Raw genomic sequence first — 63,076 nt, forward strand, 5'->3', positions numbered from 1 at the left:
TCACTGTTTCTGCTCCAGGTCCCCAGTCCAGACTCTGCATCCTCACCTTTCTGGACAGCACCCAAGGTCAAAGTGTGAGACTAAAGCTGTGTGACTGGATCTACCCTTGCCAGAACAACAGGGGCTAGAGCCAGTGAGTGGCTGGGGCAAGCCGGGGAGGAAGGAGCAGTGTCTGAAGATGTGGCCTGACCTCAAAAAGGAAGCCTGGTCACCAGGGGAATTTCCCCGGGGCGAGGTCACAGGTCTATGCAAATGTTGTACTCCAATTAACGACCCAGGATGGGAGCAGAAGAGGAGAGAGAACACTGGGAAAGACAGAAGGGAGATGGGCACATAGGAGGGCCTGGGTACCAGGCTCCTAATATGCTTAACCTCATTTTGACCCTAAAACATCCTCCAATGGAGGCAAATTGGGAGCCTGAGGCCCAGGGAGAAGGTGCATTGCCCAAGAGAAAGCAGTACATTCCAACCCCAAGGGGAGACCAGGCCTTGGGGAGAGGCAATGACTGTGATGATGATGGATTTAGTGCTGCTGCTGCTGCTGAAGGTGACAGACAGGAGTCTAGAGTCCGAGAAGTCCAGCTAAGTTTCAGTTTAGGTTTCCATCTCACTGGGAGAGCTTTATCCTGGGAACTGCCAAAAGGCATCAGGAAGGCAGTGAACTTGACTCACCTTGGGTAAATCCCAGCACTCTGGTTCTTTATGGTCCCATGGTGGCAGGAGATGTGCTAGCTGGCACTATTAACCCCTTAACCACCAGCTTCCAGAACATTCCTGGAAAAGTGAATGGAATGGGATCCATGCTTTTGAAGAAGAATCTATCTCTCCCTTTTGCCTCTTTAAATTTCACTCACCTTGAGCCTTACCAGCTTCAGGAAGCCTTCCCTGGGGACTCCACTCCTTTCCCAAGGTTTGATCCCACTTACTACCTGGTTTTCCAGGGAGCTGGTCTTGTCTCTCAGAGCAGGACACCAGGTAGGACCAGAGCTCAAGTCAGGGCTGTTAGGCATAGAGTCTGCCCTCCATGGGGCCTGGCTGTTTTCTCCTCCTGTTAGAGAGCTTACATAAGAACAGGCAGTGCCTGATTTCTGCGGTTGTTTGCGGTACACTAAGACTGTGCATCAAGAAAAGTGGGAGTGTGTACGTGCCCCAGTGAGCGTTCGAAGAGCAAGTTTAGATACTTGTGCAAAGTGTTTCCATGTGGCCAGTAATATAAGGACATTGATGTCCATATTTCTGGTTGTTACCCGCAGTGTATTTGTGGGCCTAATTATTTTATTTTTCTCTATGTGGTCAACAATGTGTGTCTGTGCATGTGTGGCCAGCAGTGTGTTTCTGATTTGGGGTTTACATATTGTGCATCACTGTGGGTATGGCTGGCAGTGATTTGGAATTATGTGTGTGACAAGCAGTATTTACAGGGTGTGAGTGGACCTGAGGTGTGTGGGAAACTGGGGAATGAAAATGTCAATTCCCCACCCTCCCTACTTCCCTATCGAGCCTTCCCAGGTCAAGGTCCATAGACCTCGTGGTGGGGTAGCCAGGGAGGGGGGTTGGACTGAGGCTGGAAGCACAACAGGCAGATAGTGGTGATGGAGAGGAAGGGGTGGGACCATCCCACAGAAAGAAATACATATTCTAGGAACTTCTTAGAACAGCTGGAGCTGGGGGAAGAGCCCATTCCCAGATGGCTCTGGTTTAGGGCTTTGTCAGTCCTTACCTAGCTGAGGAGGAAGTGGGATGGCCTGTACCAAGGGGCCCCTGACCTCACAGCCTGCCTTTAAAAGCACTTCCTGCCTCTGGATTCCCAGGTAATGACACCTGGCCTCATACCTGCCTCCTCCTCGTCTCATTCCCCATAGTGGGTCGGGGCCCTTTCCCTTGTTTTCTTCTCTTTCATCCATCTCTGCTTCCTCCACCCTGGCTCATGTCCTCATCCCTCCACACCCAGGAAGCCCAGAAACTGGTCCTGTCTCCTCCACACTGGTCCCCAGAGATGCCTTTTCTAAAGGACCTCTCTAATCACTCTACTCCCATCCCTAGCACACTCAAGGGCTAGCCAGTGCCTGCAGGATAAGATCCACCCTCCTTAGCCTGGATCTCCGTGACCTTCCCAGGTGGTGTCCTCACTCAAGGCCCCCGGGGACTCCCAACTGCCGCTACTTTCCCAGCTTTGTGCCTTTTCTTCAGCCATTGCCTCTGCCTGGGATTCCCTCCCTACTTCAATATATATATATATATATATATATTTTTTTTTTACTGTTGAAAGCTTCTGTATCCATCTTTTGAGGTGCTTCTCAAATGCCCCCTTTCTCAAGGAGCCTATTTCAATCCTCTCTGTGGTTGATCTGTGGCCCTGCACTAAGTGCCCCTTGCTTCCACATGCTTGGTTTAGTTTTTTCTAATCTTCTTTTCCCCACTAGCTCTTAGAGGGTAAGGAGCATAGTGAAGGACTCAGTAGCCAACAGAGGCTGTTGGAGGAGACTCTCCGCTCTCTGAGCCTAACTCTTCTATAAAATGGGATCTTGTCTATCACAATAATGAACAGCTGGTATTTGTTGAGTCCTTCCTGTGTTCCGGACAGTGTACTCGGACACACATGCATTGCCTTACTTAAACTTCACAACAGCCCTGTGAGTTAGAAACCTTTGTCATTCTCATTTCCCAGATGAGGAAATCAAAGCATGGAGAGGTTGAGTGACTTATCTATTTCTAGAGGTTGACTGGGATTGGAATCCAGGCCGGCCTGCTCCATAGATCTAACCACTGAGTAGAGGGCTCAGTTATGTAACTAGAATTTCCCACTTGCCTTACTCTATCTGTAAGGGGATGAAGTCTCTTTCAGGAAACCTGAGGTCTGGTCACTTCTGGGTTCTGAAATTCAGATTGGGCAACTTGACACTTGTCCCTCCTGTTCTCAGTTCAGTCTGGCTTTCAGCATCAAGAGGCAGAGGAGGAAGTGTCAACAGAGAAAGCAGGGCCTGGAATCGGGAGATCTGGATGTAGCCCTAATGCCATGGTCATGATCCTGCTCTCTGGGCCTCAATTACCAAACTTGCGAAACAAGAGGTTGGTTGGGATCATGTCTGAGAGCTTTTCATGATGTATTACCAATATCTTCAGGCAATTTGTTTAGCTACTTGGAGCCTCAGTTTCCTAGTCAGTAAATAAGGGTGATCACCCCCGACTATGGAGGCAAAGCTTCCCAAGTGGGATTACTCCAGCAGCAATGCATTACTCTCAGCCAAGCTGGGGCACAGTAAGTATCAGGGGGTTTTAAATAGCCAATAGTTCCCACACTGCTCTCTACTGGCAGGAGGTGGGAGAGTGGCATTCCCAAATAGCTGCTCAGGTTAAAAGGGCACCCCCCCTCATCCCACAACTTCTTTCAGGTCTTTCCTTGTGGCTCCAAAGACCAGGGTTGGCTCATCCCAATCCAGAGCTTCTAAAAAGGGTTTGCTCTGAAGAGAAAGTGCACGGCTCAAGGTGGAGGTGGGAGTGGTGAAGAGGAAGTGAGTGTCAAAGCCCACCTAAGAGGGTGATGACAAAGGCAGCAGTAAGTACAGGGTGCTTATACAAGCACTAGACCAGGGCCAGGACTGCAGAGTTCCAGTTATGCCTGCCGTTAACTTGCTATGGTACCCTGGGCCAGTTGCTTCCTCTCTGTGGAGGTGACCGTTGTCTCATCTGTAACTGAGAGAGGGAGATAAGAGCTTCTGAGAGCCCCTTCCACACTTAGAACATCACGACCATTCTCCTGTTCTCCCACTTTGAGACAGCAGCAATTTGGGCTTCTGCTTTCTCTTTCCTTTTAGTTATTATTATTTTTTTTTAAAGATGACCGGTAAGGGGATCTTAACCCTTGACTTGGTGTTGTCAGCACTACGCTCACCCAGTGAGCAAACCGGCCATCCCTATATGGGATCCGAACCCGTGGCCTTGGTGTTATCAGCACCACACTCTCCCAAGTGAGCCACGGGCCGGCCCGTATTTGGTTTTAACTTAGCCCCTACCACTTTTCCCTGTTGAACCTTGGCCACAGAAGCAATCTCCTGTCATTTTGGAGAGAGCTGGGTGGGACACTCAACAGAAGCTCTTTAAGGTCTAGGACCATGACAGTTCATATCTTTAGCACCTAGCATCCAGAATGGCGCATAGGAGGCATTCAGTAAGTATAAGCTGTATGGATGAATGAATGAATGAATAGAGTACCTCAGCTTCAAAATACTCTCTCCTCTGCTACATCTCTGAAAAAATGTGGTTTGTTCTGCAGGTATGTGTCTTAACAGTGTTGCAGCAGCCTACCAACTGGCCACTCTTCTTTCATGTATTTTTCTTATAGGAATAGCTAGAGGTACACCATTCCTACCCAAAAGCCTCCAAACGCTCCCCCTGGGTTATAAGAGAAAATCCTGATATTCAAGGTCTTCTATAATTGAATGAAAATTCACATTTCTAATCTCGTCACCACACAAACCCTTAGGGTCTCTGCTATGGTTTGAATGTGTCCCCCAAAGTTCCTGTGTTGGAAGCTTAATCCCTCTATCCTCTTGAATGGATTAATGTTGCTCTCACGGTAGTGGGTTCATTATTGTGGAAGTGGCTTTGTTATAAAAGTGAGCTCTGTCTTTTGTGCTTGCTTGCCCTTCCACCATGCTAAGATGCAGACAGAAGGCCCTCACCAGATGCTGGCACCGTGCTCTTGGGCTTCCCAGCCTCCAGAACTGTAAGAAATAAATTTCTTTTCTTTATTAATTATCCAGTCTCTGGTATTGTTATAGCAACAGAAAATAGACTAAGACAGTCTTCCTCTTTCTATTGACCAACCCCGAAACACAACCACCTGAACTGAAAATTACATGAAAAATGCATGTCAAGGCATTAGAACAGTGTTGCACATTTTAAGTGCTCAGTTCAGCTATTCTCACTCCTGGTTTCTAGGCCTCCTCTCCTGTGTCCCCCCGGGCCTCATGGGGCCTCCTCGCTTCTATGCCCTCAGATTCCATCACTCTTTCCATCCCACCCACAGCCCATGTATATATTTTTAAGGCACTCTTCTTTTTGGCTTCAGATGCCCCTGTGATCTGCAGCTGACTTCTTGAAATCAGAGCTCAGCAAACATCATGGGATCCACGTCAGCTCCTGCAACTGAGCCTGGCTCAGGGCAGGTAGTGAGAACAGCTGACTCCAAGCCAGGGAGCCACCCTACTGAGCACTTTTTGCATCACGTCATCTTATTGCCACAAGGCTATAGCATAGGTAGGACTAGGAACCCCATTTTACAGAAAAGGAAACTTAGGCTCAGAGAGCTTATGTGCTCACAGTCAGTAACAAAGGTCTTACCCCAAAGCTCTTAACCATTTTGTTAATTTATGTTTTGGTAACAGTTAAATTAAGTTGGGTAAATATCCAAAAAAGGTGTCAGCTGACCCTTAGGGAATTTGGGCTCACAGCCTGATAAAGGAAAGGATGTGAGGCCGTGACAGGGTAAATTTTCTTAGTTTCACACTCACTACATCAGAGACGGAAAGGGCGCTTCAAAACTGTTGGGTCCAGCCCCTCACTGTATAAATGGAGAAACTGAGGCCTAGTGAGGGCGATGGCTGGTCTGAGGTCATGCAACAGGAGAGGGACGAGACCAGATCCAGCAAGTCTCTCAACTGTCCATGCTTTCTGCATATGCCAAACTGCAATAAGCTGGTCTGGTCAGCCAGGGTAGGCAGCAAAGCCCTCTAGCCAGAGGGCAGCCTCATGCCATGTCACTGGACAATCTTAGATCCAAGCCACAGACCAAAAGTAGGGCTGTGGGAAGGGAAGACAGAGCTGTGCTGCAGTTGAGCCTACTTGCTTCTCAGTGACCTTCATGAAGTGGAAACTTTCTATCGGCCTCTCCAGATCACGATCGCATGTTGTACCCTTGAAGAGTTCAAAAGAGGAAGTTTGGGTTTGGCTGTGATGGATGAAAGGCACATAGAGAAAAGTCCAGGCAGCGAGAGGGGAGAAGAGGGGACTTAAGGCCCAGATCAGGATTAGGCCAGTCTTCCCAGGCTTCTCACAAGCTCAGTCTCTCCTGTGGGCTTCCCAGGAAACACCATGGAAGAGCTTAAGGACACAACTCACTCCTGAGCAGATTTAACAACCTCAAGCTCTAATGAGGCAAATCCAAGTTGCAGGTTCTCAGTAGAAGTCAGAAGCCCTCATTGGAAACGTGTTTATGTGTTTGTGTTTCTCTTTTTATTTTTTTTTTTTAAAGAGAGAAAAAGTGTCAAGGAAATGAATCGGAGGCACACTCTCAGATGTCAATGTTAAAAGGGAAGCCAAGGCTGGCCAGTAGGTCAGTTGGTTAGAGTGTGGTGCTGATAACACCAAGGTCTGGTGTTTGATCCCTGTACTGACCAGCCAAAAAAGAAAAGCCAAGATTTTTTTTGTCCAACTCTCTGATTTTGTAGATAAGAAAACAGAGACTCAGGAGGGACAGGGACAGGCCCAAGGTCAGAAAGCGTGTGGCAGGATGTGAGGGCGATCTGGCTGCGACATCTGTCACCCCATTGATCGCCAGGGTTGAGAAAGCGTGTGGCAGATGCAATGGAACCTAGGCATCCTGACTCCTGGTCCAGCACTCTGGCACAACCTGGATAGAGATGAGGGTGAAGCGCGTGGAGAGGAGTCAGTCTGCCCGAATACATTTACTTCTCCCCATTTCCCCCAATACACTCCATCGGCACCTGCCATCACACCTACCCCAAAGCACACACGTCAGTCATGTTACAGAGAGGCTCAGTATGTTTTTGGATTTGACAAAGCCCAGACCAGGGCAGAGGCTGTGGCAAGGGATGGAAGCTGGGAAGGGCTGAGGAGGCAGAGGGGAGCAGAAGTGGACGGGATCTACGGCTATGGTTCTTCAGCCGTTCAGCCATGAGCAGGAGTGACCATGCTGGGCCCTCAGTGGCCTGTGGGAGTGGGAGCCTTTCCTAAGCTTCAGTTGAAGACAAGAGCCCAACCCTCCCCCCTCCCCGCACCCCGTCCCATCCTTAGTCTCTGGAGCTGGAACAACTGGGCTTGGTCACGGTGGCTGGTGCTGCTGACCATTTCTCGGCAGAGGTGCCCACTGGAGCCAGTGGCCCTAGTCCTCGCCACCGCAGAGAGCCAGCAAGGCCTTCAGGAAGTCTCCGGAGGTGTCGCTCTGGCAAGGGCAGAAGGAAAACACAGTGAGTGAAAACAGCCCCTCCGGCCTCAGTCCCCTCCTCCCAGCTGCCCATCAGTCTGGACGTCTCCCTTGGCTTCTCTCAGTTGCCAACATAGCTGTCGCATGAAGGCCAGTCACATAAATGTGACCATGTCCCTTCTGTGGCTCCTGTCACGCTCAGGAAGATGTGCAAGCTCTCAGCCTGGCTTCCTGGCCTTTCGTGATCTGAGCCTGTGGAGCTCTGCAGCTTCACCTCCTCCCTCCCTGCTGGGGGCATCCTGGTCCTCTTTCCACCTACCACCCCTCCTGTCCAGCACGCCCTTCGCCTCCCCCAAGTCCTGCCTGCCAGCACTCTCTGAGAAGCGTCCCTGTCCACTATCTTGCTTTGGGGGCAGAGTGGATTCCTACCTGCCTTGGTTCCCCTTGCACTCTGCTAATACTACCTCCCCTCACCCCCCATGGTCCTTAGCACATTGTATCTGAACAAACATTAGTGAGCACTAATTACCAGGCCATTGCTGGGAATGTGTATAAACATCACTGCGTTTAAGACACAACACGGTGGTCTGGTGTATAGTTGGGCTTGGGGAGGCCAGACTTTCTTCTGTATGGCACAAATCTCCTTTGAGAGGGGCTACTATCATTTTTATGATATATGGTTTTTTGGGTGTTTTTTTCATTTTTGTATTTTTTGATATATGATTTTTTTAAAGACAATATTATCAAAATAAACAACCTAAATGAAAGAAAAGGTTATACAATAAAAGTCTCTCCCCCATCTGTAACCTATATTTCCCCAAATCAAGAGGTAGCTACCGTTACTACTTTCTTACATGGTTTTCCAGTAATAGTCTGTGCATATACAAATATGCATATGTGTACAACATCTCTTTTCTACACAAATGGACACATATCCTTTTCTGGGCTGTACTTTTTTGATTCAGAAAAGATTCCAAATTGGGACATAGAGACTCCTCATGTTTTTCATGGCTGTATCATATTCTATCATATGAATGTACCGAGTTTATTTAGCTAATTCTGCATGGAGGGCTTCCCGTCTTTTCCTACTATAAACAATGCTGGCATAAATATTCTCCTATATGTCTTTGGGAACATGGATGGCTGTGTCTGTAGGATAAATTCTTACAAGTAGAATTACCAAGTCAAGAGTACACGTTTAAAATTTTGAAACTGCCAAATTACCCTTTAAAGATGTGCCAGCAATTTACATTCCCACCAAGTGTGCATGAGTCTCCTACAAGCTGCCCCAATCTTATCGAACAAGTATAGATAGCATCAAACTATAAGATGTTGGCCAATCTCAAAGACCAAAAAAATAGGCTCCATAAGTCAAAGAAGTCAGATACATTACGTGGTTCCATTTATATGAAATATCCAGAAAAGGCAAATCTATAGAAACAGAAAGTAGCTTGATGTTTGCCTAAGGCTTCAAGTAGAATTAGGGTTTACTTTATGAGATATCTCAGTAGGACGATGGAAATGTTTGAAAACTGGATTGTGATGATGGTTGTACAACCAGTAAATTTGCTAAAATTTATAAATTATACCCTTAAAACAGGTGAATTTATGGTAGTAAATTATACTTCAATAAAGTTGTTTTAAAAAGGCAAAAAACGGGCTCTTGTTTTATGTGGAAATCTTTAATTATAATCCTTTGATTCTTCTGGAATTTATTTTGGTATAAACAATGAGGCGGGTCTCCTTTCATTTAGCTATGTCCTGGCTAATCTAAGAGGTAACCCACTGAGAAAAAGATCAAGGGGATGAAAAGACTCCGAATCTTACCCTGGGGATCTGACACCCACCCCCTTGCCCACCAACTTCTAACCCCTCCCTTACCTCAATGGTTTGGTGGAGAGATTTGTCGTATTTCTCAATGAATTCCCGCCGGATGTTGAGCAGGTCAATCTCGCTCCGGGACACCATTACCCTGGTGAGTGTCTTCTCATCTGTGCCAGCGCCCTGGTGGAGCCAGGCAAGAGGGAGACAGAGCCGGGTCAGGCAAGAAATAGTGGGTGTCCCTCTGCCTCTGTCCCTTTTCCCCTCCAAAACCAGGGTGGGATACTCTGCCTCTGTCTTCCACAAACAGTCCTGACCAAAACTCCCCTATGCCTAGGACGGGCCAGACTAAGAGGCAAAAAAGTCCTGTATGGGTTCAACAGTGTCCCCTCCAAATTTCACATCCACATGGAGCCTCAGACTGTGACCCAATTTGGAAACAAGGTCTTTGCACAGGTAATTAGTTAAGATGAAGTCATACCAGATTAGGGTGGGTCCTAAATCCAATGACAGGTATCTTTGTAAGAAGAGGGGACATGGACATACACACAGAGAAGAAGGCTGTGTGACGATAAAGGCAGAGACTGTAGTAATGCATCCACAAGCCAAGAAACACTGAGCATTTCTGGGACCACCAGAAGCTAGGAGAGAGGCACGAGAAAGCTTCTCCTTCAGAACCTCCAGAAGGAACCCACCCTGTCAACACGTTGACTTTGGACTTCTGGCCTCTAGAACTATGAGAGAATAAATTTCTGTTCTCACCCAATTTATGGCAACCCTGGGAAACTAATATAAGGCCCAAGGAGCAGGCACAGGGCATGGAACATGTGGGCAGCAAGAGCCCAACTCTGCCTGCAGCGAGCTGGCAATACCTGCTCAGGAGTCAGAGCTTGGTTCGAGGCCCAGCTCTGCCACTTCAAAGCCAAGTAAACTTGGGCAAAGTTCTAACCTACCTAGGCCCCAGTTTCTTCCTCTATAAAATGAGGACTCTACCCACAGGATTGCCATGACGGTCAAATGTGGTCAGAGAGGTGAAACATGGCACAGGGCTGGGCACATGGCAAGTGCTCAGTAAACAGTTGTTACACTTGGGGACTGTAGGCTGAAAGGGGTCTCAAGCTCCTTCCCACCTAGCAGCGGGCCCTGGCTCTGTCAGTGGTTGGGGGACTCCAATGGCTAAGCTGAGAGAATGGCCAGTATGGCTTGGGCTTCTCAGGAAGAGCAGGGCTAGTCCCAGAGCTGAGCACTTGCAATCTTTGATGATCATGTCATAGGGGACCCTGTGTTGCTGGCTAGAATGTGAGCTCCAAGAAGGCAGAGACTGTGTCCTACAGAGCAAGTCCAAACCTCAGCATTTGGGGCTGGATAATGCTGATGCAGGGGCCTGTCCTGGGTATTATAGGATGCTCAGCAGCATCCCTGCTAGCGTTCTCCCCACTAGATGCCGTAACAACACTCTCCAAGTTGTGACAACCAATAATGTGATTAGACATTGCCAAATGTCCCCTGGGGGGAAAAATCATCCCTGATTGAGAACTACTGTCAAGGGTGGGTGTGATAAATATGAAATGATAAATATGAAATGGGAGGACGAGCTGCCAAAGTCCTATCCGGGGGATGGCACACATCTGTGTTTGGGTGTGCATGAAGGGAAAGGAACAAAAGAGCAAGTTTTCTTACCTTCATGGACTTGTAAAGTTTGTCAGCAAAGAAGAGAGGCTTGTTCTTGACACTTTGAACTGGTGGGAAGACAGAGATACAGAAACTTGGTCAGAGGCTGCCCCCCCTCTATTCCCCCACCTTGGGTCTGCAGGTCACTGCCAACCTCAGGATCATGCTTAGGGGGTGACACCTTTACTCCCCGCTCCCAATGCTTCCTCCTTTGGCTCCTCCCTGGGCCTGGGTTTCAACTCACTTTCTGCAAAGGTGCTTACAGCTAACCAAGGTTGGTAGAGGATTCAAAGGGAATTAACTCCTCATGAGCCCAAGGCACAGGGCTTCAAACTTTTAAATGCCTTGGAATCACCTGAGAAGCTTGTTTAAAACTCAGGTTTTAGGCTCCACCCTAGACTCAGTTTCTAGAGATGTTTTGAACAGTGTTTCTGAAAGTGTGGGTCCTGGACCAACAACACCAGATCACTTGAGACCTTGGTAGGAACGCGAAATCCTGTGCCCCATGCCCGATGTGCTGAATCTGAAACTCCAAAGATTTGCCTGGGACATTTCCCGTTTTAGCACTGAAAGCCCTGCACAAACCAGGATAGTTGGTCCTCCTACTCTGATGTAGCCCAACATTTGGGAACTACTGATTTAGAGAAATACTGCTCCAAGGAATGACCGTCCACTGGTATAATGTAAGGCACCAAGTCAGTCTCTGGGGCTGAGTGTTGCCCCACTCTTGCGTGTTGGCAGACCCTGCTCTCCACCCTCACCGCAGATACTGCCTGCCTGGTTGCACTGACCCAGCCCTTTCTCAAGGCCTGGGGTTCTTTAGCCCTTAGAACTGCTTGATTTCAAGCCTTCAGAGCCCACATGGGGGTGTCTCAAATAGCCTAAGGAAGGAGGAACCAGACACCAGTACCAGAGAGCTGGAATGACTCTGTGTTTTTTCTTTCTTTCTTTTTTTTTTTTTTTTGTGGCTGGCTGGCAAAGGATCTAAATGTTTTGACCTTGGTGTTGTTACACAGTGCTCTAACAACTGAGCCAACTGGCCAGCCAGACTCTGGATATAAAGTATCTCTATGAGGGCAGGGTGCAAGATGCTGGAGTTGCTCACCCTAAGGGTATAGTCATGCAAGAGGCTCCCCTACAGCAGGCTTAGGAATCCCATCAGAAAAGACCACATCATACATCTTCCCTCCTTATGTAGCTCCCTACTAACTCCCAAACAAATCTCAAGCTCCTTGGCCTGAAGGTCAAAGCTCCTGCCCACTTTGCCCACCACGCTTGCTCCCCTTTTCTCTGAACATACTGCAACTTCCCTTCGGCCTTTGTCCTCCCAGTATGGATACGTTTCCCATCTGCCCTCCACTACTTTACCCCCGCCAAATCAAATCCCATCCTGCAAGGCTGTATGTGATGTGCACATCCCCAGTTATGACACCACCTCCAGAAAGCCTCCCTGACTCCAGGCCTAGGGCTGCACCATCTGGTTAAGGAGCACACTGGGCAGAAACTTCTCTCCTGTGCAACCAACCCTGCAAGCCTTCCTAGAAACTGAGCCTGTCCATCTGCCACAGGGGACCCCAGTGTCTGCCACTGGACTGAGTGGTGTGGAATGGTGTGCATGCATGCGTGCATGAGTGTGTGCATGTGCATATACGAGCACCATGTTCAAGGTGGGAGGAGAGAGAAAAGAGAGAGAAACATGAGGAGGGGCAAGATCTGAAAGTGTCTATAAAGGCCAATGCTCTTATTCTGGTGTTAGGAGCATGGACTTTGGATTCAGCCAGTCTTTGGTCTGAGTCCTGGCTCCACTATTGGTAATATCTTCTGAACTTCAGTGTCCTCCTTTGTAAAATAAGCTCATAAGAGCACTTGGTGCAACTAACTTCTTACAGGGCCTGGCAGGAAATACTAATTAAAGCTAACATTTGCTCAGTGCCAGCTATGTGACAGCAGGCACTGTTCTAAGTGCTTTATGTATAGTTAACCCATTTAAATCTTTCAAAAACCACCCAATGGGACTTACCAAAGGACACACGGCTAGTAAGTGGCAGAGCAGGAATTCAACCGAGTCCATGCTTTAACCACTGGGCTATCCTGCCTCCTAGCTACTGCTCTTAGGTGGTAAGGGCCCATTATATGCTAACTAATAACAACAATACTTCTCTATTTAATCTAATCTAAAACACTTTTCCCCAAATTTTAGCATCTCTGAAATCAAGATGATTTAATAATTGACGACAATTATGTGAAAATCTTCCATTGACACCTGCTGGTAAGAAAAAAAATACATGCATTGATGCAATACATTTTATAGTAAATGAACTAAGATACTAATAGTCATTACTACTAATGAAAACAACAAGTTCAACCCTTGTTTATATCTACTTATCCATATCTACACATAGAGAAACTGAGATACAGAAGGGAAAGACTTTTTTTCAAAGTCAACTCAAATTACATAAGAAAAGAGTAACCAAAGAGAGTTGGGTGCCGGGAGGAGAAAAGGCTATGTGTGAATGTCATGTGTGTCTGGTGGGTGTCTGTGGTCTACTGTGTGTGTGTTTTGTGTGCATATGTGGTGTGTGTGTGTGTCATGTGTGCATAGTGTATGACTAGTGTGTGTGTAGGGTCGTGTTTAGTGTGTGTGTATGTGTAGTGTGTCTTATGCACGTGTATCTAGTGTGTGTGATGTGTGAGTGTATACGTTGTGTGTGTATAATCTGTGTGTATGTTTGTGTGTGCAGGACACTGTACCCCCTCCCCTGCCCTGCCCTGGACTTCCTCTTCCTTCCAGAGGGAGAGCTTTTTTCTTACCCTGTCTTGCAGCCTGGAACAAGTCCTCATAATATCCCCAATGATCACACACTTGGCAAGACCCCCAGAGGCTTTCTGTGGCAGTCAATGTTTACTTTCCAGCTATTCTATGCTAGGGAATCTGGCCAAGTTCCCAGTGCCCACAGCCCCTTCCCCTGGTACCCACCACTTACCGATGGCCACAAATGCGTCCCTGACATCCCCAGACATCTCCTTCTTGATAGTGTGCTCCACGTCATAGTTAGTCATCTTGATGAACTCCTGGAAGACTGGCCCCAAGAGAAGCCCCAGGGGTAGGGGGGTGAGCTTCAGTTCAGAGTGGGGGGAGATCACCCCTTCCCTGCCCCATCCAGCTCCGCCCGCAGGCTGTGCCCAGGAAAGTGGACAGAAAGGGCAGCAGATATGGCCACAGCCCGGACCTCAGTGCCTTGGCCAGGGTCATTATGAGAGGGAAGTTTTGATTTCAAAGTTATCGTGGGCTCAGAGCCAAATCTGTGCCAAGTCAGGGCCTCTGGGCCTGGCCAATGGCCCTAGGATACCAGGAACCCAGGCTGGGGTAGTAAAAGGAACAGGGGTCCGAGCCTCTGTCCCTAGCTCCCTGAGTAACCTTGGGTGAACGTTCCCCTTCCTGGGCTTCCTCTTCTTCCTATGTCAAGCTAGGATGGAGATGATTGTAAGTAATAATCATAATGATAGCATTCTGGAAACACCTACTATGTGCCTGGCACTGTGCTAAGTGCTTTACCTGTGTTGTATTTTTTGCATCTTCACAAGAATCATGTGAGGTAGGACTAAAACCCCAATTCTTGGATAAGGGAATTCAGGCACAGAGATACAGTAACTTGCCCAAGGTAACACAGTGAGTAAGTGGGGGATTCAGATCAAGGAGGTCCAGTCCATTCTTTTAGCCACTATACTAAAGCACTTAAAGTTTTGAAAAGTGCCAGACAAATGCATGTTAAAATGTAAATGTCTTAGTGGGAAGGGCACTTCATGAGCACCTAATGTCAGGGCTTCTACACACAGGTGTGCCTTGTGCTTATGGTGGCCTGTGGTTCAAAGATGTGTGTGTGGTCTCGTGCGATCACCACCCCTTGCTACCTTGCTCCGGGCAGGCATCACCAATGGGTCATGACACCAAACTTCAGAATCCTTCTCAACACAGCGTTGCATCTATTACCAACCCATCAGAGTTGGCCTCTGAGGTGAAGTCCACTTGCCATCCCTTATCCCCACTTCCCTACTGCTTCCTTAAGGAGGTGAAGGGAATTGGCCTGAGGCTGAATGATGTGTCAGTGGTGGAACCAGGACTAGAATCCAGGTTCCCAAGTCCATTGCTGGGGTAGGGAGGAGGTGGGTGGATGACAGGCTCCTCTTGTTACAGAAACTGAGATGCTCTCATCAGATGTGGGGATTTTCCTCCTGAATTGGGAAAGGGAGGGGGTTGCACCTCACCTCTCCGGAGGTGCGGATAGCTACGGGTGCACAGGATCATCATAAAACGTGTCTCCAAGGAAGTTTTGTCTCCGCTGGGCGTGTCTGCTATTTCCTGCAGAGCCCAGGTTGGGGCAAGGCACAAGAAAGCCTGGGTTATCATTCACTCTCATACCTTTGCTTTTCCTCAGCCTCGAGCACAATGGCCTCCACATTCCCTTCTCCTGTTCCCAGGGCCCCTGGTGCACTGGTACAGACGGGCTTAGCACTGAGTTCTTCACCCTGGCCTCATGGCCTGGGCTTGGGGCTCCTGAGAGGGCCTGAATGGGCACTAGACATGAAGACCTGGAGTTCTTCCATGCCTCCCATTGCAGGGGGAATGTGTACGAGCACATGTGCACAGAAAAATGGCCCAGCCAGCACTTCCACAAGGGCAAACATTTTAATACACCCTATATATATGTTTCCACCAGTAATATTTACACCAATATTAAATTCCCTTTAAAATAACTCATTTTAGGTTTAAAAAAAAGTGAGTCAATTTAAAGAAAACCATTAATAGCTGGTGGTTACGTAGCACAAATCATGCCAGAGATAAATGGCTGAAGTTTGGGAAACACTTGCCTGGCTCATTTTTCACCCAGAAGGGGAGAGAGAGAAGCTTCAGAGCCAGCCCGCCAAATCATTGCCCGATTCTGCCCCGCTCAGCTCAGCCCAGCTCAGCCCAGCCCTGCCCAGCCCCAGAGGCACAACCATTACTTTAATGGCGTGACTTTACTCAGGCCATTAAAATCCAAATGAAGAACAGGACACTCACCAAGATCTCAGCAGCCACCTGAGGGGGGGTGGGGAGAGAGAGAAGGGAGAGAGGGGAGGCAAGAGTCAGAGGAGGCCAGGGAGGTTTGCTTTGGGGACCCTGGGGAGGAAGGGTGAGGGGGCCTGGCTAGGAGGGGCAGATGTCCCAAGAGACCCCGAGAGAACTAGGCACCATAATGTTGCACAGCAAAGAGGGAAAAATACCTTTCTCTGACCTTTTGGGGTAGAGTTCAAAATGGGGGATAGGCCTGGGAATAGTTAAAAATGTGTCCACCTGAGGGATGAGACATAGAAATGGGGAACTCTACCTTCCGCCCCCTGTAACCTAACAGCAGGCTCCAGACCTCAGTCTGCTTGTCTGAAAACTGAGGGAAGTTAATCCTCCTCAGTTCCTTACACAGCCACTGGGAAGTTAAAGGGTGAGCAGCGCAGAGTTCTCAGCACCCTTTGGCAGGTGCAGCATGGGAAGGGGTTGGATCAGCCTTTCATGTTATAGACAGGAAAGACAGGACAGCAGAGGCCTGGAGGGGAGGGCACTCGCCTGGGGCACACGGCCAAGCAGAGGTGACAAAGTCATTTGACGAGAGTTAATTTTAATTACTGTATTACACAGAGCACAAAATTCTGTGGCTAGGACACTATTTTGTTAGGCAAATAGCTGGGACTTGGAGTGCTTGGGAATGAAATACAGCCAGCCCTTGTGCACCTAGACTGAGTTTTGTCCTTGCCTTTTTCCCCTGAAACTCTGCTGACCCCTTTAGTCTATTGGATGGACTAAAACCACTCTCTTTATAAACTTCACAATAGCCTTCCACTTCGGAAACCTTCATCTTCTTTTCATTGTATTCATTGGCATTGTCTATCAAAAATTACAATGAATAGGCCGTTTGACGGAGCAGTTATATTTCTAGGAATCTGCCCTGTACGTATACTGGCAAGTCTTCCATGATATAATACAAGGATGTTCACTGCAGCATTCATCATAATAGAGACAAACTGGAAAACATCCATTACACAGGCTATGGCTCAGCCAATCAATGGAAACAATCCAGGCAGCTTTTAAAAAGAATGAGACTTGTGCTCACTTCTGCAGCCCACACACTAAAATTGGAACGAAACAGAGAAGATGAGCGTGGCCCCTGCACGAGGATGACATGCATATTTGTGAGGCGGTCCATATTTTTATGATGATTATGCTAATAAAATAAATAAATAAATAAAAAAGAATGAGACTGATCTACAGTGCTGAAAAGGAGAGTTTCCATTTAAATTAAGTAAAAAAAGTAAAGAACAACATATTATGTATAATAGTGTTCCTTTCGTCTACATAAGAAAACCTAAACACTCACTTTTTCACATTTACTGGGAAAGAAATTGTCCAGATATCGTTGATAGTGGTTACTTTTGAGGAGAGGGACTGTGGGAAAAAGCTTTGCATTTTCTTTTATTTTTCCTCAAATTTTATGTTTACATTTCCTCAACATGTAAATATATTATTTCAGTTTTCATTTAAATGTCAAATAGGAGTTATCAGGGCTACTAGGATAAAGGGCTGCTTCTGTTTTTTTTTTTTTTTTAAATACTTTTCTGTATTAAAAACAACTTAGTTGAACCTTGAGGACATTATGTTAAGTGAAATAAGCCATTCACAAAAGCAGAAATGCTGTATGATTCCACTTACATAAAGAACCTAGAGTAGTCAAATGCACAGAGACAGAAAGTAGAAAGCTGGTTGCCAGAGGTTTGGGGAAGGGAGAATGGGCAGTTACTGTTTAGTGGGTACAGAGTTTCGATTTTGCAAGATGAAAAGAGCTCTGGAGATAAATGGTGGTGATAGTTGTGCAACAATGAGAATGCACTTAATGCCACTAAACCATACACTTAAAAATGTTAATTTTTTACACACAAAATGGTAAATTTTATGTTATGTACCTCCTCAAAAAATTTTTAAAACTTATGCTAAAAAAACCCCACTAGTATTATTTTTTTAAAAAGAGAGACATAGATTTTTTAAAATTAAACAAAAAATAATCTAAAGTGCCAAATATTCTCATGTATTCAGGTCAAGAACACCAGAAAAATCTGGATTTTTTTTTTCACAGCATCTATTAAGACAGTAATATCTGCAATATAAAAAATGTGGTGGGGCACTAAAACAATATTCAACATGAAAGCTTTTCCTTAGTAGCCTAGCTACTTCATGCAAAAATTAATCTAGGCAGTTCCTCAAAAGGTTAAACATAAAGTTATTATATAACCCAGCCATGCTACTGGTAGGTTAATACCCAAGAAAAATGAAAACATATATGCACACAAAAACTTGTACACAAATGTTTACAGTAGCATTATTCACTGTCACCAAAAAGTGGAAACAACCCAAATGTCCATTAGCTGATGAATGGATAAACAAAATGTGGTATATCTGTACAATGGAATATTATTTGGCAAAGAAAAAGAATGGAGTATCAATCATGCTGCAACATGATTAACCCTTGAAAATGTCACATTAAGCAAAAAAAGCCAGTCACAAAAGGCCACATATTGTATGATTCCATTTACATGAAATGTCCTAAACAGGCAAATCTAGAGAGACAGAAAATAGATTAGTGGTTGCCTAGGACTGGGGGGCTGGGAGGAATGAGCTGTGATGACTGTTAACGTGTATGGGGTTTCTTTCTGGGATGATGAAATGTTCTAAAGTTGATTGCGGTGATGGTTGCACAAGTCTGTGAAGATACTAAAAACCACTGCGTTGCACATTTTAAATGGGTAGACAGTATGGTATGAATTGTATTTCAATGAAGCTGTTGTAGTTAAAAAAACCCCAAAAACCTGGTGAGTGATGAGCTAAAAATGAGCACAAGTCTTCATTTCATTGTGAATCTATACTAACTAGATTTTCTATACTATCTATTGCTCAAACTGGAACACTGAGATTGAAAGAGGAAGCTATTAATTAATTACTGTGGGGCAAGAGGTGGAAGCTGGACATGTTTGCCCTTAATAATAGACCCAGACTTATAAGAGCTTGAGAGTGTTCTCCCAGAGTCAGAATGCGGGAGGGAGGCAGTGTAAAACAAGCAAACAAAACTGCCTAGTACTAAGATGCATCACATTTCTAAGGCAGGAACCTGGATCTGCCTAACAAACACCTTCAATTTGTATATACATTTTCCTCTAGCATTCTCATCTCACCCCTAGAAATCTATTCTAAGGAAAAAATCATGTATGTGATAAGAGTTGGTTGTTAGGAAGAGGGCTGGATAAAGTAGGGTTCAGATATGGAACAGTATATAGCCTTTAAATGATAATGATTTTTAAAAAATATGCAACAATATTCACAGAATATTACTTTTTAAATCAGGAATCCATTTATACATATACATAGAAAAACAACTAAAATAATATATGCCATAATATTAAGAATGGCCATTACTATTAGGTTATGGATTTTTTGTTTGTCTCTATTTTCTAAAGTTTCTATAAAAGAATATATATTACTTGTGAAACAAAATATTGCTAGGTATAGGAAAATGAGTCCATACTACAATCAGGCTCTAGTATCCTAAATCTGGAGAAGCAGCTGAGTCAGGCAGGGCTCCAGCTCAAGGGTTCTCTCTCTCCCCTCACTCCTGCAAAGCCGTGGCCAGCAAGGCCCACCACTGCCCTCTGCTAGCGGCAACTGGAAGCACAGCCTCATAGGCTGACCAGGCAGCAGGCAGAAGCGTTCCCTGGAAGATGAATTTGACTGTGCAGGGTAGATTTGGGATGAGATCTAAGATCAAAAACCCTCAATAGCACAATGAGGTTGCTCATGGTAAAATTTAATAAACATCTGTTGAATGAGTGAATGAAATGTGGCCTCAGCAGGCCACCCTAGTGCCTGGCTGGGTTCCCAGGCTAGCCCCCATAAACGTGCCCACAATGTAGCTTAAATACCGTACATTTGAATGGGACCCTGCAGCTTCTGACAACCATATTCAAAAGCAAAGGCTGGACAACTGGACAACAATGGCTACCTGATTTGGAAACTGCAGGGGAGATTACTGCACTGGGTCCTAGATATTAAACGATATTAAGTATAGACTTTGGAGTCAGACAAGCCTGAGTTCAAATCAAACCACCACCACTTAGAAACTATACTCTTGGTGAAGTTAGGAGATTCATTTTCCTCCAGCAAAAAAAAGGGGACATAATAAATTATAGAATAGTCTTGGCATCATGCTCAGTATATCGTATGCGTTGTAATGATTACAATGTTGTAATTGTCAGGTTACAGTTAAGGATTTTTCTAGCTCAGATACTGTTGTAACATACCCCTCCTCCATGGGTGGAGCTGGCAACAAAAAAGCTAGGAAAAGTTGGTGCTCACTCCTAATCCATCAGTGCTCCATCAGTGCCACCAACTATAAAATAAGGGAGCTGGATTCATAGTCTGTGGTGTCTATGGCCCTTGGACATAGCCATTTCCAGACCTCCAACTCACCAGCCTAAGAAGCAGGGCAGAAGCAGAGAAGCCAAGAGACCCTAGAGCACTCCCTTTCCCCTTATTCATTCAACAAATATTCATTGAGTTTGCATACACCAGTGAGCAAAACAAAAATCCCAGCCCCCAAAGAACTTGCTTTCTAGGCTTCTCCCAGGATACTCCCTCCAACCTTGGTCCCATTTTACAGGTAATAAAATGAGACCTTTAGCACTCAGGCACCCTTCCCAGCAAGCTCCCAGACCTGCTTCCTCTGGGTCATTTTCAGCTGGGCAACTATGACTTTCAGCAGTCATTCACCGTCTCTGGCCCTCCGTTTTCCCACTGTAACATGAGGAGTTTGACCTGGGCGATCTGTATGTACCTCCCAGCTCTGAGGGCCCTACTATTCACATACAAAATGCCAGTAAGACCAGCACGACGCTCCCAAATCCACTCTCACAGTCTCACTTGTAAGGGTGGAGGGGCCCACAAAGTGTCAACCAATCACACCAGCTGTGCCCCTGCCAATAGCTTTCCCCACTCCCAGACAGCCAGGGCCTGGCATGGACAGACACCAGCTGGAGCCACTTCTCAGGGAAGCCCAGCAGAGATCAGCAGGAGTGGGCTGAGAGCAGTCTCACCTGGGCATCTTCCTGGGCCTGGTCACGGTCTTCTCCTCCCTCCTCACGGTTCCCCTGCAGCAGGACCAGCAAAAAAGGTCAAGCCCCAAACAACTACCCATCTCTCTCCCTTTGTCACCACAGATCTTGCTCAGTACTTCACCCCTCTGAACCCTTTTCCTCGTCGGTAATACAGGGACAATAATGCTACCTTCATAGGATAAGGCTGTCGTGGTCATTACATGAGAGTGTTTATAAGGCACTTAGTCCAATGCCTGACACAGGGAGCTCTTAATAGCTGTGAATTAGGGCCTGACATTTGGGTTATGGGAATTCAAGAGATGGTGAAGGAAGCTTCCAGGTAACAACACAGGAGAGGGTTATCCGAGGAGCCCCAAAGGCCAGGCTGAGGGCCCTGGGGGAGGGCTGCTGGCACCAAGCCAGCTTTGAAAAGTGATCAGCAGGGGCAGGCAGTGGGAGACGCCTCCCTCGTCAGGAGCGGGCTCCTAGCTCCCCTGCCCTTCTGCTCAGTAACCCCTCCCTCCTCCCAGGCCTCCAGTGTGCAGGCAGGCCCTGGGCCCACAAATACACTCACCGTGGCCAGAGAAATGAGGATCCTCCTGAAGTGGCCGGATGTGTCTGAGCTCAGAGCATCCTCCAGGGACTTATGATAGTCTGAGACAGGGAAAGGCGGTGTGGGCAGCTGCCGGCCAAGAAGGATTTGGTGGCAGGGAGGGGTCCTAGAAACTGAGGCCTGAGCCGGGGAAGTGTTGGCAGGGGGAGGTGGGGATGAAGGAGTCTGGAGTTGGGTCCTGGGGTGTGCAGCCATGCTCCTGCTGATTGTCACACAGCTGGCATTCCCATCAACTCGTCCCTCCTCCCCATCCCTCTGCTACGTCCCGGATGAGAGCTCATGGTACCCATCTCTACACTCTACAGCCTCCTAAGTAGCCTCCCAAGTAGCCTCCCTGTCTTCACCCTCTCTTCTGCCTGCCCTCCTGCACGGCCGTTGCTAGAGCCGAAAGCACAGCTTGGACAGTGTTACTCCCCTAACTCAAAACTTCTACCATTTTAAAGCTGCTTACGAGAGAAAATGTTTAAATATTTTTGACTGGTACTCAAGGTTCACCAGCATGAAAATATAGAAACCTGGACGACATTATGTTAAATGAAGGAAACCAGGCACAGAAAGAAATACTGCATGATCTCACTCATATGTGGAATCTAGAAAAGTCAATCTCATAGAAGTGCAGAGTAGAGTGGTGGTTACCAGGGGCTGGGGTGGGTCGGGGGAGGGAGGGATGGGGCGAGGTTGGTCAAAGGATACAGTTACAGCTAGATAAGGGACTAAGTTCAAGAGATCTATTATACAGCAGGGAGACTATGGCTAATGAGGATATACTCCATATTTGAAAAATGCAAGAAAGTGCATGCTGAGTGCTTGCATCATAAAAATGACAACTGCATGAGCTAATGCACTTGTTAATTAGCTAGAGTTAACCCTTCCACAACGTGTATGTACCTTGAAGCATTACGTTGTACATGATAAATACATACAATGTTATCTGTCAATTAAAAAGAGAGAACTGGGGGGAAAAAGAATGAGAATATGGGCCCACTTGTTAAATAATTAGCTGCAACCAAGCATGGGGCCCTGAGCAACCGCACAGGCCACACACCCATAAAGTCACCCCCCGCCTTTCTGGGGTGTCTGGGGTGCTCTCTCTTTCTACTTCCAGCCAAACCCTCTTGTAGCTCTGGCCTTTGTCTTCCTGGGACACCTCTCTTTCCCCAGACACAGGGCTGGGCACACCCAAGGGGCTTATCAAAACCTTGTGGAGAGAGAAAGAGGCCAGAGCTGTGGGCAGAGCTGTGGGCTGAGGTTGGAAACTGGGGGACCTGGAACTTCTCCTGCCTCCCTGCAGCCCAGCAGCAGGGCCCAAGCCTCCCACACTTACCCTCCTTGTAAGCCTCATTGATGGCCCGGATCTCCGCATTGGTCCGAGTGGCCAGGATTTCAATAAGAGCCTTTTCATCTGTGCCGGCTCCCTACAATGTGAAGACAAAGATGACATCAGCCACAGTCCTGACCCCTGTCCAGAAGCCCAAGCGGCCCAGGACGGGAAGGTACATGCTCCAAGAAACCACCAGAAGGCTAAAGCTCAGGCCAAGGCTTCCTGGGTTTACCCCCCACCTCTGAACATGGCCCCCAGACCAGAGACCCTAGCATAGTCAGGGCTGACTGTGCCCTTCTGTCAAGATTTCTAGAACCTCCCATGAGAATTGTTTTAGGCCAAAATATTTATATGTGCGCGCGCGCGCGTGTGTGTGTGTGTGTATAAAAACACACACACATACATATCTGAATATAAATATCTGCATGTAGGTATATAAAAAGAACAGGACACACACATGCATCACAGTGTTAACAGTAGTATGGTCTCTGGGTGAGCAGATCACAGATGATTTCTAGTTTCATCTGTTTTTGCTCTGCCTATGTTTTCTTGAGTTTTCACAGTGAACACATTATTTAGTCAGAAGAAAAAAAAAGTTGTGTGCTTTAAGGTTAAAAACCCAGTACGTTTGTTAATATTTGGATTTGAGGAGTGATGTTTGGACTGAGGCATTGGGTCTTCTGGACTGAGGCAGGCCAGGGAGGCTGCCACTCAAAGGTCTCCACGCAGAGGGAAGCAGGGAGGCTGTGGGGGAGGGGACAGAGGCAGATAAGATTGATTGACTGATTGACAAATTCATTGACTGACCGATTCACTCATTCCAATACCTGTTAATCACCTGGTATGTCCCAGCCACTGTGCAAGGTGCTGGGGCTATGATTACAAAAAAAAAAAGGAAAGGCATGTTCTCTCTCCTCATGGAGGTTACTGCCTAGTGCTGAACTGGTCCCTGGATTCTCTGACCTGAAGGGGATCAGTCCCAATCGGGATCCTCAATGGTGTCTTTATTAGAAGCAGGTGTGTGGTGAGGCGATCAGGAGAGTCCTGAGCCCCAGTACCTAGCCCTTCCTTCCCCTAACTCACTCACTCACTCTCTGAGCCTCCCTCAGTGTCCCGTTTGTAAACTGTGTGAGTGGAAAGGGTTGGGTCAGGTTAGCTCACCGATCTCTTTTATTTCTGAACTCCATATCTTTAGATCATTTATTTTTCACTTAAAAATTTTTAAAGTACAATAATCTCAATTTGCTTTAACTAGGAAATGTTTTTTAATGTCCCCTAGCTCCTCTCTGCTGTTCTCTTAATCTTCAAGGGGCCAAAAGCCCTAGTGGTTTCATGTGCTTGTCAAGACAGGCTCTTGAGTCAGACAGACTTGGTCTGAATCCCAGCTTTGCTACTTCACAGCTCTGTGACCTTGAGCAAGTAACTTAACCTCCAAGCCTCAGTTTCCACATCTGTAAAATGGGGAAAAAATAAGAGCCTTGCCCCTGGCTTGATGTGAAAACTACTTGAACTAATAGACTTAGCACCCAGCATAGTTACCCTATGCTCTTAATAAAGAGTAGCCACTAGTACAAACGGTGCCTGGGGGAGCAAAGCAGCTCCGGCAACATCTGGGCCAGGACGTAATGCTCTTTTTTGGTAACTGCAGGGTCAGGTCTTCAGAGTGAACAGTGCCCTTAATACCCGTGAGCTCGTTTGACCAGCCCCAGCTTGAAGGGGAGAGATGACTATTTCCATTTCACAGATGCAGGAAAAGAGGCTTAGGAAGTATAAGCAATGGCCCACCATCACACAGAGTAAGTGGCCAGGCTGGAATAGAATAGACTCTGACTACTCATTTTCCTTCCAGATCCATCTGCTTTATCCAGCTGCTCCCTGAGGCTCTTCTGGTTATTGGGCATGTGACCCAAGTTGAATCAACCAGAGTAAATGCCAAGACTTTTGATGGAACTTCTGAGAAGAAAGAAATCTCCTTCTGCTAGAGCTGTGAGCTGGCAGGATGGCTTATCTCCATCCTGCCATCATGGGGGGAAGCTGCCTGAGAGTGAAGCCACCATAGAGGACAGCAGAGCCAAGGCAGGGGACAGACGGGAGTCCACAGAATATTATTTGGGTCCCTGGATTCAGCCTTATGTAAAACAAGATCTGATCCTGTACTTTCCAGGAGCCAACATCCCTTTTGTAGTCATGCCAGTTTGAACTGGGTATGGGAGGGGTTCTACCAAGGAGTTACGGCAAGCCCAGCTGGGCTCATGAGGAGCACCTGTGCCCCTACAGCACCTGTACAGGTGGAACCCCATCCTGTGGGTGTCCACACTATACCTCCATGGCCTTCTTCAACTGCTTGGCATCATAATGGGCTGGTGGCATCATGAGCCCCAGAATCAGCCTGGCCAGGTCTCCAGAAAGCTCAGACTTCAGGTCAGCCATCAAGTCCTGCAAAAGGCAGAGCCCAGGTCATGCCAGAATCAGCACATGCCCACACATGACCAGGACAGGGAGGAGACAGGGAATGAGGAAACGGGCTCCACATGGGGATCGTGGGAGCCTGTGTCTGTCTTTGCTGATGTTGGACTTATTACCTAGTTGAAGCCAGAGAGGGTGGAGAAAAAACCAACCAGGGGCAAGACCCGCTCTCCTTGGAAGCAGGAGAAAGGAAGGGGAAGGGGGCATCTGAGGGACACTTTCCACCCTGAGGGAAACTCACCAGCTTGAGCCAGATGCCACCAAGGCAATAATCACTGATACTCAGTGCTGGGTCCTTAAAGCCAGCTCTCTCATGTAGAGGAGCTGTAAGAAGGCTGGAGTGCTTCACGAAAACAACTCATATCCCCGATTTGGGCCCACACTGAGCCTCTGACTCCACCGAGCCATCTCATACAAGTGTTGCTGATCACAAGGAACTAGGTGGATGGAGAGGTATACCTGCAGGCAGCCCAAACCCAGTGCTGGGGACACTCTGAGAACACATGACCACGTGAAGACTCTAGTGCCAAACGTGCAGAGCTGGCAGGGACAGAGCAAGTGAGCTCCATCAAGGGAGGCAGTCTGGGGCCCAGGCAGGGCCCAGGTGGATGCAGTGCGGTGCCCAGGAGGAGGCCCTTACTCGGCCAAAATGAGACTTGAAGGTCTGCCGGATCTGCTGCCGCTGGGCGTTGCTGCGGTGCGTGACGATATCAATGATGGTGTCCTCGTCGGTTCCTGTGTCACCAAAGCCACATGCCTCAGAAGAAGGCCCATGGCTTGGCTTCCCCATCCGCCCACACTGATGGTCCCCATCAACCTTCGTCAGGGTGGCAGCCAGGCTAGGCAGCCATGAGCTCCTGAGGCCCTGCAGGCCACCACCTCCCCCTTAATTCCTTCCTGCCCTTCGTCTGTCCTGTCACTGGTTGAGAGAGAAGGACATCTAGGGGCCAGGTTGGGAATCAGGGCTTCTGAGTTCTGGTCCTGGCTCTGGCAATGGCTGCTCATCTTGGGCAAGGCCCTTTTGCTGTCTGAGACTTGGTTTCCCAACTGTAACATGAAGAGCCTTGAGTAGTGACTAAGGGATCCTTCCAATACTGACAATCCAAGTCCTGTTAGTGACCCTATGTCCTTTCTCTCTAGCTCCCTGAGAGCTGGACTCCAAGTCCCTCTAACCACAGCACATTGAGCAGAAGGCATGAGGACCCCACTTCCTGCCCCTCAGACTAAGGCCATCACCTCAGACCTGGCATGTGACTCTGTCTTCCAAAGCACTGTTATGTCTATCTCAGTCTCAGATATAGCTCCATAGGTCCTGTCATTCCCCTGAGACCTATGGAAATGAGGCCCAGGAGGTGAAGGACTTAACCTAAAGTCCCCTGGGAGTTGCTGTTGGACAGACAGGAGGAGAAAAAGCCATGGACGCCAAACCCTAGATGCTGTCCCCCACTGGGTACAGGGTCAACACCACCCACCTGCAGAGCAGCTCTTTCCACTAGTGCCAAATACAGGCCTGGAAGAGCTGACCAGCAGGGGGCGCTCCCGCCCTAGAATTGGGGCCCTCATCGCCGTGGGGAAATTGAGACCCAGAGTGGTGAGGACTTGGCCAAAGTCATGCAGTGAGTCAGCAGCCAAGCCAGGGCATAAACCCAGGTGTTCTAAACTGGAACTTTCTCCCACGCCAGGAAACTGCTCTCAAGGGGCTGGGGGAACACCTTGGTGTTGAGGAAGAGCCTCTGCCAAGTTCCTCACAAACCCTCTCATGCCCTCCTCCCTATATTCAGGGAGCCAGGAGTCTCCTCAGGATGATGAAGACTCCTCCTGACTCAGGAGGATAAAGTCTTCCTCCTCCTGTACACTCTAGTTTGAGGCTTCACCCCTTCCCCCTGCCCAGCACACTGCCAAACCCGTCAGACCCACTGCCCTAGAGACCAACTCTGCCCCTTCACATCCTCCTTACCAATCCCCTTCATGGCTTTCCGCAGCGCTTTGGCATCTGCGTCAGGGTTGAAGTCATTGGCTGGACGCACAGTTCCCTTCAGCTGCAAGAAGCAGAAAGAGACTCAGCAGGTGTCTGGAGGCCCCCCAGGGGCCAGGCCCAAAGAGGAGCATGCGATGGGGGAGGCTTTCCCCACAAGCCCCAAACCAAGCAGCCTGGGGAAAGAGGCGGGGATGAAGGCAGTGCAGACAGAACCTGCGCTAGAGCTGAGAGGGGGGACTCAGGCCTGGGTGCAGGGCAAGTGCTGGTCAGGGGAAAGTGGCTGCAGCATTCAGCTCTGTCCTAGCCCCTGTGGCTGCTTGTTCCACTGAGGCCTCCCCGATCCTTCAGTATCCCACCTGCCCCCAACCCCCTGCCTCTTAAAGAGCCACCTCCCTGAAAAGGCAGCAGAAATGTTCTGAAATCCTAGAACAGTTTCCCAAATTTCAGTCAATCCTGAATGACTTTCACAATGTTCTTTCTATTTGCATTCACCACATGCTATTTTTTGATATTTTTATTAATTTAACTTTTCTGTTTTACTTAAATGCATCCTTTTTGAAGTACATTTAAATACTCCTAAAGGGTAAGATTTTTCATCCATTTTGTCCTTTGATATATCCCAAGTGCCTACAACAGTACCTGACACATCATAGGCACTCAAAAAATTATTTGTTAAATGAATTAACGGATGAAAATAATTTCATATTACTATATCAAGAATTAGAAAGTTGGTATCATGTGTCATAAACGGATGAAAACCCATGAAAATAAATGTAATAACAACAAAAACACATGTTAAATATCACCAAATTTAACAAGATGTCATTGCTAGCCAAAAGATCTGAACTTGAGGCTACCTCTCTCAGCTCTCTTTGTGAAAAAGGAAAATCAGCGAGTGTTGCAGAGATATGGCACCAAACTGAGACTTTCTCTTTGATGTAATCAGAAAGACTGACGAAATTGAAAAGGAGTAGCTTTCTCACTATGTGAGGTTCAGTGTTATTTAATGCCATAAAGACCCCTCCCCACCACAAAGCCAAGCTACATTCATTTCTCACATAACTTAAGATCATCTGCAATGATAGTTTTTGCCTTATAATTTGGGGAACACCATCCTAGAACATGAGAGCTCAGGAGCCCTCTGAAGTCCCCAAGACTGCTATGTCTAACTCCCTCATTTTAAAGATGGAGACACAGAGGCCCAGAGAGGTGGGGACCTGCCAAAGGTAGCACAGCAAGTAAGTAACAGAGAAAGTCCATAGTCCCAAACTTTTTTGTGTGGGCCAAGTGTTACCAGTCTCTGGAATGGTTTGCCCCAAGTACTTCTGTGTAAACTTTCATTTCTGTCCTTTGTGGTCCCCAGGTCTGAGAATGCTCAGGAGGACAACTCTGAATCCTTCAGTGCACCTGGAGCGCCCCTCTGTTTTCAGCTTTCATGTTCCAAAGCCCAACTGTTGGACCCAGGACAGGATGGGTCCCTCCATGGAACCAGCCAGGTCTCCTTTCCAGCAAGCCCTGATAGTGGTTAGTGGGCTGGAACACTTCCCAGCGTGTTAGAAGTTGATGCAGGAATTGGATCCCTCCACCAGAGTGCCCGCCCACCAATTCATCACTGAGGGAGAAAGAAGCTTCAGATGTGAGAGGCAACGTCTCGGGTTGGCCGCCAGGGGGCAGCTGAGTGCCAACCGGAACAGCAGGAAGGTGCGAGCAGAAGGGTGGAAGCTTGTGGTCAAGAGGTCAAGCAAGGGTGGGGAGGGTCTGACCTCAACTCGGGACACTGCACTAAGTTCCCACATCTGATAGGCCACCTGCGCTGCCTCCGGGAAGAACTGGCCAGCAGCACTGGAATGGAGGGGGTTGGGGAGAGGACAGGAGGGAAGGTCATCGTGGGCAGCACCCACACATACAACACATACCAACACACATGCACACACATGCATGCACGCACGCGTGCGTGCACACACACACACACACACACACACTCTCTCTCTCTCTCTCTCTAAATAAATAAATAAATCTGAGTGGTTTTCTCTCCAGCTCAGGCCTCATCCATTCACTGGAGTCCTCCCTCCATTTTGGAGAACCTTCCACCCTCTCTTCAGACCCCCTGAGATGTGGCTCTTCCACCAACCTTCCTGGCCCAGGGTTAAGCAGGACAGGGTTTCTCCAATCTTCCGTCTCCCCTTTCTTCCTTGGAATTTGAGTGACTTCTGTCCAAGTCTCCCTCTCTAACAGGGTGAGTAGCCTAGGGTGACATCAGCCCCGTATCCCCTCCTGCAATGTGCTTGGATATATCAGGTGTTCAGTAAATGTCTGCTGAACTGCACCAGCCCCTGTGGCACTCACCAAAGGTTAACAGGAAGTTCCTGTATCCCTTCCTCACCTGGATCCACATTAGCCCCAGAGAAGAGAAATCAGAGCACCTATGATTCCCTTTCTAGAACACAAATCTGGTCAAGTCATGTCCCAATTTGATCCAGGAAGATGCCCCCAGGCCCTGCCCACCTCTCTGCCTCTTCTCTCCCCAGTGCTCCACAAGTGCAACCTCAAGTCATAGAGAAGAGCCAGGCTGTTCTCATCTCCAGGCCTTTCTATAGGCTCCTCTTCCTCTTCACCTTCCTCCCTGGGTCTCAGCCTCATTATCTCTAAAGAAGCTCCCCTCAGTCTGGGTTGGGGAACCCACATGTGCTTTCATACATACTTTCTATGAGGCACCTGCACTCCTCCCCTATCCCAGCACTGCCCTGTACAACATTCATCAGGTGCTTCCCCACAGGGCCTGCACACAGAAGGCACTTAATAATACAAATAAGCTCAGTCAATGAGTAGGCAGAGCAGGTTTGTCTTTCCCTTTTTCCAGATGATGAATCTGAGAAGCAGCCATGAAATAGCAGAGCCTGGACCCTCATATTCTGACTCCTGGTTCACAACACCAGACTGACTCATCAAGTTCACAGGAGCAGACATCTCCATGTATGGGAGACCACACTTATGTTCAGACACATAGACACTCAGACACTCAGACACACGGACCCACAAGCACAACAGATATTGGCAAAGGCCACCTTTCACAAGCACAGTGCTCCTGGTTCAGAAGAGTCCCCAGCTCATCCAATCCATCCATTGGGATGGGAGCCAGGAGACTCCTGGGCTGCCTACCCCAGACACTCCCTCCAGCTAAGAATCCACTTACTCATCATCTCCACCACACAGCTTCAGCAGAGCCTTCTTGTACTCGCCAGAGGTGTCATTCTGGGGAGAAAGAAAAGAAGAAAGAAAGGTTACCTCTCATCAGGCCTGGGGTCCTCTCAGACAAGGAAGGAAGGTTCTGCATGGCCCAAAACAGGGCAAGGCTGAACACTTATTCATAGTAGCCTTCACTCTCCTGTCTGGAGGTGGCTGAGTCCACCCATCCGTAGTGTGATGATAAGTATTTAATAACTGGCTCTCTGGGGGAAAAAGAAAGAGAAGAAAACAAACCCTGATTTGCAGCAGTTGCCAATTTCTGTGGCGTAAATACTTCCAACAACGGACGATTTCAAGCTACCAATATGACTTCACTGAATGTGGAGTCGAGAAGAGATACTTGCTGCTCTCCCAAGCCAGGGTGAGAGGGCCAGCCCGCCACTGCCACCAGACAGACCCCAGCCAGCCCTCCCCAGTGAAATATTACATGAAAACAGGGCTCCGTGAACAAAAGCATTGGGAAATGCCCAAAGTCAAACAAGCATATAGATGCATATATCGATATAGATAGCATATTCTATATCCCCCTTGGGGCTTCAAAATGGACTTCAAGATGTCAGAGGCTGTGAGAAATTCTGTGGGAAGGAAATTGGTTTATCTTTGTTTATTGTAGCCTTTTCCCAACTTATTTTCCCACAGAACATTTTGCACATAATACTTATAAAAATTCGTCTTTGGAAACACTTTGGAGAACACAACTTGGATCTTTTCCTTGTCACCCCCATAGAGCTTTATTCCACTCATCCAAACAAAGAGAAAACAAACCTGTCTCTTGACAAAGTGTCATGGGTTGAACACCCCAGAGTCACCACAAAGCACCTGGCCCAGGGCTGAGGGTTCCCCAATTAACCCAGTTCTTTAATGGCCTCCTTCTTCCAGGAGACTGTGAACTCTCATTGCCCTTGGCACAGAGTCCTCCTTTAAATCAGCTTGCATGCCTTCATGGTTTACCCCCTATCTTCCTCTTCAGCCTCACCTCTCACAAGCACCCCTGACACTTGCTTTTCTGTTGAAGTTCCTTAAATTCCTTGAATGTGCCACCAGGCAGGAGCTCCTGGAATTTCCAAGAGACTCCCAGTTTTCCAGGACAGTTCCCTGTCTCCAGTGAGTGGTCCCAAAGCCCCGTGTCCTGGCAGAAAGCTCTCTTCCCTCTCTCTACCCCATTAGTTCTGCTCACCTTGATCATGCTGTAGAGGGACTTCTCATACTTGGTGCGGAAGATCTCCCGAATGTCCAGCATGTCCAGCTCACTGCGAGAGACCATGATGCGGATCAGGGTGTTGTCCCGAGTCCCCAGGCCCTGGAAGACAAGTAGGTTTGGGGAACAGAGACTTAAGAGAAGGCCAGAGTGCCAACAGCTCCCACCTTAGCTGGAAACACTATTTTCGTACCAAAATGTTAAAATTAAGAACAAAAGAAGCGTTCTGCTCCTTTGCATGCAGGAGAGAAGAAAAAGAAAGAAGTAGATATTGCCATTCCCTTTGCAACTACCTGTGTTGTCCCTCTTGCTTTTATAAGCCCCTTCCCCCCGCTTCATATATTATTTCCATCTTTGTTTTTCCTTGTAATTTTACCGTAACTTTGTAACTCTGAGCAATATATTTGGGTTTGTACATTTTCGAACTTTGCAAATATACCACCGTGCATTTATTTTTCTGTACTACTCTTTTTTGGCAGCTGGCCGGTACACGGATCGAACCCTGGACTTTGGTGTTAGCCCCACGCTCTACCAAACTGAGCTAAGCTGCCAGACCCTATCTTTTCCATACTATTCTTGATGGATATTGGGTTGTTTCCAGTTTCCCTATTATTGACAATACTGCTATGAGCACTCTTATGAGCACACGTATAAAGGTAAACATCTCTCTAGGTCTGAGCTGCCCAACCTCACTATGGCACACTGATTGACACAGAATGACTGACAGTCCATTTTGCCCTTTTGGGATGGGCAAGCAGGGCCAGGAAGGTCTTAGCCTTTGGCCTCTGGCAGTAAATGACCACATTCACTTACTCAGGTGTGCCATGGAAATACCATCAGTTTCTCTGTGTGTCTTATCTGTGAACACCTGGAAAGCACTGTTCTGAGGCACACACCCGGAGTGGAATTACCAGGTCACAGGATGAGCATCATGAATCTTAGCAGACAATCCAAAAGTTTTCCAAAGTGGTCTTACCTACGTATCCTGTACAGAAACATTCAGGTTAACTACTATTTTCTGAAAGCATGGGCTGCCAACCATTTGGCTGGATGGATTGGCTGCAGGCTGCCACCACATCCTCTGATAAATCCTGAGGTCAGGGCCGCTATACAGATGTGTGAAGTGTTGTGACAAGACAGCATCCCAGGCTCGAGGTTGCCTGGGACAGAGTGCCACTACCAGAGTCAGTGCTGTGGCCATCCCTGATGGGCTGTCTTTGGCCGGTGACACCAAGGACTTGCCAAAGAGTCCCAACAGTCCTGTGAGGGTGGGCAGAGACCCCTTCACCCAACCTTGTTCACATCAGCCCCCCCCACGCACCTTCATGGCCTTGAAGAGCCTTTCGGCAAAGTACTCCGGGGTGCTCCGGACACACTTCACTGTAACAAGGGAGGAAGACGTAGAGTTATTCTGGCTCCTTCGGAAGGGGGATGCCATGGCCTGACCCTTTCTTTGTTTCTATCTCTTGAGGGCCACCTAGTTTAAAGGCAGGAAGAACCCTGGCCCCTGACAGCCCACAACCCGAGAGCACCCAGACCCACCACTTTCATCACAAAACCATGAGACAGAGAAACCAGGAAATGAGCCTGTTGAAATCTGGGAAGTCCATCTCAAAGACCCACTTCATCTTTCTAATCCTTTCGGGTTTCCCAGGGAACTGGGCCAGGAGGGGGTAGCATCTGGGGTGGAGGGGGAAAAGGTGACTCTTTAGATTTGCAATCCCAGAGAGGTACTGGGAGCTGAGTCACTTTGGATCCTGCTGGCAGAGCAGACCAGAACTTGACTACTTGAAATAGGGTTGGCGGGGGACGGCTCTGAGCAGGAAGATGAGGCCTGGGCTGTAGCTCCACCCCAAGAAATATACACACACAACCTACCTCTGACTCGGCGGTACTGACTCTTAGAATGGCAGACTTACAAGGGCCTCTGGGGTCAGGCAGCCCATCTTCCGTGCCCCCCACTTAACAGATGAGGAAACTGAGACCCGGTGAGGATAAGTGTCTTGCTCCAAGTCACTCATCATTCGGGAAAAGCCCTGAGTTTGAAGCTTGTCTCCACTGGACTAGTCAGCTCCTGACATTGCTCATGTTCAGAGCACCCCCAACTCATTACAAAACTACCCCTCGACAAGTCACTCAGGCTCTGTGAGACTCAGTATCCTCCTCTGTGAAGGAGTTGACCACAGTGCCCACTTCTCCATCTCATTTAAAGATTAAACCCTCAGTGCAGTGCTTGGTATACAGTAGACACTCCACAAAAATCTGCTGTCATGATCATTATTATCCAGCCCCAAGTTCAGTGTTCTTTCTCCCCCAACACTGGAGAAGGGAGCGGGAGGGAGGCAGTACCTGGGGCTTGACTCCCTCCTTTCCCCAGACTCACCCATGCAGCCCTGGCTAACCCTGTAGAATTCATGGCCCATCTGGTTTCCTCCTTCCCAACTCCATACCGTATCATCCCCCCTTTCCATTTCTGGCCCCTTGTTCCTGAGTCAGTATCCCCAGATCCCATGGAGCCCCTGAGAATGCAATGTCAGGACGTACCCACAGCCAGCATTAGCTTCTCAAAGTCCCCGGACAGCTCCCCTCGGATGCTGGCTTCGATCGGCTTCCCCGTGGTCCTCAGATACTCGTCAAACACTAAGTCAGACAGAAAGACAAGGATGTCCGAGAGTCCTCCCTTAACACTAAGAAGAAACAGGGACTTCAAAAGGGGAGAGTGTGGTGATCAGAACCTGACTTCCCAACATGAAGCTAGGGCTGGTGCTTGGGGGAAGGTGGCCGGGAGGTCACGTACATCACCAGCCACCACGCAGACATACTGTGTATGTTGGGAGGGACCGTACCTGTCTCTAACGTGAAGACAGGACTGGTACTTAGATGAAAGTGCTGAGCACCCTGTTAATGACTTCAGGGACAGACTACACAAACTCCTGTCTAACAAGATAAGGACGGGTGCTTGGGTTGGGGGATGGAGTAGGTATCGTGCTCCATTAGTAGTAAAGAAAAGGAAAGGACAGGAATTCTTGGCACAACTCCAAGGGAGCAGCTGTAGGTCTTCTCTGGAGCTTACCCAACCGAAGATGCTGCTTGCTGCGATTTCCCAAGATGTAAATGAACTGGGCTTCATCTGTTCCCCATTTCAGTTCCCCTGCCTCATACAGGTCCTAAGGGGAAGAGGTGGAACTTAACTGAAAGAAGAAAGCTCAGGAGACAGGACATGCTAGCCAAGCCACTCAGAACTGCTGCCCGATCCCTGGACATAACTGCAATTGCTAGCCTCAGGACCTTTGCATATACCTGTATGCCTTTCTTTCTTTCTTTCTTGCTGGGGAAACTCCTACTCAACCTTCAAGGCCCAAATTGAATATTCCATTTTTTCTCAAAGCACTTTCTGATGTGCTCAGGCAGAGTTGTCTTTTTCTTCCTCCCTCTTCTAGGCTTCTATAGCTTTCTGCTTCTTTAAAACTCTGATCTACTGTATATTATAATGATGTCTTCATATGTCTGTCTCCCCACTATTGTATGGGCTCCTCAAGGACAGGGACTCTGTCTCAGCATTCTCTGTAGCTGTCCCCGCAGTGTTACTGGCATGTGGTAGGTGCTCAAAACACCTGGAATGTATGGTATACTGATAGAGAAGGTGCTTGTGTGATTAATACATGCCTGTCTCTCCCAGTACTGTCTCGTTTTTCTCATTAGTGGTTCCACAGGCTTGGCAGAGTGCCTGGCACATAGTAGGTGTCTTACTTCAATAAATATGAAGTAACTGAATGAATAAACAAATGACGAAAGCTCCAAAACATGCCTCACCAACTTTACGTTTGTTATGTGCCTGAATGATAAATCTTTTCTTTAACAAAGTGCTATATAAATGACAGCTGTGACTAGGTTAGTTCCGGTATTTGATGCACATGACTTCACCTCCCACCCATCCAAACCCCCGCCCCCATCTCCAGGCTCCTCCATTGCTGTGCCTCGGGAGGGGACTTCCACCTGTGCTTGTTTACCTGCACATCCTGTTGTACCAAGTCCTCACTCACTACATCGTCCTCCTCCCTGGTTCCCTGAGAAGAAAGACAAGGGACATGTGTTTCAAATACTACAGAGCCAGGAGGAAGGCCTGGATATCAGAGGTGGAGACAGGGAAGACTGGGGAAACCCTGGTGGCTAGGAGCAGTGACTTACAGCTAGCTGACCCTGGATCAAGACTGCAGCATCTACTTTGTGGGGAATCACAGGATCCCTCCTGTTGGCCTCTCCCTTCATCCCTGGGGTTGGGACCAAACAGAATAACCAAAGTCCTTCTAGGTGCCCCCATCCAGAGGAAGCCAGAGCCTTGTACTGAGGACATCTCTGGGGACAGGGCCCCAGGCTCTCAATGGCCCCTGCCACAGGTTCTAGTATTGCCCGTGATGCCCCCAACAGTGGTACTACACAGGTAAAGGGTCTGTCCATTTGCGTTCTATTAGGCACTCTTATACCTTAACCAAAGAATTAACCCATGAGGATGTGGGACTTGGGCCCTGAGATCTGAGCTCACAAGCTGCAAAGGCACCAAATCCTGCTGATGCCTCTGGTGTTCCATCCAAGCCCTATGTCACACCTGAGAGAGGAGGCTTAACAATTGGAAGACACTCAAAGGGACCAGGGGTAAGCCATCCTCGGCTCCTTGCTTGTGTGGGCAGATGTCTACAGCTGGCCTGGCCAGGCTTATGCTCCAACTCCTGTTTTCCCTGGGTTGTACATTTCAGGATCTCCAACCCCCTGGGTTCTCTTCAGGACCGAGCACAGAGCCGGCACACTGACAGTCTGTGCCACGCCACCACTCAGGTGTTAGATGTTGAGGAGGCAACATCCTTGACTCCAAGAGACGGGGGTGCGACCCTCCTCACCAGAACAAGCAGCTTTGAAAATGGGGCAAAGGTCACACTTTCCCACCCCTGCTGTTTCTCCTGACAATTCCCCAGCTGGTTAATATGGGGTGTGGGTTGTTATGGTAATGGGAGGAGGAGAATTGGGAGGCACTGGTGTAAAATGAGGAAGGAGGGAGAGGGAACAAAGTGGTGGCCTAATTTATATATGCGCGGTCTTCAAAAAGTTCATAGAAGAATTCTTATTATCTTTTTTTTTAAAAAAGATGACCGGTAAGGGGATCTTAACCCTTGACTTGGTGTTGTCAGCACCACGCTCTCCCAAGTGAGCCACGGGCCGGCCCTCTTATTATCTTTTAATTCCACTTTTCCATAAACATTTTGAAGTACCCTTGTATAAAGAGCCATAAAGGTTGGTCCTTGGAGCTGGGCTTGAGACATCTCAATTCCTGTTCCCACAGCTCCACGGGAGGCAGGCAGGGAGGACAGCCGGCTGTTGGCCTGCTATTGCCAGAACTATCAGTTCATCAAAAGAATCCAGAAATCAGGTTTTTGAACAAAATCTCACTGTTTTTAAACGTTAGCAACTAACTCAACATTTTTGTTTTGTTTTTTAAAACACTGTAAGGGAAAGCAAAGAAAAAAACCCAACTTAGCAGGTTGAATTCAGCCACGCACACAAGTTTGTGGCCTCTTTATAGTGTCTTTTTGACATATGCCTTGGGTGGGTTGGAAGGAGACAGCAGGGCTTGGATGTGGGAGATGCCAAGTGGGCAACCCCAGAAATGCCATGACCCTGCGGGTGTCCTCAGCATGTGCCATGGCTGGAGAAGCAATGGCAGGAGGAGGGGAAGGGATGTTGTCATGGGAGGGAATACACCTGGGCTCAAGAAGAGTGTGCCAAGGTCAATGCTAGTCACCCGAATATACCTGTCTGTGAAAACCAAGGGAAATAGCCTGTGCCCCTGGGCTCTCACATTCTACACCCAGTGAGCCAGATGAAAGCCCTCTCAAGCTCCAGAGGATAGAACAGACAGTTGGCAGGGGCTGGGGGTGGGGGTGGGGCATGGGGGTGGGACAGCAATGAGGAAGATAAAGTATAAGAGAAGGACTTTATACCCAAGGAGTCACCAAGGAGTCCCTCACAGACCACCCTGCCTGGAGAAGCGGGGAGGAAAGTGCTCATGGCCCCTGGGCCTGCACTCTGGTAGAGACCTCCAGGGAGGATCTTAGGGCCCCCAATGTGAACCAACCTGAAGCAAGACCACGAGCATCTTCTGGAAGTGGCCAGAGGTGTCACTGATGATATCAGACTCCAGGTCTCGCTCATAGGCTGCAGGGAGGAACATAAGCTCTAGTCTCAGCCCCAGAGACCTTGACAATCTAAGATAAAGGTCCCTGCTTCCCCCAAAATGATCAGATATTTGTTAGAAATCCCAAGTCCCAGTATACACGACTGCTATGGCAAGACCCAGGGTATATTTTCAGTTCTTGGTACAGACTGAAACATGATGAAGTGGAATCTGTCCACTTCTCTCTATCCCTACCTGTACCATCCTACTGTGGACACCACTGTCTCTCACCAGGACAGTGGCTACGGTTTTCTGACGGTTCTCTCTGCTTCTGCTCCTACTCCTGCTCCAACCCACAGTAACAAGGGGGACTGTCTGAGAGCCCCTACCTGTGCGATATTCCCCTGCTTCTCATTGGACTCAGAATAAAACATCATCTTTCTCCTGGCCTACAAGGCCCAGTATGATCCTGCCCAGCCTTCTACCTCTCTAGCCTCCTGCTAGCTACCAGGCTCATTTCTGGTTTACAGCCTTTGGATCAGAGGGAAGGTGGAAAGGAGGTGCATGGATAGAGTCGTGGTGTCCCAACCCTGCAATCATCCTCACTTTGGCCCCTCCTGCCCATCTCACCATCTTTGTATGCTGCCACCAACTGGTGGATTTGCTTGTTGGTCCGTGAGGCCAAGATCTCAATGAGGCACTTCTCATCGGTACCGATGCCCTGGGAGAAGAGAAGGAACACGTGAGTCAAGGGCTAGGTTGGGAGGCCACTAGCCATGGGGTGGGGTCCTGGGGTGGCCAGAGTTATGAAAGCCCGAGCACCCAGGATGCTGCCGCCACAGCTCTAAGGCACTGATCAGGGGCTGCTGCCCTGAGACTCAAAAGACATGGGTTCTAGTCCTGCCTCTGCCAGCAGCTTGCTTTGTGACTTCTTGTTAAGAAACTATCTTTCGTGGCCTCAATTCTGTCATCTGTAAACTGGAGATATTAGTACCTCTGCCAGACTCACAGGGAGATTGAGAAGGTAATCATCTATCACATTGCTAGGTGCACCAGTTTACGGAATGAATTCATGCTTAGAAGCTCATCGGAGGTAAAGATCATAGCACTTTATAAACTGTAAAGTGCTAGGTACACTTAAGGGCTTTTTATCTGTCCCTCCTTCCTAGAGGACAACCCTCCACCTCAACCAGACTGAGCTACTTGCTACTCCTCATACCCTGCATGCACCTCCACAATTTATCCTGCCATTTTGTCCTAGCCTGGGATGACATTTGCACTCCTATCCACCAAATCCTCTCCAGGCTTTTGGGCCCAACTTACTCCTCTTATCTTCTAGGATGCCCTCCCTCTCAAGGCCCAGGGTCTTGCCCTGCTGACCTCCTGTATTGTGCCCTCCGTGGCACCTGGAGTGTTGGACACAATTTGTCTCCAAGACCCTATGTCCTGCTTCCTCAGGACTGTAAACACCTGGTGTGGAGGTCTGGGCCAAGGGCCCCTTTTATGGGGTCTGCTTTGTACTGACTGTGCCCACATCTGTCCGTCTGGAGGAGACTGGGGCACCCATCTGTGATAAGGTGTATGCAAGCTGCCTCTTGAAGCAGGACACATCTGCTATGTGTGTGCGGAGCTCACGGGATGCTTGTTGCAGAGCCTGGAATCTTCCCATTAACCAAGCCCCCATCCTAACACCCACATACACCCAAGCATCTTACATCTACCCCAACACCCACATACACCCACACTTCTTACCTCCACCCCGACACCCATATATGCCCCGCTTCTTACCCCTTGCCCCTGACATCCACATACGCCCACCGCTCCTTACCCCTCGCCCCCGCCACCCACAAACGCCTGCGCTCCTTACCGAGACGGCATCTTTAATCTCTTTGGCATCACAATAGGCCAGGGGCCTCATCAGACCCACAATCAGCCGCTCAAACTTCCCAGTCAGTTCATACTTCAAGTCAGCAATGAGGTCCTGGGGGCCGGGGAAAAGGAGGAGATAGCAGAGGAAGGAGAAGAGTAGTTATAGTTATAAGAATTTCATCTAACAAATGCTTCCTCTGACAGGCACTGGGCTGAGTAATCGCACTGGATCCACACTGGGAGGTGCGTACTATTATCAACCCTAAGAAACAGACTTGGAGACATCAGGTAACCTGCCCCCAGTGACACAGCTAGCAAATGGCTGTGCAGGTTCAAGTCCACAGCACCATGTCCCCTTCCCCACATCTGTCTCCTTGCTAACTGTGTCTCTTCCACTATCTGGGAACCCACAGAGTTGACACATCATAGGTCTTATTCAGCAGTGTAGCCCTAACAACTAATGCAGAGCCCAGCTTTTAGCAGGTGCCTTAGACACATCTGAGGCTGAAGGATGCAGAATGGAAGGGTAGGAAAAGAGCAGGGCAAGGTTCTTGCAGGCAGAAGTGTCAGCATAGAAGCTGACCTAGAGGAAAATATGCAGGAATGAACCTGAATGAATACACAGGTGAATGAAATCATATACCCCCACCTGCCATCTGGTTGCCATGGTTACCTTGCCATAGAGGGACTTGTAGCTCTGGCAGATCTCCTGCCTCTGCCTGTTGCTCCGGGAGGTGATCAGCTCCAGTATGGCCTCCTTGTCACTGCCTGGAAAAGGAGAGAGCACCCATCACCTGACCCACCCTGCCTCCAGGAAGCCCACCAGGGCTGCTTCCTTCCCTGCACACAGGCCTAGCAGCTCCCTGCAGTCCTCAGCATGAGCCTTCTGCTCACAAGGTGGTGGTGTTGGGTGGAGGGTCTATGGGGACCTCTTAAGTCACCACTGGGAGAAGTCACAGCACACACAGGATCTGAGCTCAGAGGGCCCCTGATTCAGTTCCTCAGTGCACAGATAAGGAAACTGAGGCCAAGAGAGATGCAAGGACTCGTTGAAGTTCCCAATGAGCTGGACATAGAAAACCCAGGTGTCCTAATATCTGGTACTAAGTTCTTTCATTCACAAGAGAAATAAAAGAGAACAATATGCACCAAATTCAGGATAGTGGTTACTCCCAAGGAATGGCAGGGGGTGATGTTATCAGGAGGGGGGGACCTGCTAAGGAGACTTCAACTATAAAGCCCTATTTCTTATGTTGAGTGGTAGGTCTATGGGTAACACTTCTATTATTCTTTATACCTTTTTGTTGGTCCAAAGCAGTTTATTACAAAATTATAAAAACTAATAAAAAGAATAGACAAAAAAATGAATGGGTACATTTCACCATCTCCCCTCCCACCCAAGGGCTCTGGGCTGTGCCCACATTTGGAGAACACCCCCAACCTCCAATGAGTCCTACTTTCTGAGGGTCCCACTCTTGGTGGCCTGGCACCCACCAAAGCCTTTCATGGCAGTGTACAGAGCCTCGGCATCCTGGCTGGGGTCAAAGTTTGGGAAGTCATGAATGGAGCCCCGGTACTTGGTACCCTGTGGAGAGAAAAGTAGAGGGTGAGCTGCTGGTCCTGGACCTGGACTGGGCTCCCAGCCCCAACCTCAGGTCAGATGCCTGACCCTGGCTCCAGGCTGAGCTCCCTTCCCCTGTAAAATCGAATGCTGACTACAGAAACCCTGGGTGAGGGTATGGGTGACTCTCTCATGCTATCTACCCACTGCAATCTGCCCAAAGCTTGGCGAAGGCCCACAGCCCTGCAACACCTTCCACAGGACCCAGGAGAGGGTTAAGAGAGGCTGGCTGAATGTAGGGGATGGAACTGACCCCTGCAAGAGTAACAAGAGCCCCTCATATTTTTATGGCACTTTACAGTTTACAAAGCCCTTTTACCTCCATTAATATGATTATTTTAGCAATTTGTAGAAGCACTTAAGATGACCTCTATCATAGAAGTGAAGAAGCCAAGCCTAAAGAAGGAAAGCCACTTGCAGGAGGTCACAAAGAACCCAGATCCTTCCCTGTTCCCCTCTGCTCTCCAGCTGCCAGCTACTAAGGGTGGGGTCTTGGGCCCAGGAGGGCCCAGAGACACCCTCAGATTCAACACCAAGACAAGGTGCTGCCCCCTCCTGGCCCAGTAAACTGAGCTGTGAACTGGCATCTGAGGACAAGCTGGCTCGGTCCTTGGGGGGAAGGAGAGAAGGGGCAGAGAGCCAGGGGATCTTAGACATCAAACCGAACCTGAATGCACAATGGGTTTGTTCACAGAGAAGTCAGATGTGGGTCAGCTACATGGCACTGAGAAGTAGGCGCTCCAGGAGAGCAGCCGAAAGCTGTGAGAGGTGAAGATGCCAGAGCTTGTCACAGAGCACACAGCACGCAGCATGCAGCACAGTGACAAAGAGCTTAATCTGTGCCAGGCCCGATGCGAAGGGCTGAAGATGCAGCGAGAAAGAGGACCCGATGCCTGTCTTTTATGAGGTCCTGGCGTGGTGGCAGAGAGATGGGCATACAAATGACCATAAAGCTTATAATAAATACCCTAAGACAGAAGCAAGGTAACATGGGGAATTAGTGGAGGCTGATTCCAGCTAGGGGAGAAAACCAGGAAAGACTTCATGGAAGGAGTTGGGGGGGGCGCACATAGACTGTGCCTTAAAGGGGTGAGAAGCAGACAGGCAAAAAGCGAGCCCCCCTTGGTCTCCTGTGTGCCCAGTGCCCACCCTGCAGGACTCTGGCCAGGCATTCAGATGCTCTTTGGTTTATGTTGGCAGAGGCTGGCTCCTCCAAGGTATGCATGTGTGGGCGCAGAGTTGCTATTTATAGTTCTGACAGGACGGGTGACCAGAAAGGGACAGGGCACTCTTCCCACCACCATGAATCCCCTGCAACATGATCATACCCCTGGGCAGAGAAAGAAAGAGTACACATGCCAAATATCTGGACCGGGTGCCTTGCAAGGAGATCAGTGAGTACAGGATGGTGGCTTTACTGCCAGAGGTCCCCTCGGCCTCACTTCAAACCTCACAGGCTGAGGCTTGAGAAATTCCTGCTGACTACTCCACCTGCAGAGACCCCCCAGAGGGCAGGTCCAGACCCAACTTGTCCACTGCACAGAGACTGACCAAAGGAGACAAAGGGTATTTGTCGCATGAATAAATGAACAAGAAGACAGGACACCTGGTGTCCTACAGGAATTTTATTTCCAAACCCTTTCATCTTTCTCTCTGGACACAGCCCAGCAACATCAAAAAAGTGGAGCAGACAATATTGGCTTCTGGGATGGAGAAACAAGAGGGCTAAGAGGGACAGAATTATTGCTTTGCGAGGATCTTTCAAAACCCTTTAGTTCAGCTTCCCCCTTGATTCCTGACTCCATGAGGGACAGGGACTGTGTCATGAATAAGACAAATAACCATGCATTAAGAAGAGTAACTATGGATCTCCAGCACCTGGCACAGACTTGGCACAGAGACTGGAAGGGGCTCAGTAATTGTGACCGGGTTGAATGAATGAATGAAGACACTGAGATGGCCTGAGCTTTGAGATCTAGGATGCTAAAGGGGAAGGTGGTGGAGGGGATCCCTTTCCTGGCACTGGATTCTAGCAATGCTCTCACCCATGCTGGAGACTCCTGGGACCAGCGTTGGAGTATGAAGCTTTGAAAGATGCCACTAGGGGCCAGGTCCTCCAGGGTCTGCCTGGGCCCTTGGCAAGCTAGCCTGTTGCCATGATCCATGGCTGCTTTTCTCTTCAACTGTCTGAGCGCACGTGTCCTAATCCACACTAGCTCCAGCCTCCAATCCATTCCTCCAGTTGTAAGATGTCCCTCCCAGGGCTCACTTGGAATGTGGGAGAGAAAGCACCTGGAGAACCACATGCTGAGAACCAACTGAGGATGGTTGGTTCCAGAAGACCCAAAACAGAGAGGGCAGGTGACATATCATGACCACACAGTACGTCAGAGGCCCAGGAGGGAAGAGAATCCATGGCTCTTTCTACACTAAGCTCTCACCCTCCCCTGATTCTATTGGGTTGGGGGCTGGAGATGAGAAGGAACAACCATCACACAGCCCAGAGCTTCTCCCCAGCCAGCGATGTCTGCCTATCCCTCTCCTTGAGTACTAAAGCATCTGATTAATTTCACTGCATTGCCTGACTGCTCTGTTGGAACTGGCTTTTAGGTAGGCCATTTCCTCCCTGTGCCATTCTGACTCTGTTTTCAAGGCTATAAATAGGCCTTCCCAGCCTCTGTCCAACCCATGGGACCCTAAGTGCTTCTGACACTCAGACACACGTGTTTCTAGGGCAGCTAGGGCCACCCTACCATTCATTCATTCATTCACTCATTCAGGTAAGCAAGCAACACTTACTGAGCACCTACTAAGTATGAGGACCGGACCACTGAGAACTAGTCTGGCAGGGGAGATGCACGACAACTCCAACTACAATACAGTGTGGCAGATTGCCTTGGGTTGAATGTCTCCTCCAAACTTAGTCCCCACTGTAACTGTTGAGGGTGGCAAATCCTATTATGGTAATTGAAAGGTGGGGCCTTGAAGAGGTGATTAGATTCTGAAGACCATGCTGAGTGATTGGATCAAAAATGGTGGTCAGGGACATGGTTCAGAGGGCTTTAAAAGAAGAGCACATGAGAGGTTAGCCTCTCTCCGCTCTGCCGTTTTCTGCCATGTGGCCCTGGGTCACTGTTATCATCAACAAGACCCTCATCAGATGTGTTCCCTGGACTTTGGACTTCCCAGCCTCTGAAACTGTAAGCAAATAAATTGTTTTCTTATAAATCATCCAGTTCCAGGTATTTTGTTTAAGCAACAGAAATGGACAAATACAGAGATATTATGCTAAGGCTCACACAGGAGCCAGAAAAGAGATACTTTCTCTAGAAAGCTCTCTGAGGACAGGGAACATCTGCCTTGCCCACTAATGCATTTGTAGCAGCTGGGACAGGGTCTGGGGCAACCAGGCACTCATTAAATACCTGTTTCACAAATGGATGGATGAGTGACTGTGAATGTATTCCAAGCAGATCAGAGAAGTCTTCCCGGAGGTAAAGTCTAAGATGAGTCCAAAGGATGAGTAACAGCTGGCCCCAAGGGGTAGAGGAGGGAGGGAAAGGTGTAGGGAGAAGCCATCACACAGGGGAAGCAAACGGCAAAGCCCTGGGGCAAGCGAGGGATGTTCAGGAAAGCAAGTGCAGATCCTTCAGTGCTCAGGGCAGATGCCCAGTCACTAAGACCGTCTGCCAGGAGGGAGGTAAGTAAAAAGAGGAGGTTGGAGTGTGATGGAGAAGATGAGGAGTCAACAAGTCACAGACTCCTGCAGTGCTGGCAAGGGCATTCTTGTCCTGGCTGGGTGGCCCTGGGCATACCACCTAAGTTGGGACCTAGGTAAAGGACGGCTCTGCCCCACCCCCACTGTTTTCTTTATCCATTAAACACAGCTGCCCACTCATAGTCCTGACCCCAGTGTTTGGCAGTTTTTGCTAGGATGAAACATATAATTTGCCTTTATGTAGATTAAAAGCAGTGAAATAGCAGCAAGTTTCATATGGTTCAAACTAATCCCTGTCCCAAAGTTGGTATGTGGAATCTAGAAAATGTTTCGTCTTCTGGGTGGAGGGTGTTGGTGGCTGCTATGGTCTGAATGTTGGTGTCCCCACCCAGATTCATACATTGGAAGTTAATCCCCAAAGTGTTAGAAGGTGAAGCCTTTGGGGGTGATCAGGTCATGAGGGCTCCACCCTCATGTATGGGATTAGGTGAGGATGCTGCCAGAGCCCTCACAGACACTGAGTCTCCTGGCGTCTTGATCTTGCATCCAATCACCACTAGCTCCAGAACCTTGAGAAGTAAATTTCTGTTGTTTATAAATTACCCACTCCATACAAAATACTCTAAGGTATTTTGTTACAACAGCAGGAACGGACTAAGACAGTGGTGACGAGCGTCAAGATATATTCTGAGTCCATATGTTTCCGAGTGTCCAAAGTCGCTAAGATCATGGGACAGGAAGCCGCCAGGAGGGGACAAGGAGAAGATGGAAGCAGGTCCCAGGATGAAGGGCAGGGACGTGGCAGCAGCGGGCTGCCCCTTTCCTATTGCTGCTCCTCCCCCTCCACCCTTCTCCCTCCTTGGACAGTGCAGGTGGTTGTGGCAGTGTTTGGGGCAGGGGGTGAGGTTGACAGAAGATGAGGCAATGCCACGCTGGGGAAAGGACATCTAATGACCTACACAAAGCTTGATCCAAACATTCACTTAGGGACAAGCTCAGTGAACAGCAAGGTCACTCTCCCACGCAGTTCTTGGCACGAGGATAATAAAATCTTCCAAGTGACTGCCGACCAGAGCAGTTATCCTGGGAACCCACAGCACCACAGCCACTAGAAGCAGGGGTGGGGGCTTAGCACTGCTTACGTTTAGAAACACAGGCAGCGCCTCAAATCATTCAGGCTTGGCTTTCCCACCGTCAGCCATTCTCACACTCACTTTGTGAATTTTGCATCTTTAAGCACCGCCTGTGCAGCTGTGCTGGCTTGTCCTCACCCGCCTCCCTCTGGCTGCCTATCGCACCTCTGGCAGACAGGTTCCTGGCCGCAGGTGCCCAGGATCAAGGGAGGGGAGAGCAAAGCAGAAGGGACTTTCCACCCTGAAATATTCAGCAGGTCCCTGGTGCCTGCCAGCTGGTGAGCAGCCCCGGCCCTGAGGCTCTGCGGTCTTGGGTCCCACCCAGGCCACTGATGGAGCAGGCGTCCCAGCAGCCTCTTGGGAGTACAGACAGCTGCTCTGGCCAGGACTCCAGCCGAGAGCACACCTGATCCAGCTCTTGTCTCCACAGCTCCCGGGAGCCCTAGGCACGAGCACCTGCCCCTCTTGCCCTGTCCTCAAAGTGTTTTTATGTTAGTCATCCCATTCAAACCCAGCATATCCCCACGAAACTGAGGCCACAGAGCCATGCCTCCTGGGACCTTCTACGACACACTATTCCTTCCTGCCTTTGGCCGTCAAGGTCCCCCATTCTGGAAGGAGAGATAGGGAGCACAGGACAATTGTCACAGTGGAAGGAACCAGGGTGATGAACCAGAGAAGAGTGAGCAGTCGGCTGTGTGTGCACACATGCGTGTATGCATGTATGTATGTGTTGGGGGTGTGGGGGCATGAGAAGCAGAGCTAATAACTGGAAGCAATAGATACAAACTACACAAACTTCAGCTCAATGAAAGGAAGCCGTTTCTCATGGTTCTCTAGTATTGTCTTCTGCAACCTCCTCCCCCCACCCAAGCACTTGCACACCAAGCACACCATATTACTGGGGAGGCAGGAGGCCTCACACACTACACTCTCTCCCCTCTGGCCTTCTGTTCCAGCCATTCCGACCTAGACCACTCTTAGACTCCTTGCTCTTCCCCTCAGTAACTCTCTAGGTAGCTTTCCCCGATCTCTCTACCTGAGTGGGGTGCCCTCCTGTGGGCCCCCAGAGCTGCTTTACTGCCCCTACTACAGCACTGTGCATGGGGGATTCTGACATCCCATGGGAAGAGGGACCCCCTAAGGCCCTGACACCCTGAGACTTGCTTGCAAGGTGTCTGCTGACCCCTGCTCCATGGCAACAAGAAAACATAGGACAGCCAGGCAGATGGCACGGCCCAAGAGCACTGGACCAAGACTCTAAAGATCTGCACCCTAGGTCAGGCCCCATGTCCTAGGTCTTGACCTGTCCACTTAGGTCATCTAGAATCCTGCCATACAAATGCCTCCCAGGCAGTAGCTCTGGGATGACTACACATAGAAAATGGGGAACAGCAAAAGTTCCACCTTGGGTTTTTGCCCACAACCACTAACACTCTCTCCTCCTGGTCAAAGAGGCTACTGTGCAAAGTGCGCCCCTCAGTGGCTGATAGGGAGGCCACAGCCAGAACTTTTTTTAGGGCACCGATCCTATATCATGTAACACACTGTAGTCTTCAGCAACTGTGAATATCCTTTAGGCCCAGGTCCACTGGATGGCAAATCATGAAGAAAGGGATGAAATTTATTTATCACTGAGCTCAACCACTTTGTAAGAGAAACTTATGCCCAGAGAGGGTAAAGAACTTACCCAAGAGCATACAGCTCCTGTATTTATGTTTTGTGGCCAGTAGTTCTGGGGCTGCAGTAAGGGACAAAAGGGACCAAGTCAGGAGTCCCCTCGGTTTTATTCTCCCTTTCTTTTTTTTTTTTTTTTTTGTGACCGCGCTCAGCCAGTGAGCGAACTGGCCATCCCTATATAGGATCCGAACCTGCGACGGGAGCGCTGCTGCGCTCCCAGCGCTGCACTCTCCCGAGTAAGCCATGGGGTCGGCCCTTATTCTCCCTTTCTGATCCAATCATCACACTGTCCATGCCTCTTTCTCAGAGCCCAGTCAACAGGGATCACTCTTAGGCAAGCCCTGGCACAGAGTGACTCCTAGCTCTGAACCCACACAGGAGTAAAGGCTCTGATCTGCCTTAGCCACACAGGAGTAAAAGCTCTGATCTGCCTCAAATTCTACTCCCTAGCAGAATGGTCAGACAGCATGAAATATTGAGGTTAGAATCTCCCAAACCAGGGAAATTTAATCCCAAATGGGTGTGACAGGGAACATTTTCATTTCTAGAGCAGAGAGGACCCTCTATTGCTTTTTTGCCTGTCCAGTATCCATTTCCCTTCCTGAGGAACCACTCTTGGGCCATGCAGTTCAGATGAGACCAAATATACCTCCTGGCTCCAAGACAGGGCATGTTACCCAGACCCAGACAATGAGAACTAAAGCTGAGACTTTCTCTGGAATCATGGGAAATAAGTTATATTGTTTTCCAGTGGGCTGCCAAGATAGCAGAATGAAAGCCTGGAGCTGCTAGTGGCTAGCATGCCAAGGCAAGCAAGAACCTACCCAAGAATGATGCCACCCAGAGGAAGCCCAGCTCACAGAGGCAGAAGACTGACACTATCATTTGGGCCCCTGGATCCAACCAGACCTGAAGCCCTGGGCTTTGTAGTCATGTGAGCCAACACATTCCTTTCTGCTTGGAATTTTGTGTGTTGCCACTGGTGACTTGCATCTGAAGAGCTGTGACTTATAATAGAAGCAAGCAAAGCCTTAAAACCTCTCCTGCTTCTTTTAAACTGAAGGTACCAGAGGTCTCTGCAACAGGCCTAGTGTCTCTGGGGGGATCCCAGACCCAGGAGAGGCAGAGCATAACCTTTAGGAGAGAGAGGCCCCTTACCTGTGCTGGTTTGGCCATGGTCTCAGGTTCTGCAGCAGAAACCACTGTGGAGAAGAAAGAGAGCCCATGAGATTCCCCCACACTCTGCTTCTCTCCATTCTTTCCCCCCAAATTCCTCACCCTGCTGCCTCTAGCCTTTCAGGTTAAATCACACCCAAAGACCTGGCTCAGGGCCAGGCCCATTTTTTTGAAGGACAATAGATAGACTAGATGGTGTCCAGACACTCAGACAGGATGGGAAAAGGACTTGGAAGCGAGAGGGAGTAAGGCCACAACCACTGACAGGCCACTAACCAGATGACTCCTCCAGGCCACTAACCACACGACTCCTCCAGGCTGTTCAGGGCGCTCGCCCCATGTTTTCTCATTTAATCCTCACACTACTCCTTCCAGGTATCAGATTCCCCTTTTTTATAGAGGAGAAAACTGAGGCTGGGGCATCAGTGTTTGATCCAAGTTCACACAGCTTGGAACCGAATTCAACAATTTCGAGATTCCAGAGTCCATGCTATCTGCACCACGCGTGCCCTCTTTCTCAGTCACCAAGAATGGTTTCAGAACACAGGGTGTAAAGGTCTGCAGATAAGACTCAAGGGGCTCCCGGTCCCTGCTGCAACTCTCTGAAGGGCTATCATTCCTGTATGTTGGGAAACATGTATTTACCATCTACTCCAAGTTAGGCACTGCTCTAAGCACTGAGGACACAGAAGTATAAAAGAGATTTTTTAAAACGCTGCTTTTCTGGAGCTTATGCTTTAATGGGGAAGAATATCAAATGTATACATCAGGCTGTGATAAGAACTAAGGAGAAAAGGCAAAGCTTGTGTAACCCCAGGTAGAGGGGTCAGAGGGTCTCATGAACTCACCTGGGGAAGTGGCAGTAGGGAGCAACCCCCAAGCTCAGTGTGGCTGATGTGGCAGCAGGGAATGGTGGGGGGGAGGGGGGTAGAATGTGGGGTCAGGGGGCCAGTGCCTGAGGCCACTGTAAAGACCGGATTTTTCTCTGATGGGAAAAAGGCCATTGTGGGGGATTTGAACAAATAGGACAGAGGATCTCAATTAAAATGGATAAGAAATAGGGGGCCGGATATGACACAGGATCTATAGGGAAGGAACAGGGAACAAAGGTATATTATCTAAAAAGGGATGTAAATGATTTGCAAAGGGGCAGAGAAGGGGCTGGGGGGCTGGGCTATGGCATGCTCTCAGCAGGAAGGCAAAAGATGGAAGTAAAGCAATGTTCTTGGGATGAGGAGAAACAAAGGACCACTGCTTTCTGTTCTAAGCAGGTCTGTGTGATTGGATCTCTTTTAACCATGTCCATGTATTGTTTTTTAAAAGTAAAAGTAACAAACTTATTCAGTTTGTTATAATCAATCAGACTTACTCAGTAAGACCTACAAGGAGCAGAATTAAAATAGAGGGTGGAAACCAAGGAGACATTCCAGCTCAGTGCTTTCCAGTTCTCTAGATAACCCCTCCCCACAAAAAACTTAGGGGAGAGCTTAGAGAAATCAGCCCCTGACCTCAGTCCATAATCCCACCCTCACTTTGGGGTCACTGAAGACATGACTCAGTGGAAAGAACATAGGTTTTGGAATAAGACAACCTTGTTTTTTCACTTACTAGCTGGTGACCACAGGTTTCACTGCTCATTTCTGAGTTCTAGTTTATCTCAAGCACAGAATTGGGTCTTTCCCTTTCTTACTTTGTAGGGTTGTTGGAGGATGAGACAAAACTTATGTCAAGAGCGGAGCACAAGAGGCCAGGCACGAGATATGTTCTCATAAATGGAGGCGTTCACTGTACTGGTGGGAGTTTGAGGGGCATTGTCATATTTGCCCACATGTCCCCACCCCGATTACGAGTCCCACAAACTACAGTCAGCAGAGGACAGACATCAGATGGGGTTAGGAGTGAAGGGCTGAAGACAGAGAGCTGTTTGCAAATGCAGCTCAGCTCAGCTCAGTTCAGTTCCAGGAAACCCATCTGTTTCCTTGGCAACCAGAGGCCCCCTAATACAAATGTGCAGCTCTCACCAGGAAATGAAAACTGCACACACACATGCAACCCCCAGCGTGTGTGTGTGTGTGTGGGGGGGGAACCTACATCTACCCCAGGATCTGGCTGGAAGCCAGATCTGGGTTTCCCCAGGTCAGAGGGCCAGTGGGGACAGATGATGAGGAAACCCTAAGGCTAGTAGTGAGACAGGGACTGAATGAGGCCCAGGAAGTCAGCTGACCCAGGGAGAGGGAGGGCTGAGGCCTGTCACCTGCACCTCCAGCCTCGAAGCACTTTCCTTTAGCCTTGGTGCTGGAAACTTCAGCTGCTGGCTGCAGCCCAGGCCCATCTGGATAAGAGCCCCTTTCCAAGGAGAGACGGCTCCAAGCGGGGGGTGGGGGGTGGGGGGGTGGTGGTTCTCCAAGCCTTTGGGAAATACTCTCAGCTATGAGAATAGTTTCTGTGTGCCATATGTGAGTGCACATCTCATGTACGTGGGAAGCAAGCTTCTTCCAAAACTAGATGTTCAGACTTTGGTTCAATACGCCAATCTCCCTGGAGATTCCAATAGCCCCTTAGAGGGCTTAGGGAAGCTCTGGAGCTAATCAGAGAAGTGCCATTTACCCGGCTTTAAGAGGGCCTCTGATCCCTCCCAGAGCCACCCAGACCATAGTTCTCAAATTGGCTGAATGCTTTATATCCAATGTTTCAGAATCCCAGAGGGACTTTAATGATCCACTACTCCAAGCCCTTCATTTTCTGGACGGGGTAAAGGCATCTCAGGGAAGGGAAGTGACTTGCCAGGGCACAGGCGGCAGCCAACATCTCTAACTCGCTGCCCCCATTCATAACCAGCTTCCACCCAGCCGTGAGTCTCCACTGCAATGAGACACCAGGAAGAGGCCAAGGGAAAAGACCCAGGTTCTGGTTCCCCAGTCTGACCCTATGTAACCTCAGACAAGCCAGGTTCCCTCTCTGGGCCTCAGTTTCCTCTTCTGTAAAAGGCAGATAGTAGTATATCACTCCCTGTCTGGGGAGATCCACAGTGGATATGAGAGGCTTTTGTGGATTTCAATCTGGGATTTTCACAACAGAATATCAGTCCTAGGAAGGTTCTCTCTCAGGCTATATAATCTCTCCCCATCCCCAAATATGCAAATTTCACCATCTTTATTGAAAGAGCTGCTCAAGACTGACAAGAACGGCCACTCCAGACCCGTGCCTCTCCTCCCAGGAACGCTGGCTCTCTTCTGACCTGTAGACCCATGAGGGCTCATCATGGCTGGTCATGGTGGTGAAATCCACTCAAGGGTAGAGTTGCCTGGGTGGCTTTGTGCTGCTGTGGCCACCCCCTGCCTTAGTCCCTTGGCCTGCAATCAATCATGTTTCCTTCCTTCCCCTTTGGGAGCTTAGGGCTGACTCTAGGGGGAACAGCTCACCACTGCCAAACCACAGAGAGCGGACAGGGAGGTATCCTGTCCAAATCGTGCAAAGGCGTGGGCTTTGGGGTGCAGCTGTCCCCCACCAGTTTGTAATTTAGGTAAATTACTTAAACTGAATCTCCATTTCCACATTTACAAAACACATATAGAAAAACCTACCTGTATTGAGAAATGAAATAGATGAAAAGCACTTAGCACAGTGCCTGGCACATAGGAAAGGCTCAAAAAATGGCAACTTTTATTATGATAAGCCCAAACATTTACAATGGAGGCAGTGCGGCACTGTGATAATGATAAACGCAGACTTTGCAGTTGTGGCTCAAGTACAAATCTCGGAACTGAAAATTCCTAGCTCAGGACCTTGGGTAAGTTATGTAATTTAACTCTGCCTCAGCTTCCTCGTCTCTGAAATGACAATCTCATAAGGTTTTTTGTGAAAACTTAATGAGATAAGGCAGGTAAAATACTTAGTTCCGCCAGGTACAGAAGAAATGTTTAATAAATGGTGGCTTCTGTTACCACAATCGTCATTATTAGAGCAGTGGTCTCCAAAGTGGGGTACTGGGTACAACAGCCCACAGCGGTGCAGGATGAGAAAATTACAACTTTGTAAATGTTTTTATCTCATCCTTTTATGTTCCAATTTTGATATTTGTTATACATATATATAAAGTTAAAGACACATATGAGGAGTTCAAGCTTGTATAGCACAGAATCAAGAATTTGTATTCAATGGAATGAAGAGGGGGTGGCAGGGATGCCAGGAAGAAGAGTAACACTGGCACAAGAAACAGCATTTGTCCTCAAAAGGCAGCCTGTGGCTCTAGAGAAATAAAGTGCACTTTTGAGGTGAGGAACGAGATCCTGGGTGTAAGGGGGTGAAACCAGGTGGCGGGGGAGAACAATTTAAGAAAAATCAAGCAATAACCTGGAAGATCATACAAAAAAATATCACCAGACCTCTAAGTCACAGGGGCACCTGAACGGTTCCCACGTGAGCATGTCACTCCTTTGCTCACAAGTCTCCAGTGGTGCTGTGGGAAATCAAGATATTTCAGCCCAAAATACACTTCTTTGACATATCTCAAGGTGGCTAATTTAGAGAGATTAGAAAAATAAGATTAGCTATAGGAAGAAATTTGCATCGGACTTCTTCTGAGGTCTCCCGTTTGTCTACTGCCTATTCTTCCTGAGGGCAGCTGCGAGGTCACCTGCACTATTCCCACCTGCGTAACACAACAGTCGTACTCCCGCTTAACTTCGGCCTTCCTTCTTCCACCTGTGATGCCACCTCTCGCAGAGCTCCAGAGAAAGTTGGTCCCAGCCCACTGTTCCTGGGCCGGCACCTCTCCCACCCCCCACTCTCCCTGCGAAGACTGGTATTTGGCTTCTGTTCCCCATTAGGTTACTGACTCTCTTGTGATTCCCCTGGGCACTGCCTTCACCCCAGCATGTTAAAATAAAACGTGTTATGCCTTTTCTTCATTTAGTTGAATCTTGACAGTTCGTTTTTCTCAGTGAACCTTCAGGGGTTTCGAGGGAGTTTCTCTTTTGGCTCCTATGTGGCCCTTCAATGCCAGCCCTCTTAGCTCAGCATTCAAGGCCCTTGGTTATGGTTCCAGACAAATCTGCCATCACCTCCCTCCTCTTCACCCACCACGACACCCTTCCCCGCAACCCCCCAACCAGGAATGCATTCCACTAACATCTTCTGTCTAGCCTTCTAGCATCTAGATCAATGCTTCTCAATTCTGGCTTCATTCATACAACCTGGGGAGTTTTTCAAAACTACCAAAGCATAAGGCCAAACCCCAGAGGTTCTGCCTCCAACTGTTCTGAGGTGAAGACTGGGCTTTGGCAATTTTTTAAAACTTTCCTAAGTGATTCTAATGTGCAGCCAAGGAGGTGGAGAAGCACCATTCTCAGCTGGATTCAAATGCCACCTCTTCTAGGAAGCCAGGAAGGATTTATCCCTCATTTGAATCCTCACAGTGCTCTGAAACCACCTTCATTTGACGAGCTTTGGTCAACTGTAGATTTATCATTCCTCCACAAGACCTAGGCTGCTAGCGTCCAAGGTACTGTAAGAAAAAAAATCTGTACTTCCAAGGAAAACTCTCTAGGGTTTCTGATTGTAGTTGTTCATTATCTTTGAGCTATTTTACAGCTCAGTAAGTTGCAGATAACCAATGGTAGAATAAAGCAATGCTAATGAATGCTATTTCTGTCCCATCTGGTAAAGGTTCAATTGACTTTCCTCCCCACCAGGTGGAAAAACCAGTTTTGCCTCTAATTGAATATTCCTTTCAATATAAAGATGTCTGCCGATCCTCTTTTGAGCTGATTACAACATCTGCCTGGTATGGTCACTGATTAATAAGCAGAACAAAATCTTTAACACATGATCATTTTTATATCTGACGGTCGTGATTTTATTTTGAAAATTATGGTATGTGCTTCTTTGCTGCATCACCTACCACAGGGTGTGGCTTTTAAGGATTTTTGGGTGAAATGCACTGAGCAGCTTTCATGCTCCTGCCCCCACAAAATTAGCAGTCTAATACAGCAGTCTACAAGTTTTTTGGGGTCCTATATGCCACCAGTAACAAAAGAAAAAAATCGAGCATTTATCATGATAAACAAAAATATACATTTTAAACATGACATTAAAAGTCCATATAATAAAAGGTCTAACAGTTTCTTCCTGTACCCCCAAAAATCATCTTCAGTGCCTCCCAAGGTGTGTCCACCCCATTTTGGGGGCCCCTATCTTATATAATCTAGATTCTTCCTTTTGCCCTTTCCTGATGGCTTCTTCCCCAGCCCACAGGAAGACACCCAGGACCAGCCCACTTGCCCTCCAGGAGGCTTGACTCTGATGAAGCCAGGGTAAATGTCACTTTTGGCGCTGTGCCTGGGCACACCCCCCCAGCTCGAGGTTTCTTAGACAGCAGTGTCCTGCCCTCCCCTGACCCAGAACCATTGATCCTAGGGCTGGATAAAGCCCCATGGGGAGCATCTGGCTACCCCGGGATTGCAATTGGTTTGGCCTGGGTTTGAACCCCAGCTCAGGTCACTTTTGAGAGAAGCAGCAAAGTATAGTGTCTCAGAGCACAGAGGCTGCCGAGATCGAAGCCTGAAGGTGCTATTTAGTAGCTGTGTGACCCTGGATAAGTATTGTATTTAACCTCTCTGGGCCTGTTTCATAGGAGGGTACTTCAAAAAGTTCCGTGGAAAAATAGAATTAAAAGACAACATAAATCTTTCCATGAACTTTTTTTTTTTTTTCCTTTTTGGCCTCTGGCCGGTAAGGGTATCTGAACCAGTGACCTTAATGTTACCAGCACCACACTCTTCCAATTGAGCTAACTGGCCAGCCCCCTCCGTGAACTTTTTGAAGATCCCTGTACGTAAAATGGGGATAAAAACAGTACTGACAACCAAAAAAACTGCTCTGACCAGATCAGCTAAATTACAGTGCCTTGCTTGGGAGGTCTGGGATAAGTCAGTAGTCAAATTTGCCTGCCCTAGAAAACATTATCATAAGACCATTTTTATAAGGTCAACGGTTCAGATCCCTGTTCCGGCCAGCCACAAAAAAAAAAAAAAAAAAAAAGATCATTTTTACTTAGAAGCAGACTTAAAGGTACCATAAAATAACCTAGAATGCTTCTTGTAACCCTTGTGTAACCTAGTAACAATCCCAAATCTACACGTCCTGTACAACCAATAGAAAACCTGATGAAATATTTAGGCAGGGCTGTTTTTTTTTGTTTTGTTTTTTCTCTCTCTCTCCTTTGACCCTTCACCTCTTCTTGTGATTACAAAATGCTAAATTCTGCTGACCCTCTTTGGAGGGCATTTCTCAGGGAGACCTAACTATTTGTCTATCGTTCGCAATTGTCATATTGGCTCAATAAATCCTTGCTGTATGTGTGTAGCGTCAGTTTCTTTTTTAGGTCAGCCTCATAAGAGTTATGGTGAGGGTGAAAACAACCCAAGTCTAGTACTTAGGAAAGGACTTGGCAAGTACAAAGCACTATAGAAGTGTTTGTAATTATTATTTCTTCCTTAAAACTTTTGAGGGCTGGAGTTTCCATGTCTATAAAACAACAGCATCTAACATGTCAAGGGTTCAGCCCAGGCCCGGCAAGTTGTAAGGGTTCAATAAATAACAGCAGTTACTGTTTTACTGCTGTTATTTAAGGAGCACCAGGACACCTATTTTAAAGAGGAACCTGAGGCTCAGGTCACCTGCCTTCTCAAGCCCCACACCCTCCTGAGGTTACAACAGCAGCACTTGCTTCTCTGTTTCTGGCAATCTACAGTTTACTAGGCACTTTCACATCTGCTGTCTTATAATTCATCAAGGTATCAATTTTAGCCTCATTTTACAGATGAGGAGTCTGAGGCTCAGAGAATCCATGGACATTCACTCCATTCTCAACGCCAGGAGGAAAGGAATGGGAATGCTGGGAATGCGGCCAGATTCCAAGCCAAGAAGTTTCAAAGCAAAAAGACAGCCCCCCACCCCGTTCCTCTCCCCTACTGATGGGGGAGGGGGAGGGGCATGAATGCTCAGGAACCAGGGTACAGACCACATCCTGTGCTTTGTTCCCACCCCGGAGGTATCTTAAGAGTGGCTGGGTGGGATGAGGTTGGTGACTCCACTGGGCCTCCCCAGAAAATCCTAGAATGGTACAGGAAGAAGAACCATCCAGACCCAACCCATTTTACCCGCTGGGTGCCCTAGGCACATATTTCATCCCTCTAGTGAGGAAGGAACTAAGGCTCAGAGGGGTAGTAGGTGTGCCCAGGGCACCTAGCCAATTAGTGGCAGGGCAGAGGCTGGGGCTGGGGCTGCAGCCTGGTGGCCCAGGGCTCCCTCTGGGTGTTGCTGGGCAGATGCAGATCCGGACACTGGCATCTACCCAGTACTGCAGTATCCCCCACCCCCACCCAGGTACCAGCCCTGAAAGACCAGGCCCCAGACCTCCCAGGGGCAGCCCCCTCTTTGCATGCTCACATCGACATTCTGTCCCAGCAACAGCTGTGGCCCTTAACCATAACTGCTAATATTGTCTGTATCCCAGCAGACGGCGCCTTGGGAACAATGGGTAGAAGGCAAAGGAAGACGGATGAGTGACTGTCACAGCTGCAGAGGGGGGCTAAGCCCTTTGCCTCCCTCCCTCCCCAGCCCCACCCAACTCCCAGAATTCTAAATCTTAGATCAGCTGAATTCGAGAATACACCCATGATTTAGCAGACTTGGCTACACGCGGGCAACAAAGGCCCAGAGGGGAAAGGGGCTTGCTTGCGCAAGGAGCTCTGTCACACCTGGAACTGGAACTCAGCTTTTCACTGACCCCCAGGCCAGTGCCCTCTGCAGTGCATTTTCCTGCCGGCTGGAAGGTCAGGGCCCACAGGGGCTGACACGGGGCCCTCGGGTTGAGCAGGTTGGGACATCCTGTCTGGCTCAGCGGGTCCAGCAATTTAAGGTGTGTTTTGGGCAAGGGAGGAAGGAGTAGTGGAGGGAAAAGAGCAGACTCCTAGGGGAAACCAGAGTCCTTTCACAAACCCAAGAATGGTATGTCCAAATTTGGAATTGTCAGGGAAGACCCACCAGAGTTTAGAGAAAGAGAGGGGGAGGGAGGAAGCAGTGACTAGACTGGTCCTCTCAGAGGACTCCCATCCCCTTCCCCTTGCAGGACCTCAAAGGGTTGGGATAGGCTTTCCAAACTTGCAATTATTCCTTGTAGCTGACAAATAAATCAATTTTCATAGCCATTGTTTCCTCTGATAACGGCTGGGTTTATCAGCTCTGGACTTGGAGAAGGAAATCAAGGCTCAGAGATGGAAAGCCACCGGCTCAACGTCACACTGCAAGTTGTAGGTGCAGCGGGGATTCGGATTCAGGCTATTTTACTCCTAAGCTAGGATTCTGGGAGTTATGTGAATCCCCTGCCTCACGACAAGGGCCCTCGGTGGCCACATGGGAGACTCCTTTATAGGCAGAGTGGCCCAGAGGGGGAGAAGGGCCCACGGGGGCCCTGAGGTATGGACAGCCGGTCCTTCATCCGTCTGCACACAGACAGCTCTCGCCCCAGCCCCGCACACAGCCATTTTCCATGCAGCTGAAGGATCCGACTCCTCTCGCTCTCAGTCTAGGGCTTCAGCCACACCCTTCCCTGCGGCTCCTGGGCTGCCCCCCACCCGAGCTTTCAAAGTCTCTTCAGCCCCCGAATTAAGGCCGGCAGGGTCCGCCCGCCCAGCCCCAGCCCGGGTGCCCCCGGCCCCTCGACTCCACCCTCTGCAGAGCCCGCCGTCCTTCGGCCCCTCTCCTCGGTCCCCACCCCCGCTTCCCTCCCCTCCCCCAGCCAGGGCGCCCTCCGCCGGCGCGTCTCCGCCTCCGACTCAAGATTTGCTGCACTGCGCTCCCCCAGACACACCCAGCCCGCGACGCTCGGGTTACCGCGCCCTCCAGCTCCAGCTCCCCGCGACCCCCCGCTGCCCGCGCCCCTCCCCGGAGCCCGGCGGCTGCAGCGACCGGCCGATGGCTCCCCTCGCCGGTCTCCACCCGCTCACCGCGTGGCGGAGGCCTCCTGTCGCGGACGGACGCGCGGACGCGGAGCTCGCTGGGTCGCAGCCCGTTAGCCGAGGAGCGGCAGCCGCAGCGCAGGGGCGGGTCGGAGGACAGCCGTCGGCCCCGGGCCGGACACGTGGCGCGCAGAGGCCAATCCCGCTCGCCCGCCACCCGCCTCCACCCCCAGCCTCCCAAATTCATTCGCTCTTGAAAATCTTAGAATGTCACCATCCGGGAGGGGCCCTGCCGGGAGAGCCTCCGTCAACCCTCAGACCACAGACCTGAGACCCAGAGAAGGGTAGGGGGATTTGGCCAAGGTCACGCGGCCATTCAGGGCTAGACATCAGGGCTCTTGACTCCCAGTTCTGGACATTTCCCCCCAGATTCCTGCAACTAGCCAAAGCTTTGAAGAGAAACAGAAAACGGAGCCTGCCAAAACTGAGGCCCCGAACTTCATCTGCCTGATCAAATTCCATGCCTCCACAGTCCCATCAGGTCGGAGACATTATTTCTCCACTTCCCGGAGGGGCGCCCAGAGAAGACCGGTTCCTTGAGCAAGGTCACACAGCTAGCAGGTGGTGGAGCCAGGATTCAGACTTGAGCCTGTGACTGCAGAGGGACTCCAATGCGTGCTTGGCCCTGGAGAGTAAATAGTCCAAGGCGAAGGCGGACAAGACCGGCAGCTGTAATCCAGCGCTGTGGGGTCAAACGCTAGAAAAGGAAAAATCAAGAATTTCTGTCCCCCAGGGGATTGGTAAACACTTCCCAGTGGAAGTGAAGCTGTAGTAAAGGTCGGTACCTCTCATTCCCCACTCCGCCTCAGAAATCCTGCTTTGGTGGAAAGATGGTCCAGCTTTAACCTTTAACCGTGGGGTGCCAGCCCCCTACTGACTGAGTCTCCATAGGCAAGACGCTTAACTCTTCTGAGTTTCAATTTGCTCATGTGAAAGGTAGGGATTATCAAAGCTTCTTGGAAGCGTTGTCCTTAGAATCTGTCACTCAGTCAAAGACCCGAAGCCTCTAACAAGGAGATCTAGTTGGAAAATGTGTCCCTCCATCTTGTCATTCCACAACAAACACTTATTGAGCACCCACTGCATGCCAGGCACAGAGCTGGGAGACCGAATGAGCAAGTGGGAAATGGGCCCTGACCTGCCCTCAAACAGCTTCCACTCTCAGGGAAAACAGATGGTTAGATTGTTGTTAGAATGAAGTCTAGAGTGTTGTAAGATGGAAACTATAGAGGGTGAATGATGGCCCTCTATCATCAGCAGGTGGATCCAACCTAACCTAGGCCCCTGAATGACAGCGATGTTAAGTTGCAACCCGAAGGACGAGGGGACTCTAGTGGGAGACTAGGAAATTAAAATAGTCATCATAAGACAAGACCTGCTGCTGCCATCAGTTGAAGCAACAGCTTCAGGGATAGAATATGAGGGTCTGGACTCAGTGAGGATGGAGGTCTCCTTAGCATTGTAGTAGTGACTCATTACTGAGCATTTTCTATGAGCCAGGCACTACTGTAAGCACTTTACTTGCAGTATCACATTAAATCCTCACAATTCATTTAATAAATATTTATTCAGCACATACTGTGTGCCAGGCACTATTTTAGGAAATTTATCAGGAAACAAAACAAAGATCTCTGCCCTTGTGGAGTCTGCATTCCAGCAGCAGAAAAGTAGACACACAATAAGTAAATATGACAATATGTTATTAGTAGGTGACAAGTGTGGACAAAAAGAAAAAGCATATGAAGAGTCCCTGGGTGACAGGGGAAGTAGCAGTACTATGTAGGGTGTTTGGCAAGAGCTTCGATGAGAGTGAGATTAGAACAAAGACGTGGACGAGATGAGGAAGTTAACAGAACCAAACAGATGTGTGTGGAAAGTGTTCCAGTAAAGAAAACACGTGGAGCAAATGCTGCAGAGCAGGAGCGGGAGCAGGAGCAGTCCTGGCATGTCTGAGGAACAGCAAGGGGGACCATGTGGCTGGAGTGGAGTGTGAGAGGGAAAGCAGAAGGAGGGGAGAGAAAAGGAAGGACCAAATCAGATGAACCCTTGTAGGAACTTTGTCTTTTACTCTGAGTCATTTGAAGAGCCAGTGTAAGGTGTCGAGCAAAGGAGGGACACTTTTTTTTTTTTTTTTGGTGAAATCCTTATAACATAAAATTGACATTTTAAAGTGAACAATTCAGTAGCATTTAGTACATTCACAATACTGTGCAACCACCACCTCTATCTACTTCCAAAACATTCTCATCACAAAAGAAAACCCCATACACATTAACCAGTCACTCCCCATTTTTCTTTACCCCCCCCATCCTTGCTAGTGACCAATTTGCTTTCTGCCTCTATGGATTTACCTATTCTTAATATTTCATATAAATGGAATCATACAATATGTGGCCTTTTGTGTCTGGCTTCTGTCATTTAGCATAATGTTTTCGAAGTTTGTATTAGTCTGTTTCTGTTGCTTATAACAAAATACTTGAAACTGGGTGATTTATAAAGAAAAATGACATTTATTGCTTACAGTTTCTGAGGCTGGGAAGTCCAAAGTCCATCTGGTGGTGGCGACAGTGACCCAGGGTTCTCACGTTGCAAGATGGTAGAAGCAGAGAGAGCAGAGAGAGAGAGAAAGACAGACTCCCCTCTTCTTTTCAAGCCCTCAGAACCACGCCCCTGACCACCATTATTAATCCATTCACTACTGCACGGTCCTACAATCCAATCACCTCTTCAAGGCCCCACCTTTCAATTACCATAATAGGATTTCCCACTCTCTTAACAGTCAAAGTGGGTACCAAGTTTCTAATACATAAAACTTGAGGGACACAATTCAAGCTTCAGTGAGTTTTGGGGGGACATATTTATTTTTTTAATTTTTATTTTTTGTGACCGGTACTCAGACAGTGAGTGCACCAGCCAGTCCTATATAGGATCCGAACCCGCGGCGGGAGCGTCACCGCGCTCCCAGCGCCGCACTCTCCCGAGTGCGCCACGGGCTCGGCCCAACATAATTCAATCCAGTACAAAGTTCACCCTCATTGTAGCATATATCAGTACTTCATTCTTTTTAATGGCTGAATAATATTCCATTGCATGAATATACCATGTTTTGTTTATCCATTCATCTGTTGATGGACATTTGGATTATTTCCACTTTTTAGCTATTGTGAATAGTGCTGCTATGAACATTTGTGTAGAAATACTTATTCGGGTACCAGTTTTCAGTGCTCTTGCGTATTTACCTAGGAATGAAATGGCTAGGTCATATGGTAATTCTATATTTAACTTTTTGAGGAACCACCAAACTGGTTTTTATAGCAACTTCACCATTTTGTATCTCCACCAGCAATATACGAGGGTCCCACATCCTTGCCAACACTTGTATTATATCTTATTTTTTATTGCTGTCCTAGTCATTAGGAAATGGTATCTAATTGTGGTTTTGATTTGCATTGTCCTACTGACTAATGCTATGGAGCATTTTCGTGTGCTTATTGTCCATTTGTACGTTTTCTTTGGAGAAATATCCGATCAAGTCCTTTGCTTATTTTTTATTTTTTATTTTTTGTGTGTGTGTGTGGCTGGCTAGTATGGGGATCTGAACCCACCACACTCTTTTCTTTTTTAAATTTTATTTTGTCAATAAAACCCACCACACTCTAACCAAATGAGAAACCAGCCAGCCCCCTTTGCTTATTTTTTAATTGAGTTATTTGTCTTTTTTGTTATTGAGTTTTAAGAGTTTTTTTATATCTTCTGGATATGACATATTTTTGAAAGGGTCACTCAAGACTCCCGTGTTGAGAATAATGTTGGGGAGCAAGAATAGAAGAAGGGGATCTATTAGGAGGTTTCGCAGTAATCCAGGCATGAGATGGTGGTGGCTGAGCCAGAGTTCTATAAATGGAGGTGTAGGAAGTGGTTATAGGCTGGATATATTTGAAGGTGAATTGAACATGATTTCCTGAAGAGCTGGAGGTGAGGTGAGAAAAAAAGAGAGGAGTCAAGAATGACTTCAAGGATCTTGGCTTGAGCCGCTGGAAGG

At 48.5% G+C, this 63,076-nt stretch overlaps 1 protein-coding gene and 1 non-coding gene across 3 annotated transcripts; one reads left to right on the forward strand and one right to left on the reverse strand.

Moving 5' to 3' along the window:
* Positions 1-6,765: 6,765 nt before the first annotated feature.
* Positions 6,766-59,130, reverse strand: ANXA6 (annexin A6). Of its 2 annotated transcripts, XM_063086380.1 has the most exons (26): positions 59,023-59,130; positions 48,995-49,038; positions 41,179-41,269; positions 40,358-40,452; positions 39,683-39,796; positions 38,446-38,536; positions 37,777-37,856; positions 35,660-35,716; positions 34,723-34,816; positions 34,194-34,289; positions 32,971-33,029; positions 31,629-31,751; positions 30,399-30,457; positions 28,969-29,047; positions 27,185-27,266; positions 25,868-25,962; positions 25,084-25,197; positions 22,765-22,855; positions 21,402-21,481; positions 20,828-20,881; positions 15,720-15,737; positions 14,924-15,017; positions 13,642-13,737; positions 10,667-10,725; positions 9,047-9,169; positions 6,766-7,183 (listed from the first exon to the last, which is right to left on the reverse strand). In XM_063086380.1, the coding sequence occupies exons 2-26, from the start codon at positions 49,010-49,012 to the stop codon at positions 7,124-7,126; spliced, it is 2,022 nt and encodes a 673-aa protein (XP_062942450.1). In that variant the 5' UTR covers positions 49,013-49,038; positions 59,023-59,130; the 3' UTR covers positions 6,766-7,123. The 2 variants fall into 2 exon arrangements, with proteins under 2 accessions (XP_062942450.1, XP_062942451.1); XM_063086381.1 differs by lacking the exon at positions 15,720-15,737.
* On the forward strand, positions 16,796-16,902 carry LOC134371301 (U6 spliceosomal RNA). The gene has a single exon (XR_010022742.1). It is a non-coding gene; the product is annotated as a U6 spliceosomal RNA (small nuclear RNA).
* Positions 59,131-63,076: the final 3,946 nt, after the last annotated feature.

The sequence above is a fragment of the Cynocephalus volans genome, chromosome 2 (genome assembly GCF_027409185.1).
Source record: "Cynocephalus volans isolate mCynVol1 chromosome 2, mCynVol1.pri, whole genome shotgun sequence".
NCBI classification, from domain to species: domain Eukaryota; kingdom Metazoa; phylum Chordata; class Mammalia; order Dermoptera; family Cynocephalidae; genus Cynocephalus; species Cynocephalus volans.

Excerpts from the sequence above, each read along its gene's own strand:
- ANXA6 (XM_063086380.1), bottom strand. Across the intron at positions 40,453-41,178 it reads CACTGCCATGAAAGGCTTTG|GCAGTGACAAGGAGGCCATA; the intron begins GTGGGTGCCAGG and ends CTCCTTTTCCAG. Across the intron at positions 25,198-25,867 it reads TCAAGTCTCATTTTGGCCGA|GACTTGATGGCTGACCTGAA; the intron begins GTAAGGGCCTCC and ends TGCCTTTTGCAG.